The sequence below is a fragment of the Mytilus edulis genome, chromosome 1 (genome assembly GCF_963676685.1).
Source record: "Mytilus edulis chromosome 1, xbMytEdul2.2, whole genome shotgun sequence".
Lineage (NCBI taxonomy): Eukaryota > Metazoa > Mollusca > Bivalvia > Mytilida > Mytilidae > Mytilus > Mytilus edulis.
Genome location: NC_092344.1, coordinates 25,243,540 through 25,306,298, shown reverse-complemented (window position 1 = coordinate 25,306,298; position 62,759 = coordinate 25,243,540). Strand labels below are relative to the sequence as shown.

The 62,759-nt window shown below is 31.6% G+C and overlaps 1 protein-coding gene and 2 long non-coding RNA genes across 3 annotated transcripts; 1 reads left to right on the top strand and 2 right to left on the bottom strand.

The window, feature by feature from the left end:
* Nucleotides 1-2,734: 2,734 nt before the first annotated feature.
* On the bottom strand, nucleotides 2,735-7,945 carry LOC139519292 (uncharacterized). Its single transcript, XM_071311266.1, has 2 exons — nucleotides 7,872-7,945; nucleotides 2,735-3,836 (listed from the first exon to the last, which is right to left on the bottom strand). The coding sequence occupies exons 1-2, from the start codon at nucleotides 7,892-7,894 to the stop codon at nucleotides 2,831-2,833; spliced, it is 1,029 nt and encodes a 342-aa protein (XP_071167367.1). The 5' UTR covers nucleotides 7,895-7,945; the 3' UTR covers nucleotides 2,735-2,830.
* Nucleotides 7,946-30,827: 22,882 nt separating this feature from the next.
* On the top strand, nucleotides 30,828-34,100 carry LOC139528424 (uncharacterized). Its single transcript, XR_011665591.1, has 4 exons — nucleotides 30,828-30,942; nucleotides 31,706-31,842; nucleotides 32,759-32,838; nucleotides 33,718-34,100. It is a non-coding gene; the product is annotated as an uncharacterized lncRNA (long non-coding RNA).
* A 14,078-nt stretch (nucleotides 34,101-48,178) lies between these two features.
* Nucleotides 48,179-59,461, bottom strand: LOC139528416 (uncharacterized). Its single transcript, XR_011665588.1, has 2 exons — nucleotides 59,191-59,461; nucleotides 48,179-49,977 (listed from the first exon to the last, which is right to left on the bottom strand). It is a non-coding gene; the product is annotated as an uncharacterized lncRNA (long non-coding RNA).
* Nucleotides 59,462-62,759: the final 3,298 nt, after the last annotated feature.

Sequence of the window (62,759 nt, the reverse complement as noted above, 5' to 3'; positions counted from 1 at the left end):
AATAACACAACAGTGGTTTTAAATAAAATCGATTACATCCATTTTGAAGAATGATAACGAATCAAAACATGGACAAATAGGTAGTAACATAAACATTTCTTACTGACCAATCAACCATAAGTGTAACTCGACCACGAGACGCACTGAAAGATTACTGGATCTAATTCTTAAACCATTATTGAAGAGTCATCACTTTTACAATCAAGATACGAAAGACTTCATTTATAAAATAGAGTCGCACACGGTCAAGAAAGAATGCATTTATTTTTACCTATGATGTAACGTCAATGTACACAAATATGAAGATTGATAATTAAGAAGAAACATTTATCAATGCATTTTAATCAGTTGACAAACAAGAATATGCTTTAAAAATTTCAAACAAACAGAATAAACGGCATTTGTAAAGTTAAGAAACAATGAACTTGAATTAAATTGACAGATTAACAAACAAATTATTGGAGCGCCTTTTTATGGTATATTTTTTCCGACATGCAGATTTACATCTGTCTGTCCTATTAAAAATATCTTAGATAAGTTCAAATGGATAGAAAACATCAAATTGTACTGTCAATACCAAGACGACAATTATATGTTCTTCTCAGGCACATTAAAACAGATTGTTGTTCGGTGTGAGCCAAGGCTCCGTGTTGAAGGCCGCACTTTAACCTATAATGGTTTACTTTTTAAATTGTTATTTGGATGGATAATTGTCTAATTGGCACTCACACCACATCTTCCTTTATCTATGAAGATTTCTTTAACACAGCGAACAACATGGACTAAAATCACATTTGAGGTGTCTAGATTTAGTATAACATATTTAGAATTTACCGAAGTGTACTATGGTGAAAGATTCCATAATAATAACTTTCTTTTTGTTAAATCAAATATATAACAACACAAAACGTATCAATATTTACCAATCACTAGTGCCCATCATCAACACACATTAAAAAGTATTACAGTGTGTTAATATATATGTCATATTAGAAATAATAGTCACATCGCTGAATTAAATAAACATTTAACATTCAAATATTGATACGATTCGTGTTTTTTTTTATTTGATTGAACATCAAGTATGTTATTATTATTGAATCTTTCACCTTTGTATACTTCGGTAAATAAATAGGTCATACTAAATCTAGACACCTCAAATGTAATTTAAGCAGAGGGTCAATGTTGTTCGCTGTGTGAAGAACATAACATTGTCGTCTTTGTATTGGCAGTGCAATTTGATGTTTTCTATCCAATGTTTCTTAACTTTACAAATGACGTTTATTCTGTTTGTTTGAAATTTTTTAGTAGTATATTCTTGTTTGTCAACTGATGAAAATGCATTGAAGGACGCCTCCGGGTGCGGGAATTTCTCGCTACATTGAAGACCTGTTGGTGACCTTCTGCTGTTGTTTTTTTTATTTGGTCGGGTTGTTGTCTCTTTGACACATTCCCCATTTCCATTCTCAATTTTATTGATAACTGTTACATAATAGACAATGAGATTGCATTCTTAATGTACCTTGTGCAACTTTATTTTATTAATAAAGTCTTTCGTATCTTGATTGTAAAAGTGATGACTCTTCAATAATGGTTTTATAATTAGATCCAGTAATCTTTCAATGCGTCTCGTGGTAGAGTTACACTTATGGATGATTGGTCAGTAAGAAATGAGTATGTTGCTACCTATTTGACCAGTTCGAAATGCCTCAATAATTATTTATAGATTGATTTTATGAATTTTCGGAAGATGGCACATGTGTCTATGTTTTGAATCGTTATCATTCTTCAAAAAATTATAAGTTTGTGAATCTAATTTTTTTCCCTATATACATGTAGTTTTTCAACAATATGTTTTATAGATTTGACAACAACGTTAATATTTATTTTCAAGTAATGATAACTGTTAAGGTGACTTTATATAAATATGTTTTAGTTATATTAGAGCTTTTTGTTCTCATGTTGATGAAATGTCCCTAAACTGTTTTAATTAAATGCTTTCAAAGATGGTTGTTCAAGTTAAGATTAAAAGTTACCAATTAAATTTTAAGCTGTGTTTTTTTAAATTTAAGAAAATATTAAAATGTTTTCAAAGATGATTGTTAAAGACATTCTGACATATTTTTCAAATTTTCCCTCTATTAATAGATGGTAGAAAACAATGATAGTAGTGTTTTCATACCTACAAAATAACAGGAACTTAGCAATGCAACATTAATGTTATTACACTTCCAGTTTACTAGGGAATGCATGTCTACGGACAAGACATTTTTTCACTTTATTTGTGTAACCAACGTTGATGGCATATATCTCCAGTTAGGGTACTGCAATATTGATATATGAGGTAGTTTTTGATAATGTATATACTAGAAGAGAAAACAAAACACATAATACATTTGATTTATTTTTCTCTGTTATCCCTACACTGAGCAAGCTAAAAACAAAATTACAAAATGTTATAACAAACGCATTGTATTCCACTTTTTATCATAACTTTGTAACCATTGAAAATTTTTTGTTGCAACAACCAGTACAAGAAAGATGAACGAATTTTCTATAACAGTGAACCAATAATGTAGTTCAAATTAAGTTCACTTATTTACTTTCAATTGATAAAAACAGCGTAATATTCAATGAAACAAGATAGCGTGAAACTTTGCCCATTTTCAGCGTGAATTTTGTGTTTTTTTTTCAAAACGGTAACACCTATACATGATTTTTGATATTCATTGTGAAACCCTACATTCTTTTCTTCAGTTTAAAGATGTATTACTTATGTTAAGTTTATCTTCTATTCTTTACAAACCTATAACAATGGAATGTACATGGACTAAATATCTTTTAATTTCCAGGTCTCCCATGTAAACTTATATTGATAAGTCAACTGGTGGGTCCTACTCAACCTTTCTTGTATTTGGCAATATCTTCTGACAGGATCGGCAAGATTTTTCAGCATTGGATGAGTACCACATTGAATATGTTTAAAGTGATACACAAGGTCTGTTGATAAAATTGTCTCCAACAAATCATATTCACAACCCTCACAGTTTATGGTAATCAGATCGACCTTGAAGTTACCAACACCAAGTGCACTGAAAAAATCAATAGCATTTATAACCTTCAGAGAACAGGTTCCTTCTCCAGAACCAAAGAATGGCGAAGAAGCATCCCCTACCTTTCCTTCCATTTTGATCATAAATTTTTCATTTCTTTTACCAAGTCCAACATTATATGTGATAGCATTTGTGTAATTTTTAAATCGTTGTTGAAGTTTTCTATATAACAGTTTTAAAGGTTCTAACATGATATAATGCTTTGGCTTGTAAGTGTCTAAGTAATATTGAGCATCCTCGCCAACATTTCCCCCTACTTCAATCATAACATTGTCCCCAGGAATGAGATATTTATGATGAGTTTGTCGTATATACTGTTCATCTCCATCCCAAAAATCACTTTGGCCCTTCTTCCAATCACTTTTGAAATTTTTAATGCATGAATGTATGCGACTCTTTTCAGCTCGACTGAAGTTTAAATCATTTCTTGTTGATGGTCTGTAAAGTTTTTTGGCATGTACTTTTCCACCTGAATTTTTATCTACAAAGTAGTTGTTTTGATAAACTAGAGGTAAAGGTTTTACATCTTCTAGTCCTGTTTTATTTTGGGTATCTGGATCCTCAATGCAGATGTATTCTATCTTCTTCTTTATGTCAATGTATCTACAATAGTGCGGACCACCAAATTGTAATATTATGATCAGTACAACCAAGATCAATATAGCTATCAAAATATGTCGTTTCTGTATTTTGGACTGCATGATTTTTCTCAAGTATGACATTCTGAAAATAAAATATAACTAGACATAAGTATAAGACATCAAAACATCTGAAGCTATATTTAAGAGAGATGACTAATTTTAACACTCAAAACACTTGAATGTAGTGCCACACTGTAATTCACATTTCGTTTCCTCATAAACTACTCCTAGTTAACAATTATATCTAGAACTCTCCTTACAACTTCTTACTAAGTTTCTTGCAGTTTGCAGAATATAAAAATAATCAATAAAACACATGATGTTATGGTCTGAACATAATATTCATATAACATGTACAATTTATAGCTGAAATGATTTGATCAAGCTTAAAACTTGAATTGATGTGTATAATTTTTGAGATTTTTAACAATTTATTGTATAACTGGTTGGGAAATGCCTAGCTGGAATAAACAATTAGTGGCATTGAAAAGTTAGTTATGGTAAGCAAGAATACATAGAGAGTTGTCTCATTTACACTCATACCACATCTTCTTATATCTATATAGCATTGGGGTGGATAAATAAAAATCTATTATTTCATCTTGAAGGTCAAAGGTCAACAATGCCAGGAGTCATCTTTCATATTCCATTATTGTATGCAAATCAATGATGTACAAGTGGAAGATGACTGATTGATTGAAAATGTTTAACACCATTTTCACACTCTTGGCTATATCATGGTAGCCAGATGTTATTTGTGGAGAAATCCCAGTGAGAACCAGTGACCTTCAACTGGAAATCCTAGTCAATAAAAGTCAGAGTTAACCTCGCCTGCCACAAACTAGGATTGAACTCACTAGATTAACTACTTGTATCACTTGGTCACAGAGACCCCGCAAAACCAAAAGAAGAAAAACGACTAAAACACTGTTTTCTCCATTGAAGAAAGATAAAAATTTAAATGACACTTTTTTTGTTATATGTAACCCTATGTATATAACTTTCAAAATATTAGATTGACCCATAAGCAAGTCTATATGGCCTTTAGGACCTCCAATGACATGAGATATCTGAATGCTTACACATGGACAACTTCATACTAATTATCTCATTGTAAGTGGTTCCCTTTGATTCATGTTATTCAATACATATTTTACAAAATAATTTACAAAAATATATATTAACTTATCAGAACGCTTTCTATCATTGAACATCATATACATTCATGACAAAACATTTGAACATGCTATTCTATTTGAGGAAAAGTATGAGTTCTACATCCTAAAACTATTTAAAGACATTTTAAAAGCCATAGGAATTAGCACTGTAGTGATATGTTGACTGGTACATAAAATGTTTGATGTATCAAGAATATTTGAATAATGATTAAATCTGCATGAAAATCTCCATTAAAGATATTATTCGAAGAACTATGCATTTATATCAGTCACCAACAGTAAGCTACATCAGTTATTGTAATATTATTATCAATGCTTTTTTGCTGCAGACTGTTATTTTTTTTTTTTGGCATTTTAATGCAAAATTACAATAATTAATAATTAAATGAAGGTGGTGAGAAAAGAAATTTACACTTCTTAGCAATCTGAGACAACAAGGTTTTATAAATATTAATCCCCTCTGTTAAGATGACCAAATCATCACATACATTACCAAGTGTTTATTGAAAGGAATTCATTGTACATAAAATATTCAGTCTGTGTGACTTTAACATTAAGTAGTCATCTAGGTGTATATACACTAGATCTAATACTATTACATGGCAAGCTATCAGGTCTTTTTAGAACAAGTCAACATTCTCATACAGTAATATGCAATAACTTGTGATATTAACAAATGCAATATTTGTACAGGCATGATATAAAATTCAACACTTACCCAAAAAAGCTATGCTTTTATAAAGTATTTAGATGTGTATTTAGCCATTGTTTTATGGTTAGCATAAATGGTACATTTGTACATGTATTTCCTATATCCAGTATTATATTCCAACTTTAAAGAATAGCCCTGTATATATAATGTACTTACATCATACAAATACAAATGTTTTATAAAGTAAAATTAAAATGTTTTACATAAAACACTTGAAAAACATCAGCTGAATGTTTTCTATAAAATATTTTGACATGCACATTTTTAATAGCCTTATTGATATTTTATTCAATATTTTACGGATATAAGAATAACATTTTATCTAAACTTTATTCAAAACCCCACACACTTCGTTTTGTGGAATTTCAGGTTATAATATATAGTACTACATGTTATTAATATCATGACAAGCAAGATACATGTACTATACCATTGTAATCCTTGAATGATATCTGGAAGGAGTATGATTTTATTCCTTCTTATATCAAAATTTAAAAGATTCAACATTAAATTAAGCAATAATGTATTTATAAACAATTATCTTTCTTTAATGATTTCTTTTTTTCATTTCGTTTGTAGAAATTAAAAGACATGAACACTGGTAATTGTAGTAATTCCGTTTTCGTATCGTTTATATGCATTACGGAAAACCGATCTTTTCCGGAATCGACTTTTGTTTTATAACCGGAAAAGATATTAAATTTTAATTTTTTTTTTAATATCAACAAAAAGAGCAAAGAAAATCGTTTGTTACGCGATATATGCTCACTTGGTAAGAATGATTAATCTTTTAAGATAAAACTTGTGCATCCGTTTTGTGTGTTCTATCATAATCGGAACCAATACATCTGTTTCAAGAGGTGCGTTTCAAAGTTTTTTAAAAAGTAGGGCCTGCCCAAGGCAAGCAATCGTTTGATCCTTAGAGGTGATACTTGTAAATAGTCTATGCATGTATCTGATATGTAGCTCCATAGGGGGTCTATATGCCCTAAATCCTCCAATGTTCCAGCATTCATGTACTCAAATTATAAAAATAAGTATATGTGGCTTGTGTGTAATTCACAGGCACTTGTTTTTATCCATGGGAAGACCCACTATCCATGTATATTCACAGGCACTTGTTTCTATCTATGGGAAGATCCACTATCAAGTATATCGACGAGTCTATACATTGATAGTGGCCCACTGGGTCTTCAGATGGATAGAAACAAGTGCATTTGGTTTGATTGCCAACACACCTTATCGCTATTCGTCCGTCATTACTGGCCATGGACATCACAAAAGTTCCCGTCAAATGTTGACGTCATAATAGAAAATATTTGACACACATTATTGCTATTTGTCCCCCACTATTGGACATCACACAACTGTCACAAGATCCTGTAAAACTTTGATGTCATAATAAAAGAATATCTGACGCCAAAATGGAAAAGTGAGAGTTGTTCGACATCAAAACTTCAAGCAGGACAGATTCTCAGGTCGAGCGGGAATAGTGATAAGGTGTATTATTGTACATGTTGTCTGAAGTATGCTGACATAAAAGAGTCCAAGCAGGATAGATTTCAAAACACTGAAATAGCGATAAGGTGTGTTAGACAGCTATTCATCAGAATTCAAATGACTTGGATACAGGAAATTATAGGTCACTGTCCCGTGTACGGCTTTCAACACTGAGAAAACCCAGAACATTAAGTCCACTTTAAATTAGCCTTTAAAAAGCCTTGACCATGTTGACAAACAAATGTCAATGTTTTCTCAACACAATTGAAACATAACAACTAACCGTCTACATTAAATACACAGTATGAAAAACAAATATGACAGACTTAAACCTAATATAACTATTGCAATACGCATGACTCAATACCTTGTTCTCAGGCACACAAAAAAGTTACAATATAACACTCATTTAAGCACCATGTGAATATGGAATTTTTTTTCTAGTCAAATCAGTGTACATGTACATTTAAAAAACGTTTTAACGATATATATTCAGCCATATAATTCATGCTTTTCTCACATTTTTTCGTGATATTTTCATGACAATAGACACAACATTTAATAACATTTTAAGGATGTTTTTGTGTTTGCTGGGAGTCTATCGGTACATCATCTAGACAATGTAAATTTCATACAATGTATGAGAATTTTAGCTACTAAAAAGTATCATCATTCTATTGCTAATAGTTTATAAAGCTGGTTTTTTTTCCATATACAAGTTACTTACATGATAAAGGTATATGTGTACATCAGGACACTTGTCTTGTGCTTATACACAGTCAAAATACTATGTGTATAAGAGTTTTGTGACAATGCAATGCTTTATCGTCACGCTTGCATACCCATTTATTAATGTTTCACACTTGATAAAGTAATTGTACATAATCATATAATGATTTTTATTTCACACAAAACCAATTGATTTGCATGAAAATAGATTTTAACTGTGAATTGGTGAGTAAAACTAAATGTATGACACAAAACAAAATTGATTTAGTTCTGTACATTATGGTGTAAGATAACTTACTGCAACAGTAATATGTTTGATGGTATGGAAAGTTATTACAAATAACAGGTATATTTCATTTACTTTTAAAATCTGACAAGTGTAAATAGAAGTAATGAAAATCTATTTATAAATAGCTATAGATTGATAATATAAAAATACTTCAAACAGTATAGAAATCATCTCTTTTAATAAAAGCTCAGAGCACAACTCCTGACTTTTATCAATTCCTTTCGGTTTTGCAGGTACACCTTTGTATGTGCCTTTATTTTATGAGTGTATGAATAAATGGTATTTAAATGCAAGATACAGATAGATGTTAAAACTGGTATGTTATTAAATGCATTTGAATCGCCACGACCTGTTCCAAGATGCCCGACTGCCGAATCATTTGAGAATTATAAACACGGCACATATTGGTTCGATTAAAACCTTAATAAATGGAGAAGCAACACCAAGACCAGATTCAGCTCCTTGTAGGATTAAATCTGAAGGAGAACCAATTGCTCCAATTAGCAGAGGAAATCGTACACGAATTTGGCCGATCAGCTCCGTCGCCAGTCATAGCTAGAATTAAGCCAGAAGCGGAACAAACCGCAGAAGTTCATAAGGGCGGTAGAACTAATCGCTTGATCCATGGTTATGCTCAAGGCCCTTTATCATCACGACCTGTTCCAACCGTAAGTTGAACAAACAGCATCGATTCACACCGGCAAACGTATGAAACCGATCGTTCATTCAGGACTTTACATGAGCGGGAATATTCCAGAACCTGCAATCCCAAGAGATAAACCAGAAGGTAGTCAAAACACAGAGCTTGCAAAGGGAAAGAGAATATTAAGACTATTCCATGATCACGGACAAATTCCTCTGTCAACCAGACCAGTTCCTAGAGTTAAAAATGAAAGTGATCCGAATTACTTATTAGATCAAGGCCATAGAATGGAAACTCTAATGCATTCGGGCAAAATCATGCGAAGCCCTAAACCAGATCCACGAGTAACCACACCAGACGCAACTCCAAATTTGAATAAAGGTAGATCTGGAAAACTAAAATACATTTTACGAGAAACTGGAAAAAAAAACATGCGTACATATTCCAGGACAGCAATCGAAAGTATTTACTAAAACGAACACTATGTGACATGTCAGTTATAAACTACAGCATTTCGCTTGATTAAGCTTTGCTACATTATAATTCCATTACACACATTAACCAGTATGATTCAAATTGTGCAGATACATTGTAACATAACCTGCAATACCGTTGTTCGTGCAAGCAAATTTGCAGTGATACCATGTATGAATAAACAAATAAACAAATATACAGTACACACTAACTTTATTATTTACCTCCTTTAATTTTACCTTAACAACTGATTTATAACAAAATATATCAAATATCTGTTTAACTGTTACCTACATGGTCATTGGGTACGGTTCATTCATTGATCAGTGACAAATGTTGTATCGATATTGGTTCGATTCAAGTTTTAAATCAATCAATGGCAAATATTACATAGATTCAGTTCGGCAAATGATTATTGACAAATATAACAACAATACAGTTAATCAATAGATCAGATAAAATTGCAGCTATGTGATGGTTTTTTCCTCTTTAAATCTTAATTAATGAGTGGCTGGTTTCTAAATTGTTATTATTTTCAAAATAATTATAATTATACCACAATAAGTACGAAAAAAAACCTTTCATGTTTTGGGATGCAGAGAGATCTCAATCATATTGCTTGATTGTTGTTGTTTAAATGTGCAGTAGCAAATATTTCATGAATTTTTAAGACAAGATTAGACGAATTTTGTATACAATGGGTAAGTTTCGGGATGGTATGCGACCAGGAAGAAAATATTGGATACGGATACAGAAAATGATGAGTTGAAAAGGAATGATGTACATCACATGTAGTAATTTTTGTCTCTTGTGGAGAGTTGTCTCATTGACAATCATACCGCATTTTCTTTTTTATAAGTATCTTTAAGCTCACAATTTCTGAGAGTACAATACAGATTAAGGACTAGAATTTTGGAAGGCTAAAAACAGCATAACAATTAACGAACATAAAATTGAGAATGGAAATGGGGGATGTTTCAAGTGACAACAACCAGACCAAAGATCAGATAACAGCCGCAGGCCACCAATGGATTTTCACCACATCGAGAAAATCGCGCACCCAGAGGCGTGCTTGTTGACTGATAAGGTTAACCTTCAATGTTAGCTATAACAATATTTAAGACTATTTCATTCCAACTAAGTAATGGTTTACTTTTACAAATTGTGACGTGGTTGGAGAGTTGTCTCATTGGCACTCATACCACATATCCGGATATCTATGGCTCAAAAAGGAATAAAAGAATCAAGTAACTAAATCCGAAATAAATTGTGTTGTATTTATTTCCATATTTCTCATCTTTTCTATAACTTTATTTACTGTCACAACACTACTGTCATCTAAAGGCTGTACAATCATATTACAATAGAGTTAAATGGAACAATAAAGTTATAATTGACTAGTACATAGCATCACAATAGTTAATAAAGAAAGTAACCAAAACAGAGTGGGCGAAAATATGGGGTTATTGCACGAATATTGGGGAATATTGTCCCGAGTAGAATTTTATATTGCACGAGCTTGCGTGTGCAATATATGTTCTACGAGGGACAATATTCCCCAATATTCATGCAATAACCCTTTTCATTGTATAACAATGTAATATTTGAAAGTAAAATTTGGTTTAAACTAAGATTTAAACGTTGATGACGACATGAATTTTGAAGATTTATTGCACTGGTGCAGTATTAGAATTTATTGCACGCTAACTTTTGGTTACGTTCTGTGGGAAATATTATATTGCTATACAATAATATAACACCTTATACTTGCGCAAGTAAAGCTTCAATTAACTAAGTTTCGTCTTCAGTGACAAACATATTTTTGATATAAAAAAGAAGATGCGATATGATTGAAAATGAGACAATTCTTCAAAAGAGACCAAATGAATCAGACATTAATAAAAATAGGCCTTCAACAATGAAAAACAATTATTTCAAGATTTGCTATACACTAAAAGGGTATTTGCATGAATAGTGGTGAATATTACCACTCTTACAATATATATTGCACTCACAAGCTCGTGCAATAAAAAATCCACCGGGACAAAAATTCATGTGCAGTAACCGCTTTTAATTTTATATCAAACTTATAGGCATTAGCCGTCAAGACCAACAGTCCATTAAAATAATAAATGATATACATGAATAAAATGCCACAACGTTAGTGGTAACGTATATATAGTTGTCATGGCCAAAACACAAAGCGTCGTGTTGACTAAAAGAATAAATAGTACATATTTTCGACTGTGTTTCCTGAACAATTGTTTGTTTTAAAAAGTTGTTTTAATACAATATCGTCTGCCCCGTGCATTTTTTTTTTAATTCTTTTTAAATTAACTACGAATTAATGGTTATGTAAACATGATTAAATATGTAATTAAAAAGAGCATCAAACCATCCATTTTTCGCTTCTTTTAAGACTTTTTTGATAAACTTGTAATAAAAGAAAATCGTCCGTTTTAAACTTTTCATTAGTTGTAAATACAAAATAACAGGAAAAAACTACGAGTTGGAATAGGAAACTAAAGGTTATTTGTTATCAAAATTACCGGGTATATGTAGATACGTCAACAAATATTGACTCATAACCTTCTTTATATCACACATACAACAGCTAGTTATTCAGAAATTATTATTTTGCCATTATCAAATTACAAACAAACATTATCAAATATGTTAAATGGCTATTGAAACTAACAAAATATGTCAAAATAAGTGTAAGTGTAAAGTTGTACCAAAAGGGTCATATATACACAGGACACAAAATACTGTGTGTTAACAGAACAAAATGTAAAAAATATTCATAGTATTGATGATAGTTAAAAATTCTAATATAACCCTCATTGTATCTTAAAAAAGTTGAAAAGTGACTAGACTAATCAGATCGGTAAAATCAAAAAAACCACCAACAAAAACCACTAAAGTCATAAAGTATTAATCTGTAAATATTATAATAAACCATATCCTTAAAATGTTTACTTCATTGTATCTGACCACAGAACCCCCATTCAAATTATCCATCTATTAAATAATTTGCTACGTAAAAAAAAAACTCCATTACAAGCTCTGTAAAGATAACATTTATCGGCAATACATGTTTACCACATCATCTTGATAACAAATAAAATCTCATTGTGGCATTAAATTGAGAAAAAAAATAACTATTAATATGAATTTGAGTATATGTCAGTATAAAAATTTATCATTAGGCTGAGACAGATTATCTGCATTATAAATCTGCAATTTCACTTAATTTATTTTATCTTTAGTTGATCAACATAATAGGCGTTTTTTTTATTTGTACCAACAAGCATTCAGTTGCTAGATCATTTTCTATAGAACCCCTCGATTCAAAATAAGAAATCTACCAATAAAACTCCCTGATATTATAAATTTTGAGTTAATAACTGTATGGTTGCTAGGTCCTTTTCCTATTTTAAAGAATCCTAGTGTATGTTTATTTGGAATGTTTTCAAGACTCATATTGTATTTCCTAGGTTTTTGTTTTTACTGCTACAGAAAATTGTTGACCCATTTTTTAAAATTTAGACATATCAGGAGAGATAACTGAGAAAGTCTAACTTTCATAAAGGAATGTTAATTTGACATTTGTCTATGTTCTAAAAGCCCATTGTAAGAGCTATCTTCTCAAATCTTATTCTATAATTATATTGCTATTTTCTATTCATCTAAAAGTCACTTTTCGCTTATAATTTGTACAAAATCGGACAATTTTTGCACCACCTTTAACTTGAAAAATACCTCTGTAGAATAAAAAAGTTATCATATTTTTGAAATAGCCTTACCTACATGTTAACATTTTCTCAATGGAGTAGTTTATAAAATATAAGAATAAGTAATTTTAAACACCTCTATAATCATAATAATAATAATTATCAAAGGCACCTGGATTACAATTTAGTACGCCAGACGCGCGTTTCGTCTACATAAGACTCATCAGTGACGCTCATATCAAAATATTTATAAAGCCAAACAAGTACAAAGTTAAAGAGCATTGAGGATCCAAAATTCCAAAAAGTTGTGCCAAATACGGCTAAGGTAATCTATGCCTGGGATAAGAAAATCCTTAGTTTTTCGAAAAATTCAAAGTTTTGTAAATAGCAAATTTATAAAAAAAATGACCAAATTATTGATATTCATGTCAACACCGAAATGTTGACTACTGGGCTGGTGATAAAACTTCCCGGGCTGGTGATAAAACTTCCCGGGCTGGTGATAAAACTTCCCTAAATATAATTTTCAATAAATCAAATGTAAGCTAGATTTAATGTCTTAAAAAAATAATACATGTACAACATTTGTTAAAAGTATAAAATTATTCCACATGCTTAACTAATAAATAACAATATATAGACATTGAAAATGTAACAAGTTTTACAATTCTTTCTGTTCAATGAAAAAAATGCACATTTACACATTAATGTCAAATATTTTCAATGAAATCTTTTTTTTAGCATTGCTGTAAAATTAGGTAATTTTTTCTTAATACAATGTTTTGAACTAGACTGTATACTACTGTGGATTCATTATTATTTGTGAGATACCAATTTCCTTGGTTATCGTTGAAACAGGTGAACCACAAATTAATGTTCAATGAATCACAAATTTGCCATGGGGTATAACACAGACTTTGACAAAACCAAGAAATCAGTTATCCACGAAAATACAAGATTTCTTTAATCCACGAAAATTGATACCCACAAAAATAAAAGAATTCAAAATATAGGTTTTCGATAAATATTCCTGTACACGACTTGAATTGAGTTTTTAATCTATATCTACAAAAATGTATATGCAACTTCCATCAAGTGAATGGCAAAATGAACATTTATAACTGAAAATTAAACGTATCACTGTTTTAAACTGCAACATGTGCAAATAGGTTATTTCTTTAATTTCTGACAAATATTCATAATGAGTATTGAAATATGACTTATACATATCTAAGAGTATTACATATTGAAGAAATCTCGTAACCAAAGTGATCTTAAAAATAAGAATGCTAGTCAATTCGTTCCAAGTCCGATTCGTTCCAAACCAGTTCGTTCCAGATGCACAAGGATAATAGTTACGCTGAACGGTGCTCACTGGTCACCCTATAAATAGTACTCTTCTGTGTAGTAATATTGTAGTTCTAAAAATAGAAAACTAAAAATAGACAATTCTTCTTTCTATTTAGCAATACACCATATATCTAGAGCCTATCACCGTCTGTATTATCTGTAAGTAAAATTAACATACCGAGCAATTGAATACAATGAATGACACAAACTTAAGTTTAATTAAGTCATTCAAAGCAAAATATTTGTTTCATCCATTTTGCAAGATTTGTCATTTTGTGATGACACGTTTTTTTAAATGTTGAAATCACAGACTAGAAGGAAATCTGCTTTTTTCAGAAATCCCCAGAAAATGTAGATGAGAGTGGTATGTATGCATTTAATTTATTGTATCAAACCTTTATTATGATGGAAACATACACTATGTTCATATGATGCTGCAACTATTATTCTTTTTGAACTTAAAACTTTCAATCGTTTCTGGTAAAATGGCAACTTAGGCTTGATTGAACAAATCATTTTTTGTTTCTTGATTATCTTACACAAAAATTTAATTTGATTACATGTGGTCATCTTGACCAGAAATGGGATTTGTTAACCTCTGTTGGGCTTTATATGCTGCCCTTTATATGCTACAATGGGATAACTTCTGGTCACCTTATTCATATATTTGATTTGGTGACCTCTGGTCACCTTATGTAAATATTGGATTTGGTGACTTCTGGTCACCTTATGTTTATATTAGATTTGGTGACCTCTGGTCACCTTATGTTAATATTGGATTTGGTTACCTCTGGTCACCTTATGTAGATTTCAGATTTGTTTATCTCTGGTAATTAACATTTACATACAACTAGTTGATGTTTTTCATATCATTTGTAGAAAGTTTGAGACAATCAAAGACAGAGAAAAAAGTTTGGGCAATCAAAGACAGAGAAAAAAGTTTGAGACAATCAAAGACAGAGAAAAAAGAAGAAGAACAGGTTTGATATACATTATGGGTTCAACAAGAATATAGAATATTATTGCATATCAATACAATATTTCCATAGAAAGTAACCAAAAGTTAGCGTGTAATAATTCTAATATTGCACTACTGCAATAAATCTTCAAAATTCATGACGTCATCAACGACAAAATTTTAGTTTAAACCAATTTTTACTTTCCAATATTATATTGCTATACAATAAAAGGGTTATTGCATGAATATTGGGGAATATTGTCCCTCGTAGACCATATATTTCACTCGCAAGCTCGTGCAATATAAAATTCTACTCGGGACAATATTCCCCAATATTCATGCAATAACCCTAGATTATTACATTAAGTTTAATATATCAATAAAACTTTACACAATGAACATTATCTTTCACGATCATCTACAAACAAATCTAAGAAAAATCCTTGATCTTTCAAATATTGCCAAAAGCACGGACAGTTGATAATTTAGTCAATTTCTACTTATCCTCATCAGATACTTTTGGATAAATAAAATTGAATTTACTAATACAATTATCATATGTTTATTTTCTTTTTTCAGAAGTCCTCAGACAATGTAGATGAGAGTGGTATGTTTCCATTTAATTTATTGTATTAAACCTTTAATATGATGGAAACATACACTATGTTTATATAATGCTGCAACTATTATTCTTTTAGAACTTAGTACTTGCAATTGTTTCTGGTAAAATTGTCACTTAGGCTTGATTGAACAAATCATGTTTTGTTTATTAATTACCTTACACAAATATTTAATTTGATTACATGTGGTCATCTTAACCAAAAATGGGATGTGATAACCTCTGGTGGCCTTAACATGCTAGAATGGGGTAACTTCTGGTCACCTTATTCATATATTGGATTTGGTGACCTCTGGTCACCTTATGTTAATATTGGATTTGGTGACCTCTGGTCAGTGGTCACCTTATGTTAATATTGGATTTGGTTATCTCTGGTCACCTTATGTTTATATTGGATTTGGTTATCTCTGGTCACCTAATGTTAATATTGGATTTGGTTACCTCTGGTCACCTTATGTTAATATTAGATTTGGTGACCTCTGGTCACCTTATGTTAATATTGGATTTGGTTACCTTTGGTCACCTTATGCAGATTTCAGATTTGGTTATCTCTGGTAATTAACATTTACATACTACTAGTTGATGTTTTTCATATCATTTGTAGAAAGTTTGAGACAATGAAAGAAAGAGAAAAAAGAAGAACAGGTTTGATATACATTATGGGTTCAACAATAATATAGAATATTATTACATTAAGTTTAATATACCGATAAAACTTTACACAATGAACATTATCTTTCATGATCATCTACAAACAAATCTCAGAAAAATCCTTGATCTTGCAAACATTGCTAAGAGCATTGACAGTTGATAATTAAGTAAATACAATTGAATTTACTAATACAATTATCATATATTTATCTTCTTTTTTCAGAAGTCCTCAGAAAATGTAGATGAGAGTGGTATATATGCATTTAATTTATTGTGTCAAACCTTTTATATGATGGAAACATACACTATGTTTATATAATGCTGCAACTATTATTCTTTTTGAACTTAAATATTGCAATCGTTTCAAATTCTGGTTTCCGCAAGATTTCAAAATTTGCACGAAATCTTTAGGAATTGCCTGTTTAATTTTTGAAAATTCGGAAATAGAATTTCTTCGATCAATCAACTTCTTATAAATTTCATTGCAGCTGATGAAATCTGTAGTTTCTAAATTCCAAATGTCCTGGATAGTTGTGAAACCGCTTTTTAAAAAAGAAGAGTAGAACAATGGTTTATTTTTGAAACGAATAGAAGAGTTTCCAAATAACCTCGTATTTAAAATAGCACTTTTATGTGGAGGTATTTCAACATTTTGAATAAATCCTGACCACGTATTTATAATTTTCTGATAAACTTGTGGTAGTTGGTTCATATCTAAACTGTTCAAACTTGAACATTTACATACAAAAAAAGTGTCATTATATTTTTCGTCAAATTTCCGAAGCCAATACTTACCGATCGCATTCCAGCTTTCCAATGGCTCATGAATTAAACGATATACTAGTTTTGTTTGTTTGCTTTTTATAAACGTATCTATACTTACCATTCCCATCCCCCTTTTACTTCGTCCAAACAACAGACATTTCTATCTACCTGGTTTACTTTACCGTCCCATATAAAGTTCCAAATTATATTATTTAGCTCTTTAGTATATTTATCCGGAATTCCACGTATTTCGATCTCGTAAGAACAAAGAGAAAGTATCATATTTTCTTCCTACTTTTCCATACATGTACACAGTTTTTAACCTTTTCTATTATTTTTCTCCAAATATCATTGTCATCTATTTAATAACCATGGCACACCCCTAAAGTTTTAACATTGCCTGTGATCCATTTGATTTTATAAAATTTAAATTGTTTTCTTTTAGAAGCCCCTAATAGTAAGCCTTTTGTTTTGTCATAGTTTATTTTAGAACCCGAAGCTTTTTCGTATAAGGACAAAACTTTAAAAGTATTTTCTACAGATTTTTCATTTTTATTAAATACCTGAGTGTCATCTGCAAACATACATAATTTGGTTTGAATAAAGTTCCCTCCCCCTCCTGGTAATTTTAATCCTTCTATTTTAATGTCACCCATGGGTTCAGCTTGTATGATATACAACAGAGGCGCTATTGGACACCCTTGCCTAGCGCAGGGAGTAATAGAAAAGTATCTTGATACAAATCCATTAGTTTTGATACACGTAGAAGCATTATATAATAACATCTTTATCCATGCTCTAAATTTCCCGCCAAATTCAAATTTCTCCAATACAAAATCTATCCATTCCCATTCAACCCTATCAAAATACATAAATAACAAATCTTAATTTAGAATTACTTACAAAGACGACAATGGCGAAACTATGAGGTCAAAATGAAAACAACGAAAATGTATTTTATGTTCAAAGGAACGATATTACAAATTCGTTTAACAACTGTTGTTTTGTATCAAAACCCTTTGTTTTGTCCCTGTGCAATTGAGATGTAAACATATAATCGTTGTACTCAGTCTGTTTGATCATGAAGGACGGTATCAATATCGGCATACAGTATAACAAGAGTGTAACGGAGCACAAACGCACTGAAGAAATAACTGTAATTACAAGACTTTAGTTTTATATATTTTATATGATTTTTTTAAATGATAGTTCACCTTAGAACAGAAATATATACTAATTTTGCATGGCATAATTAAACATCAAATTAACAAAAAAATTATGAATTTGTTTTTTTTATTAAATGGCTTGTTTTTTTAATTTTTTTATAAAACTTATGTACACTAACTTTTATTCTGGAAAAAAATCTTTAATTTGTCGAAATTTAGAAGACATTTACTTACTTTTAATATTTCCTTCCAGCCAACAATTCGCCGACATATTTCCGGATGCTGTTACTAAAGCGTGACCTCTCTCGTAAAAATCCGGAGATCGCTATACGTAGAGAGAGTCAACAAACGTAAAGATCACTTCGTCATCCAACTTAACCTTTATTTATTATTGTACATGTGATATACGTGCTACCATGAATATTCATGCTTCGGTGTGAGTCAAGGCTCCATGTTGAAGGCCGTACCTTGACATATAATGGTTTACTTTTATAAATTGTTACTTGGATAGAGAGTTATCTCATTGGCACTCATACCACATATTCCTGTATCTATTCTTTGTTGATTATTTACAACGGTGACAATCGGTAAACTTCGGTTTCAAAACACGACCATTACTTAACTGTCATATGTTCACAACAACATTGACCATGTGAAATATTTTTGTAACGGTAATACGATATTGATACATAAAAAATGATAAAATCGTGCACATAAAACTACGTTTGTATGCATGCATTGGTTCAAGTATTGGAGTAACAATATTTTCACCAATCACACGTTTTATGCGATTTTAGCTATCAATTCATCTTCATAGGTGTGATAAAAAGTCATATACATTTCATTACAATATAAATAAAACCATCGTTAAATTAAGGTAAACACAACTGAAAATGGATAAAGATGTAGTAGTAGCCTTTTCATCTAAATTTTGGTTTTTAATGTAAAATGAGAATAGAAGGTGAAAAAGCCTTTGTGAGACCTCGAAATTAAAAGTATTATCCTTTTCCTTTATTAAAACATTGTTAATCAATTAAAAATCATCAAACAAATAGTCTTGCTTTGACACTGGTTGTTATCAAAGGGAAACGATTCAATCTCAATCTCAATGTGTTTAAATCCCAGGAGAGATAAATCTTGTTACTCGAAGGGGTAGCTCATCAACTATAGTCTATTTTTAAATCATTTAGATATTTATTTTGCTTGACCAAACTGTTTTATAATTATTCCTCTCTTTGTGCTTGCAAAGTAAACTTTAATAAAAACCCTGAGTATGTATTTGCTATGCAATTTGTGTGGTTTTGTGAAAAGATAGTTTGTATTGTGTGCGTTGATACAATATAGTTGATAGTAAAATATCCGCATGGGAGTTCAAAAACGAGATGTGTGTAAAAAAAAATGGCCATTTATATTAAAGCAAAAAAACCTGACTCTTTATTTTTGCATGTAGGAGACAAATCAGGTAGCATAATATAATTTGTCGAATAATGGGTTGTTAAGAATTCTAGACAGTTCGGCATCCAGACAAATCGGCACCCGGACAAATCGGCAATGGGTGCGAGTCATTTTGACACTTTTAAGGGGTTGGACAGAATAATGGGAACTATGGATTGAGAGGACTAGCAATAATAATTTGATGGATGAAAGCTTGAGGCAGGGTGGTCTTAATCGTGAGAAAAGTTTGTTAAAAGAGGGATAATTCACTAATTGTTGATGAAAAAATAAGAGTGCAGAGGAACAGAATATGAAGTGAAGTAGTAGTTTGGGGATGGAACTAGGAATCAATTCCCCGTATCCACCACATAACTGAAAGTCATTACAGAAATAAAGGAGTGGGGTCTGACATGTATGTTAAAGGATGAATAATATATGCAGGGGATGCAGACCACAGATTGGTCTAATTTGACAACTGATAAATACGATGGATGCCGAATGTGATAGCGCTATCTGAATAAAATAAATGAAAACAACATATAATTTTTTCAATAAGTATATTTTTTTTTTATGTAGATCTAAAGTAGAGAAATGTAACATTGAATGACTCCAATAATTAAGCACGCATCCGGCAGAGCACAGCTCCCCAAGGTCGGACTGAATGTTAGTCCACAAACATCTCAATCATTCAATGTTGTCACCAACCATATCCAGTTTTAGCATATGCAGCCCTAGAAGAGTGCCATTGACTGCTTTTTTTTTTTTTATCTTTATTACACCATTGACTGCTTTCAATCAAACAACAAATGGAAGTTTTTAACAAACAATATTTTCAAACAACTTATATAAAATGATTAAGTCTTTCAACAAAGGTTATAATTGATAAGCAACGATGCAAATATTGAATTTTAGAACATATATAATTCTCTTTAACAATGAATTCAAAACAGCAATATCTATATAATTTAACAAATATGTACTGAATAGTGTCATTTTTAAACAAGGGCAATAACAATTACATGACAATCCTGTCTTCCAAATGTATTTAAAAACATTTTGTTTCTATAAACAATCATAACTAATTTGAAAGAAAGAAAAAAACACACATACAAACAGAAGATAGCATGTGTTTATGTTGCAACAACTTTATTGTTGATAAACAAACGCCAACCTGTACCAGAAACAAACAATGGTTTGGAACGAACTATACACTACGAACGACAACTCGACCTAGAATGATACTTACATTTGTTGATTATGTAAACAAACATCGATTTACAAAAAAAAAACGGTAATATGTAGCAATTAATAACAATCAGAATGCTTTTGTAAAGATCATCAGGAAATTAATCTGGTTTGCCGCCCGGAGATGCCGATAAGTGATATTTTACAAAATTATGTTTTCAGGGGACGTGATGAATTGTCATTGCCAAAATAACAAAATCTTCAGGTATCTAACATTTCTAACATATATTGATACCACGATAATACATTGATGATACTGCCTTGTTAAATATACCTTATCGTCAAACAATGCAGCAATAGTTCTGTCGTCAACGACCAAAGAAAAAAATCGTGATGATCAAGCATGGAATTCCGGAAATTTACCGTCTCCAAAAATATTAAATTCATAAATTGAGTTATCGTCCTTTTCGCGCCAGACGACTATTGAAAAGGCTAGTAGTAGCAATGTGTAGAAAAATGACAAATGATAGAATTACGCGGGTACGTTAAGGCACTTTTTTTCATTTTTTCCCGTAGTTTTTACCAAGCGCAGATAACTCTATTTGCCTTATTATTATTCATGACGTCATCAAATATATCTCGGCGTCGCAAGGTTACATTTGTTAGTTGCAGTCATTGAGATGCCCAAAGGTTTATAAAAGTGTTGAAATATGATGCGTTTATATCATATTGACTGACATTTAACCTCATATTCACAAATTTGGTAAAGTTTATTAAATTTAGCCGTTTTTTTTATCGCTGATTAGGCCCCGCCTTTTTTGGTTAATCGACCAATCAAAACATTTCGGGGTCTTTTCGATGCTTGCAGCATGAATGAGTCGAGCACCTGTCTGATTTTTCTACAGGAAGGAATATTCATGCTTAAACGTACAATTGCTGCAGTTTTGTAGTATTTTTGGCAGACTAGTGGCTGTGGATGTCTAGTATGATCATTTTTATGTGTAAGTTGTAGTTCAAGCGTATTTACCAAGAATAAAGTCTCATAATGTGAAATTAACGGACAACCACGTGTGACATCGCCAGATAATAATCAGACGACACACCTGTCCCTTTAATATATATGATTACTTCCAACTGTTTTAAGTGAATAAGTAGTATTATTAAACGGTTATTATCATTGATGTGGTTTGAGAGACTCCTTCTGCATTTATCAATGTTTATAGTCATGGACTTCGATGGCGATTTCATGTGTGATATCAATGACAATGTGCCGCCCGGCACTTGTTTCTGTCAATGGGTGGTTCAACTCCACACTAGTATGGAAGAAATCACTGATTTTTCGTATTCGATTTTAACCCCCCCCCCCCCCCCACGTCGTCAGAGACAAGTGACAGAAAACGTTAAGATATATTTCTTCCAATTAAGGACCCACAAGGTGCATACATTGTACATGTACATTGAGAGATTACAAGTTTAAGGTAAAAAAAAACATTGATATGTGATGGCAATGACTTGCTCATATAATATATGGCTGAATGAAAATGAAAGCAAACTTCTCTCAAGTTCCTAGCTACATGTAGTCCAGATAACTGTGAAGACTATTTAAGAGGTTTTTCTGGGACGCCTTCCTCCAACGTTCTAGCCAATAAATAACTATACCATTATAATATACATGTAACTCGAGTGGAAGTTTCCATTGGTTTTTGTTTTCTCGTCGACCCAAGTTCTGGGATATTTGACAAACTACTAAAAGCACATAAACATAAACAAGATGTTTATTTAGAAAAATATATATCGTTGAACATTAGTTTACATAAATAAATATGTGGTGGTGGCTAGCCTACTTGTGTGAATTAAGGTTCCATATTCGCAAGCCAAAATATGAGCGTCTGCTCATTTTAAATCCTTAAGTGTAGATCGACTGCCCCAAACCAGATGAGTGACGTCATACTAAAAGTTCCTAGGGGCCGAAGTTGGGCACATGCAAGAACAGAAAGTATAATTGTAAAAATAAACCGATTTATTAAGACGTTTCGGCCATGGGCCTTTTTCACAATTCTTTATTTTCCTCTCAACTACATGGCTGACATTACATTTGTATTTCCTTTTCAATCATTGAAAAGATAATATAGAACAGAAAGTCACAACAAGAATAATTTATGCATGGCCGGTCTCGGGAGAAAGAGTTGCAGAACTATAAGTAATACTAGTATTAACCTATTTCTCAATATAAATAGAATATAGACAAGTAAACAAAGTGACCACCAATACATACATACATACACGGTCATTGTCCATTGAATGTGCCGCTGAAATAGGCAGTCTGTACCAAAAACATTTTCTGACTTGTTGTAAGAAGACCAGTATTCCAACATTTTTGTCTAAGCAAAGTTGTTTTTATAAAATTTTACTATAGTATAGGCATACATGTAGAACTGGTGGCTTATGGTCCAGAGGGAATAGATACCTTTTTTCTGGCTTAAGAAAAATCAATATAGGTGTAAAAAATCTAGAATATATATGAGGGGGGTAGTAGGGGTCCTGAACCTTCAAAAAATGAAATCCCCAAAATCCTGGGCTTAAAAACATGAAATCCTGAGGTCCTGAAATTTGAAAAAAAAATTCCCTGATATCGAAAGGGTCACTCGTGAAATCCCAAGCTTAAAAACTCACGATCCCGGATTCCTGATAAAGGTCCTATCCCCCCTCATACAGGTATATGATAAGGTCATGTCATGAATGATCCAATTTCTTGTAAATGTACATACATGTATGAAAAGCCCTGTCATTTTTTCTCGGCCAGAAGTCTTGCTGTAAATAAATATTAAGTGCAGAATCTTGGCCCTAAATATTCCATGCGAAACCAAACCAGTGTAGGAAAAGTTTACATTTAAATGATTTTTACCTGAGCAATATCATAGTCTGGTAGTACAAAAAAAAATTTGTTATTTGACCCTATATGAAAAGGACTTTAAAGGTAAACATTTCTAAGATTTTAAATTTATCATAGGTCTGTTTAACAGAATCCCATTTGCATCCCCTATAAATTAAATGACGGTCTCAAGGGAAATGATTTTTATTATTGTCTTGTAAAAATATAAGTTGTGAAGGCCTTGCTGTGACAGATTTCGCCTCATTGACAGTCATACACCGTCCTTATTTTTCCATATTTATATAATCTTTTAATTGCTACATGTTTTTTCTATGAAACTCTACATACATTATCTGTTCTGTAAATATAAATTACAAACCAGTCTGGCAGTCATGCCAGTTGGACATATATTTGATATAAATATAAATAATTTTTTAATAACTGATATTTTCAAAAGTTTGAACGTGTCATAGTTGTAATATATAGCTCTGAGATTGTTTGTTTTTTCCGGGTTTGATATCATTATTTTACCGGGTTTGATTTTATTATATCATGCACCCTGTTGATGCGCTGTCACATAACATCAGAATTTCATGCAGTACAAAATTTGTCTATTTATATATAATAGATCATTACCTTTCAGAACCAGGGGTAAACCTTGGTTTGATTTTGTAAGTGGAAATCTTAATCTATGAAAAAATTCCATTTGCCTAACTTGTCTTTTAAAAAAAAAACTTTGACATGAACATATCTGAGGGGAGATAGGAGGGGTCCTGATCCCGAAATACCGGGCTTAAAATAATGAAATCCTGAGGTCCCGAAAATTTGAATAAAGAATTACCCGATCCTGTAGTCCCGATACAGGTCCTATCCCCCTCATATCAGATAAGTATCTTTTGTATAAGTGTGGACATGGCTATTTAAAATATTACTTGATTTTTGATTGACACAAAAACAATTAAATTAAATCTACATAATGTACTAGAAATGCAGAACATAATATTGTCAAAAAAAATACAATCCTTATTAATGCAAAGTCATTCTTACATTTACATGTAACTAGTATATTACTTGTTATCATGGTTATGGTGGTTCACTCTGCATTCAGAAGGTCACTTCCAAATTGATTGAAGTTACCTTCCTTCCAGGCTTGTGACTGGCAAGATTTTACATATCTTGGCTGCATTCCCCACCCACCACCACATTGCAAATTTTAGTCCAAAAGAAACTTTTTTTTATACCTATCATTTAACAAAATTGCTGTGTAATAATTAGTTAGGTTTCCATTTTAAACCCATATTAGCTGCCCAACTTATTTTTTTTTATTTAATAGGAACATTTAGAAACTATAATCAGTTTAAAATTGCTTGTTAGTTTTAATAAATTAAATGTCTGTCATTATTCATTTTTTGATATTTGAAGAAGTTTGTTTACACAAAGACATTCATATTTTCTTACAAAGAAATTAACTTATTCATACATTTATTATGTTTATCATTTATTTGGTTTATAAATTTTAAATTATTTAAATAACTTTTATCCAAGGAGAGAGAAAAACAAGTTTTATTTATTATTGGAACTTCCTAAACATTTTTTAACCGTGCTGAACTTGGACTTGTGAAATATTGCAATTCAGAATATGGCATGAAATATTAATGAAACATCATGAACATGGAGAAATTAATTACACAGCAAGAAAACCCTTAAATGCCATTTAGATCTTCTCTGAAACCACTTTGTTTATTACTGCTTCTCTGAAACCACTGTTTTTATTGCACCTTCTTTGAAACAAAACAAATTAAAAATTCCAATAAAATCTGGATTTTTTGTATTACCTTGCCAGTCATTATGATTTTATTGTGGGCCCTTTTATGCTATTTTGGTACTTTGAATTATATAATAACTTTTCCCATCTTTATTTACATTGAATATAAGATAACTAGTTAACTTTATTCTTTAAATGAAGAAATTTGTAATGCACTCAAAAACTAACTGTACAAATTTAATTACCTTTTAACTTTTTAATGATTATAAACATTAAAATTAGTTAGGAAAAGCTAGAAATTTAACAGAATATTTATGAAGTCCTAGATGAAAAATTAAAATATTTAAGACGCCACATCAATCCAATGTCTTTTGACATGCCACAATTCTCTGTACATGCTGTATCTATAAAATGCTATATCCAGTTTTGTTGGTCATATCCAGTATATGTATAGTATATGGTGCTCATATCTAGTATATAGTGATCGTATCCAGTAAATTGTTGTCATATCCAGTAAATTGTTGTCAAATCCAGTAAATTGTTGTCATATCCAGTTAATTGTTGTCAAATCCAGTTAATTGTTGTCATATCCAGTATGATGTGATCGTTTCCAGTAAATTGCTGTGATATCTGATGTATCAACCCTATAAATCCTTTCATATCATCCATCTTTTCAACAGATAAATTTTAAAAAGGGGGTGGGGATTCAGTTCCTCAAAATAAAATCAAGATCTATTAATTATATATATAAGTAATGATTTATTGCTGCTGTTGAAGACCCGTCTGGGTTTTTGATCTAATAAAAGGACAGCAGTTAAATAACTGATTGTTGTTAGATTTACACTCTGTGTTGAAGGCCGTACTTTGACCTATATACATGTAATGGTTTAATTTAACTAATTGTGACTTCTGTGAGGGTCTAATTGGCACTCATGCCACATCTTCTTATATCTACATATTAGCGGGTATATTCTAAAATATGTAAATGTTTTTCATACATTATCATAAGTATAGTGGACTAAACAGTTAGAAGTTCCACTCATTGTAAAAGACAGTACTGTGATCTTTTGTTCACATTATTTTTCTTTTCATCATGTTCTTGCATAACTTTAGGGAATTGTTTTCTCATTTATAAGCAATTATACCTCAATAAGGAGAAGGATTTGTAATTTAACTGATGTTCCCTGTCCTTTTAAAATTTTCTTTTATCATGTTTATAGATATTCTTTCGGAAATAATCACAATAGTATTTACTGCTTTTTCAATTTAAAAAATTATATATCAAAGGATGTTATGAAGGATTTACAATCGGGCCGTTTCCCGTTCAATTTCTTGTACTTGTCATACATAAGAAGTGCGGTACATGGTATCTGCTGTGCAGTGCTATAAATTGTCTCCTGTTTAGTGCTGTAAATTTATCTTTATGAAGATCAGATGTAATGATGATTTCTTCTTGCATAGTTATCATAACTTATCAACAATTCATGACCTCTATTCAACATTGGCTAATTTCACTCCGAGTATCATTATCTAGAGTTTGGAAATGCAATCATTTCTAAAACAAGAGTAGACTACTCAAGAGTCCAAAACTTAGCAATTTCTAAGTGGAGTGTACATGTAGTTAAAGTTTGGCGATGCAATCATCACCTAAGTTTAAGATTGATACTGATAATACCTGTGGAGATTCCCACCCTGACCATCAGCATCTTTCTTGTACATGTACATCTCCAGACTTTAAATCACATGTTATTTCTAAGTGGAGTGTAGTTCAAGTTTGGCGATGCAATCATCACCTAAGTTTAAGATTGATACTGATAATACCTGTGGAAGGTCCCACCCTGACCATCAGCATCTTTCTTGTACATATACATCTCCAGACTTTAAATCACGTGTTGAATTTTGTACAATTGAACTGCAAATTATGACAATTATGTTCCATATAAAATTATCTTTGCCTTTGGTTGTTGTTTAATTATCTTTGGCATTGTTTCTTGGTGAATTATCCGCCTTTGGTTCTTGGTGTTGAAAGTTATCCGGTATTTTCCAAATCAAATGTCAGTATAATCATTTGTTGTAATTCAATCAATAGAAAATTTTCTCAAGTTATTTTAAATCAATCAATCAAAGTGTTATGTAATGATTTTTCAGCTTCCTTAATGTTGTCTGCAGAGGAATATACTACTTCTAATCAGGTGACAAAATAATAATCAAAGTTTTAAGTCAGTAAAATTTGAAAAGGATTAAAATCAATCAATCAATAGAAGAAGCATTATTTTATTAACCAGTATCCTGTGTTCTTTTGTTGAATTTGAACTTCAGCCAAAAATGTGTTATATCCATCAATCAATCATGTTATCATTGATGTCATTTCTCGATCAATCTTAGGTTATCAATCGTATAATCCTTAGTTATCAATCATATCAATCATGTTATTAATCATATCATTTATCAATTAATGATGTAATCATTGCTGCCATTTACACTGTACAAAATGTATATTTATCAGTCAAAATGGTCTTTTATCAATCAATCTAAAGTTATCGATCATTGAAACTTATTTTCGATCAGTTGTGTTATCATTGATATTTATCAATCAATCATGTTATCAATAATGTTGTCTATTCATGAATTTAATCTTTAAATATCAATCAATCATTTTGCAGTTGTGGTCTTATTTAAGTTAAATTTAATAAAAATTAACAATCAATTCTGCTTCATTAAATTTTCTCTGATCAGAAGTAATACATTCCCCAGTGGTCTAGTAATTTTTGCGCAATCTTCAAGTCAGCGTTTTCCTTTTCCATGTTTTCATGCATCTCAGAGTTGTTTAATTTATTTTTCAGTTCATGGTACTTGGCGCTGATGTCTATCTGGAGTTTGGAAAACAATTGGTGATACTTCATCGAGAAGGGTGCATGACTTGGATGGTTTTGCACGAGTCCTTTATATTTGATGCACTCTAACACTTCTGGTGTTTTTCCGAGCAACTGCACAGCAAGATCCAACGGTATCTTTTTTCCACTAGATGGTTCTGAAAGATTAGTAAAATTAAATATTTTAAAGAAAAATGTTAAAAACGTATATAATCTGAAAATGTACGTAAAAATCACTTATGAAAAATTAAAGATTTATTATTATATAGCTTTAATAGAGACACCACCAAACAAAAAGAAAAAAAATATATAATCTGAGGTACAATATTAAAGGTCAGCACTGAATGTCTATCAACATGATCAATAATCTAAATAATAATACCCTTCTTTAAACCGCTTTTAAGAAGTGGGGATATACTGTTGTACCTCTTTCTGTCCGACAGTCCGTCCGTCCCATGAAAAATTTTGTCACATTTTTCTCAGGAACTACTATACAAGAATTTCTGATATTTGGTTTCAGGGTTTATATACATTCTGTAAGTGACATATATAAAACCCTGTCTGAAACCAAATGACTGGTTTGTGAATGCGTTTTCATTTTCATCACTCATTTTCACTCAGCAACTTCCTGTTTATCAAAATACTTGGGAGCGGGGTATCACATGTGAGCAGTAGTTTGCAGTTTCACATGTATTTAAGAGTATTAAATCCTTACCAGTATTTCCCTGGCTGGTCACAAAAAGTTTCCGTTTTGCAGTCAATTTTGTAGCATGAACTGGCTTCATCTCTGTCTTTTCTTTTTGATGGTCACTTGTTTTTAAAATGGCTTTCACATCTGGAAGAAAATTTTAAATTAAAGAAAACAAAATTATTACCTGTATTAAAAATCGCACTTCTGTTTAACGAAACTATTCTCAGGAGCCATAATTTTAAACCATAAAACACTGAATATTCTTATAATAGTTATAAGTGACTGTCTATTTATGCTAGCAAAAAGTACATAGAAAATAAATGTTATACCTTTTACAGGTTCTAAAATGTTACAGGCTAATTTTCCCCTTCTGTTTTCAGCTTCCTTTTTGATATTGATAAAATATAATCTCCTAATTTCTTTATTTACATGTATACTTTCTATAGTTTTCTTCGGTTCTTTGTTGGAAAGTTTGGCATCTGAAACAATCCATTACAATGTGTTGGTTAAAATTTACTTCATAATACATGTAATAAAATAATATGGAAAAAAATCATTTATTCATTAGAAATAAATTATATTATATTCAATGAGCTGCTGAAGCAAACACATTAAAAATTTGCAGAGTTATCTCCATTAGCAATTAACCATTATCCATTCAATTTTCCTTAGAATACAAAGATGCAATTCTTATCACAGATTCAACAGAATAACTTGCCTTGTACACCAACTGGAGTGAATTCTATAACTGGTTCTGCTTCAAACACTTGTATAATGGAGTCCTGATGCACACATCTTTCAGAATGTACTGTTCAATGATATTTGTTAAATTGCATGAATTGGTGAAATGAAGATAATTATAGAATTGTTATTTGGTTTTTTTTTCTTAATAAAAGATAATCTTACTTGTACCATTTCAGAAAGTAATCAAGACAGAATCATCAATGTGAAAGAAAAAGTACTAATTGTTCAATTTGAAAAGTATTTGGTATACTACAACTCTATTATTTTTTTGCAGTGAAATAAAACTTACCATGGTCTCCACAAGAAGAGATAATCTGAATTCCCTGTTCTGAGCTCTTTGTCCATACTGGATCAGCTACTATAATGGAGATAAGTATCTTTAAAGGTTTATTAATAACAATAAAAATAGATCAATCTGTACAGCTGAAACTTTGAGAGGATTAAAACAATAAAAATCAAAAAGATATCATAATCTAGAGTAAATTTTGCATATCAGACATACATTAGACTCCTCTGCAACAGTCAAATAATTATATTGTTATCAGATCAATTTAGAAAGTACAAAAGTATTGTATTAGTCAGATTTGCAATCTCTTCACATTCTTCCAATGATTGTATATACAAAAATATTAATTTTTTTAAAAACGTTTAAGTATACATTGTAACTTTGTTTTTAATAGAAAAAACATACTTAAGTTACATCAGGTTGCAGATGGGTAAATTTGTTCCTTATACAAATCTAGGTAGCTCAGATGGAAGAGCAACTCAACAAAGTTGAGGAGGTTCCAGGTTCAAATCCTGGCCTAGTATTTATCCTTGTCCATTGTTGCAGTATATTTGCTATCAGTATACATTTGTAAGTATAGGATTAAAACAATGTTTGTTAACCTTCCTGGTATATACATGTACAAAACTTACCAAAAGCATGATGAACTTCAGCTGTCAGTGTGACTGTATTCTTGCCACTTTCTTGTATAGGTGGGCAGTTGTTCTGCTCTGAAATGTTAATTCACCTATTTTAAATTTATGTTTCTGTGTTTTCAATGGAAAACTTTTGTTATTAATCTATAAAGTACAATATTTGTGTGCACAGTTGTCAACATATGAATGGTTCAACCAATTCTTTTAAATTCAAATATGCTGTTTAGCTTTTCAAGTTCTGCAGTTGTGCATGATTCATGTATTTAAAAGATTAAAATGTGATGCAATTAAAATAAATTCCAATAAATGTAAAAAGAAAAAAAAAGAAAGATTTTTTACCAAATTTATTTGTTTCAAAAAACTCTGTTATGTCAAAAATTTGATCACATTCGAAATTTAGACAGAATGATGCAAAAAATAGTGTGTCAAAATTGATCCCAACAGTTCAGGGTTCAATCTCTGGGGTAGTAGCAGGCTTTGCTCAGCTAATCATTTTATTCTAAAAAATTAAAAAAGGAAGTATTGAGTCTTATTTTGTACAATTGATTTAATAACTATTTTATTCCAGATTTCAGTAGGTTGATTAAGTGAAACTACTGAAATAGTTGAAAAAAATTAAATTCCACCATTTTTCTGCTGATTTTATGTTTCCATGGCAATAAATGTATACATGAATTGTTATCTAATATCTATTTCAGTAGATACCTGGCAATATATCACTGAGAATTGATGTTTGTTCCTCCTGATTGCTGCAGCTTTTCTGGTCATAAGGAATTAATGCAGGTTCTTCAACTTCCTGTTCATTATCTGGAGGGAAAAAAACAACTTAAAACTGGTAAAAACAAACTTTTATGTTAAGGTTCTTAGTCGGCAACCCAGTTTTGACACAAATCAAAAACCTATTTAATAATTAGAAAATGAAACGTTTTACCAATGAATTCCATTCATGTTTGTTAGTCATGAACAATAACATGCATATTATCACATTTTTCTATTCAGTTGGTTATCCCCAGGACTAGTCTACTCCTAAAGGAGGGTATTTTACCAGACATAATAAATGAATAATGACTTTGTGGTTCAGCTAGCAAGCAAGCTAACCAAACATATTACCTTTACCTGCACATTCAATACATTTGGCTGTAATTTAGAAATTTGATAAACATATTGATTTAGCTGTGAGTTTTGTAAATTACAAGGTAAGGAACAAATTTCACCAACCCAGTACTTATTTCACAAGGTAAAGTGTGCAACTTACTAAATTGAGATGGAACAAATTATATAGAAATTGTCTGCGAAAAAAGTTCTCCCAGGACATATTTCCTGTGTTATAAGTTCCCCTGGAACTTTTTTCACAGGAACAAATTTTGGCTCACATTTATCTCACTTTCATGTTTCCTTACACAGTGATTTCATAGAAAACTTTGACAGAGTGAAATATAGACTACTGTTCTCATACAGATTTTAAGTGTGTTGTTTCAATTCACTCCAGTCTCTTACATGTCTTATCCATGGTTATAGTTTATTCTTATGTTTATAAATTACCTTGAATGATTGGTTCCTCTGTTGTGGAGAGGTCACCCAATATGATATCTGAAAAAATGGAGGCAGATCGAATATTTTTTCACTTAAAAAATAACACAAGCAATCATGAAAAGAATGAACAACAGAACATGTTTATTACTTAGTTCAGTGTTGAAGAACTTTACCAAATATGCTTTTTATAATTACTAATGCTTACCCTTATGTTTCAGCGGACATATGTAGCGAATATTATTGATGTGACATCAAGAATGCAGAATTTTGATAAAAAGGAATAATCAAACAATTAATGGTATGAATTAAACAGTTTACATGGGGTTGTTTTTTACTCAGTCAATTTTTCAACCTTTACATCTGTAAAAATTAAAAGTATTTTATGTAGGGTTTTTATATTGATAAAGTTGTAGTCACATTTTTGTAAAGTTTAAAGCATTTTGATCATTACTCTTGTATAACTTGCTTACCATTAGGTTTCTTGGGTGGTATTATTGCTTTTTCTTTGCTAATTTTTGCAACGGATTTTACTGCTGCTGAAAAAAAATGAGAATTCATGTTTTTAAAAATCTTCTTTCAAAAGAAAGATGTTCTGTTTTTGCAAAATATTACTAGTAACCACCCAATTAATTAGCATGACTCAAAGGTTTCTAACTTTGAAAGTGATAATTTTTTTTTTGGAAATGTTAAAACTTTTAAGTTTTCCGGGCTCTGCTCTTTTTGCCTTACAGTCCTGTATTTGGCTAAATTATTTGGTAATGGTAAATGATTGAGTTTAAGCAATACCAGCTTGAAGCTTTTTGGTACATTTGTTCCTTAGGATGTGATCTTTCTAAATAATATGTCAAATAACAATATTCATATCTCATGGTTTTCTGGACATCAGTCTACTGTGGACACACTTTCTTGTTATTTTTAACTTTTGACAATTATGTAGCAAGTTTTACAATTTATGTAAACAATTTTTTTATATACTTTATATACATAATTGATGTTTAAGCACTCTATATTTTATAGAAGAATTATACACACCTGATCTGATCTGTGTGTCAAGGAAAACAAGCTTTCCATTCTCCCTAGTTTTTAGTCTTAGTATTGGTACAATGAGTTTCTGTAATTTGACTGATGCAATACAGCTTTCCCAGATTCTATTTACATTAGTTATTTCTTTTTTCAGTGACGTTGAACGGTAATTTGACAATGGAGGACCCTCCAGTCTGAAGTTTGGTTCATCAATGCTGTCATGGAATACAACATTTTCTCCATCGTAATGCCACCAGATCTGATCACCAGGGATAATGAAATCTGCTATTGTTGCCAAATGAAATTGGACAACTGATGATTTTCCTAATAGCAGTTTCTTTGTAAAGATTGTATTTTTCCTGTGTGGTAGACGCTTAGCTTGACGACTGATGGTTGAGTCTTGCTTTGCAAATGAGTCGCATCTATCATCACTTTTCTGTTGAGCATTGTATCGTATAATTGTGTTGTCTATTATCCAACCGGGTTTCCTATTAGTTGTAGTTTCCGCGATTCTCCTTAAGCTTCCAAATGATCGTTCTTCCTGTTGATTTTGTATTTATAATCCGGTACACTTCTGGTAAATGAACAACTAAACTGTGGAAATGGCAACCGTACAGTTTTCTGGTGGTTATTTTCACTGGTGTTCCTATTACAGATTTTGTTAATACTCCAAATAAAAAAGTAAGGTTATACAACCGTAGTATCTGCCGTGGTGATCTTTTCTCCTCTGAGCTGTATGCAATGTTGATTATTTCAACTAATACTTGAAAAAGGTTAACTGTATCTTCAGAAATTTTATTGTGCTGTTGTTCAGTTGATACATATTGTGCTAGTTGTATAGCAAAATGCCTTGCATCAGAACCCTTAATTTGATTTTTATCCCCAATGGTCTTTGAACAAAAATTTTCTAATTTAGCTTTTGTTTCTTTATTTTCTACATGGTGGGGAAGTTCAGTAATTATGTTTTGTACGATGTTACATATATCATGTAATGGTTCACAGGGCATTACTTCATAGCCTTCAATATTCATTTCCGTTGATGTTTTATCGGGTTGTGTCATTAGTAACGCAGGGGGTCTACATATTCCATGGAGTACTGAGGTTAACTCTTCCTGTAATCTTGACTTTAAATTCATATGAAAAGTATCAACCCCCCTTTCTTCAAGCTCATCAATTAATTCTTCCTTTTTTAAGTTTTAAAATGAATTTATTATTCCGTCCTTAATTTTCCTCCAGCAGGAACCCTCAACAACAAGTTTTCTTCTATCCTCAAGATCTAGGGGCATCATTTGATAGCAGCATTCCAAATTCATGTGGCTTTTACTTTCTACACCGCAAATACAGCTATAGTTTCCCCCTCTCTGTTGTCCCGCCTCAAATTGCCTGGCTGGTCCATCACCACTGAAAAGTCTTAGTTTGAAAACTAGATCGACGTCTCCATACCTTATTTTGTTTGTCAATTGTTTTAGGTCTTCAATCCTTGCTTCAGTGTAACTTATCTGGTCAATATCTTTGTTTGCTGAAACATGAAAAATTGTAATTTTTTTTAAATTATTAGAAGTATTTCACTTAATTTGTACTGATGACTATCATGACTATGTAACTAAGGTGTGTAAATTAACTTTAATGCATTGTATGTAAACTGTTTTTGATGCCTTAAAATTCATAAATCATGTAAATTTTGAAACATGTCTTGGGTCACATATGAATAGATTGAAATATTTATTAAAGGTGTTGCATTCATGTAAATGTTGTTGTTTATAAGAAATTTGCATTTCATTTATATTATTGTTTGTAGAGGTCAGTAAATTAGGAAAAGAAACACCTAAAAACATGAAGTTTTTCTGCACAATGTTTTTGTTTTTTATATGAATAATTTATTGTATTAAGGATGAACTTGGGTGAGGTTTTTGAATCTGTTTCAGATGTTCAAGACTCCTTGGTGTTTTTCCCTACAATACTATCTAAACTATCTTGCCCAATAAGACACATTATTTTTTTCATATTTATATATATATATATATATATATATATGTAAGACTTGATAGCTCATAAAAGGTTATTTTCCAAAATTTAAGCAGACAATTGTTTTTCTTTCTTTGGATTTTAGACCCAAATAATGTAAAAATCTGAGTCTGTCTTATACCGCCATATTTTAAGAGGATTCAATATTTTAGCTCATTTTAATCCTGATCCTGATCTGATGCTCTTCTGGGTAAAAGTATCAATTTTGAATTCTTAATTTATTTAATTTCACCCAAGTACATCCTTGATGAGATTTTATTTTAAGAATTGAAAGCGTTTTGTTTTTTTATATTCATTAGGAATGATTTTTTTTGTATTTAAAAAATGTAATGGTCGTTGTGATTTCAGGGTTTCCATTCAATAGTTGTATAGACCCATATCTTATATTCATTTGGCAATTATAAGAAAATATGTATATATTTGTATGAACAAAAGTATATCAACAATACTAAAAAAAATGTAAGATCATATGGATTTTTTTCTCAAACTTCCAATTTGGTACATTGTATTTTGATTTGCACGCAAGGATTATAGTTATTGCAAAGTGACAATTTTTTTTGGGTGAAATAGAGAAATCTTGTGGACTAATAGCTCCTACCTGTTTTCATTTTATTGACCTGATAAGGGGAGATAATTTTATTCAAACATTTTTTTAATACTTTTTTTATGAATATCTTTTGCTACATTTTGAATATGAATTGAGTCACAGGTTTCATTGATACCCACTCCTTAATATTATGAAATTCTCAAATATTAATTCCTTCACTAATTTGTTTGGCCTTTTAGTTCTGGTTAACATTTTGCCCCATTTATGGGCATTATGTTTTCTGGTTTGTGCAACTGTTCGACCATGTTAATGTTCTTGGTTGAGGTATTTCTTATGCCAAATTGGAGTGTTATCGAATGGGTAAAATGTGACATTGCTTTTTTGCAAGAAAAGTATTTTGACGAAAAAGTTAGAAAAAAATATCGATACAGAAAGATTTTAATATATTCTACAGTCATGGCACGACAGCAAGAAGGGGGGGTCGCTATTTTGATTAGGAGTAGTTTAAACGTTACGAGACACTGACGGGAGAGAAATTCTGCTCAATATACAAAGTTACGACACAATATTCACGTTGGTATGTATATATGCACCAAATTATAAAGTATCTAGAAATACGTGTTTTAAAAAGGTAAGTGATAATATAAAATAATTTGATATCGTTATACCGATAGTTGGGGGAGATTTCAATGATACTTCAAATGTTATAGATAGCAACACGACCAAATAGCCAGATTTCAAAACCAGTAAATAGTTTGAAATTAATGTTCAAACAAACTAATCGATATCTGGAGATTTTTAAATCCATACGTTTAACAATTTACATGGCGGAGGAGATATAAAACTCAGGCAAGTAGAATAGACATGATATTAATTGGCTTAGATTTGAAGTCGTTAGTAGAAAATTGTAAAATTAAACCAGCTGTAATTATTTCTACTGATCAACAAAGCGTTTTTGTAAGTGTTAGGACTGATGTGTCAGAAAGAGGAAAGGAATATTGAAAGATTAACAAGGAAAAATACAAAGAGATAATAAGTAATCTTATTCATAAATGTACTAATGAAAATAATAATATGGATTGTCAATTAGTGTGGGACGTTTTAAAAGTAGAAATAAGGGAGGTAGGCATGGCATATTGTAAGAATAAACCAAAGGCAAAGAGAGAATTAAGTCGGGAAATAGAAAAAAACGGGAAGAGAGAAATAAGTTAAGAGATGCATTACCACAGGAGGATGCACCATTATTTAGATGAAGAAATAAAAGATTTAGAACTAAAAATAGGTAAGATATACGAACAGAAAGCTAGAGGTGCACAGATTAGGTCAAGGGAGAAATAAGTTGAATATGGAGAAAAAAGTAATGCATATCTTTTAGGTTTAGAAAAACAAAGACAGGTAAAAAAAGTCGATAAATAAACTAGGTGACGAGAATGGAACAGACCAGGCCGATTTATTAACAAAAATTAAGCAATACTATGAAAAACTGTACAGTTCTAAATGTCAAAAAAAAAAAGATTTAGTCGAAAAATATATTTGTGAAACTGAATTAGAAAATAATTCAAATAATGTTGACAAATCAGTGTGTGACGGAGAAGTAACAATGGAAGAATGTAATTCAGCTATTAATGCAATGCAATTAAATAAAGCACCAGGGCTAGATGGTCTAACAGTTGAATTTTATCAGATGTTTTGGGTCAAAATAAGATATTTTCTAGTCAAGGTTTTAAACACTGGTAATGAAAATAAGTCTATCGCACTCACTACGTACTAGTATTTTGACATTATTGTTCAAAATGGTATCATTCATTATTATATAAATATAGGCCAATTTCCTTACTAGATGTAGCTTTAAAGTTATTGTCATTTGTTTTAGCGCAACGCTTAAAAAAGATGCTACCAAAAATTATTAATGAAGATCAAACAGGATATATTAAAAACAGATTTATTGGTTTTAATTAAAGACAAATTCAAGATATTATTGACTATGCGGATGCATATTCGATTGAAGGGGCAATAGTTTTTGTTGATTTTACTAAATCTTTTGATTCCTTAGAATGTGATTTTATGTTAATCACTTTGAAACATTTTGGATTTAACGAATCTTTTATAAACTGGGTAAAAACATTACATAGTGGGTTACAAACTTGTGTTGTTGATATCGCATAACTCAAGAGGAATAAGGCAGGGGTATCCCTTATCAGCTCTTCTTTTCGTCTTATCCGTGGAGATGGCTTGAAGACTTCGAAAAAAAAGAGATATCAAAGGGATCGTAGTTAAACTAGATAATAAAAATCATAGCATTAAAATTTCACAATTAGCTGACGATACTACTTTATTTCTCAGTAATAAGAAAGAAATCAAAGCTGCTATGAAATAAAAAATGTTGGATCATTTTCTGGGTTATATGAATAAAAAAAAAACAGAGGGTATATGGATAGGAAAACTGAAAAAAACAGTAAAGATAAGGTAGCTGGGATACATTGGACAAACAATCCAGTCAAAGCATTGGGAATATATTTTGGTCATAACAGAGAAGAATGTGAAAAATTAAACTGGGAGAATAAAATTGAGAAAATGAATAAACTATTTCATTTATTGGGGAAGCGAAATATAACTTTAATTGGGAAAATTCTTATTATACAAACATTAGTTTTACCACTTTTTACATTTTTGGCAAGTGCCTGTACAGTTCTGGAGGAATTCAGAAAAGAAATAGAAAGTAAATGTTATAAATACATCTGGGATGGTAAACCAGATAAGGTTAAAAGAAATACCATGATAAAAGCAAACGAAGAAACTCATTAGTAATGATATTTCAAACTAGAAGTTGATTCCATTAAAATATCTCAGCATGGTTGGTATTAATTGGTTAACTTTTAAGATGAATGTTGAAAAGTAGAAAATTCTAGAATATATCAAACATATCCCTCAATTTTATAGAGAAGTATTTAAATGTTGGGTAATATCAGGCGGTGGACAGACAAAAAAAACCTACCAACTTCACAGAAGGAAGGAAACAGGTAATTTGGGGGAACAAACTGATTACTTTTGAAAATAAAACTAAAGTGGGATTAAGAGTACCTTGATATTTGTCAATGATATTATAGACGACACTGGTAATATATCTCAACATTTTATTCTGAAAAAAATAGAATGCAAGAATAGTTGGATTGCAGAAATAAATATTAAAAAAAAGCCATTCCAAAAGACTGGCTTCAGATGTTACAGTCTGAAAGTTCTATAAAAAGTATTGTAAATATTCCTAGACAGAAACTAATCTTGAAAGGTAATTACATTGAGGCTTCAAGCTTTTCAACAAATATATTATATAAGTCAATTTGTAAAGATAAAACTGAACCATCAATTGTTGTTAGCAAAAGGATGCGTATTTTACAAATTAACGAGAACCTTAGTAATAACCAACTATATGTTTTCATGTTTCATTATTTAGAAGAAAATAAGTTCAAAATATATAGATGGAAACTTTTACAATTCATATTACCAACAAAACAATTATTGTTTAAATGGAAACAGAAGAATGACAGTTTATGTAATGTATGTAACGAAGAAGAAGATTATATTTTGGTCTGAATTATATCCTAACAATCTTAGGTTTTTCCATATACAAATCATATTATGTATCTAATCAGAAATTGACAAAGGTAAATGTTTATCTCATTTCTGTTCGAGAATACATAAAAAGATACAACGAAAACAAAACAAACAAACTTAATCCATTACTAAAGTCACTAGAAAGAAGTTTATACGATTGATAGAATAAAACATAATGTATTAAAAAGTTGTATAATTATATTTCAAGAAATTTATACATATTATTATAATATTTACATATATATTAGCAGCTGATTGCTAACCTGGGTAATCAGTGGAATATTTTACAGGATGCATAAAAAAAAGCTTGGTTTCTTGGTGTAACAATGAAACAAGAATAAATATATAATGTTGTTAAAAATTAAAACAGATAAAACCATTTTCAGTACGTCAATTAAGACAAACAGAAAAAATGAAGTAAAACTATTATCCGTGTTAGTTTAATACATTATATCAACGTACACAAGATCACTAACCGTCATATTTATGAATTTTAATTTTTTTTAAAACAAGGTCCGAAACGAACATTGGTATCTAAGTTCACATTGAATTTCAAATTTAGTGATGCGTATCAGTTAAAATTGTATGTTTAGGAAATACAGAAAAGTTGTGTTTTAACATATAGTACTATTGTAGTTGTAAGTCACTCCGGTACCTATTATTATGTCTGTGTATTGGTATTTACTAAAAGCTCTTTTTCATTAAATAAAAAAAACGTAAATAGAGGAACTAGTTTACGTTTGCCTTTTTATATGATAAACATTAAATAGATTTACGTCATTTAATTGTAAACACAAATCAAAAAGATACACACTTGTTTAGTGCACTAACTAAACCTTTATAACGATCATAATTTATTACACACAATTTATAAAAGTGCAACTACGTTTGTATTCCTTATAACTCAATTCTTGAAAATTCAATCATAAGACCTGACATCAATAGACTAAACATGTATTCAAGGTTGTTCGGGTGTCTTCCTCCAACTTGGATTTTGAAGAAGCAGATAACTTTGATCTAGATATTTGATGAAATGTGCAAATTTTTAGAGTTAATTAATGAATGAGACTTTTGATATGAATATAGAAAATTGTGTGTTTTATCATAATTACAGTTGTAATTTCTCAAAAACACCTTGTTTGTGTGTTTGTTTATATGTTTGTTCAACTTTGCCAAATAAGGGGAGATATCTCAGATAAAGTAGTTTTTATAATAGAAAGTATTATGAATTTATCTTTTTTGATATGTAACAAAAAAACAAGATCGGTGACCCCATTTTTTCTTTTTCTTATCTCAAAGCATGTTATAAGAGCAATCTTCTCACATTTTATCTTAAAGTTCTAATAGTACGTTTTCTTTTTATCACACACAATTTGATTTTCCGTGCATAATCTATACAAAGCTGATAATTTTGCACAACCTCTAAAAAGCATGATTAAAACTTCATTTTGAAAATTAAAAAAAATTCTATCATTTTTAATGAAGACGCCCTAGCCACCTTCAAAGGAAACTTTAAGTTAACATTTGAAATTCACGTTTATTATAATTATGTATTTTCAGTGTGAAATAAATGGTTTGCAACTTGATATTCGTCACAATATTCAACGCCCTATTTATAAAGACCAAGTAGCCATTTACCCTGTGACATACCTCATATGTGCACTATATTCACTTGAGAGCTTTCGTTCCTTACTTTATCAGCTTTCTGATGATATATTGGATAACACTGTAGTTAGGGGATTCAGGGGTTCAACACTCGATCGTAACGTACTTTGGTAAGTGCTAGGGGAAGTATTTGTTCTTATGTTCGGCCTTTTTTGATATTCGAGGGCTCTATGACCCCTTAAACTGGATATGAGTACTATATTTACTATATATCTTTTGTTCCACGTTTTATAAGATTTCTTACGAAATATAGTGTATACCTATAGTCGCCGTCAGGTATAATTGGCACCATGTTTTTGGTGGAAATTTATTAAACTATCAACCGCTTTCATTCGAGATGAAATTTTTGAATTAGCGAAACCAAATATCTTTTAAAAAACCAACTACTGTCCTACCTTTTACTGTGTTTGCACTATTTAATCCTGACCTTCACATAATCTAAGATTATTATCAATGGTAGAACCCGACATCACATCAATGACAAGGATATTATCGGAGAGTAACGAATGTTATGTAAAAAAAGGATCCTCTAAGAAACCAGGATGGCAGTTTTACAATGGAAAATAATCTCGAAAAATGTGAAGGTCAGGCTAATACAGTGCAATCACAGCAAAAGGAGGGACAGTACTGTTTTGTTGTAAGAATTTTGTTTCCGCTAGTTGAAAAACGTCATATCGAATGCATGCAATTAATAGTTAAAAAAAATTTCACCAACAACCTGAACCGGACCTGTGCACTATACTTACTATTATGCTTTGGTTCCTCTGATTATAAGCTTTCCCATGATATATAGTATATACCTGTAATTAGGGGATTCAGGAGTTCAAAATCGATCGTAAAGTGTTTCGGGAAGTATTTTTTTCTTATGCATTTTCGATATTCGCGCGCTCCATGAGCCCTTAAACCGGATCTGTGCACTATATTCAATATACAGCTTTTGTTTCTCGTTTAATTAGCTTTCTCATGAAATAAAGTTTATACCTGTAATAATGGGATTCAGGGGTTCAAAACTCGATTTTAACGTGATTGAGGAGGTATGTGTTCTTAAGTTCGCTCATTTTCGATATTCGGGCGGCCATTGACCCAATAAACTTGATATCTGCACTATATACAATATAAAGTTTTTGTTCCTCGTTTTATAACATTTCTTCTGACATATAGTATATACCTGTGTTTAGGGGATTCAGGAGTTTAAAACTTGATCGCAAAATGCTTCGGGAAGTATTTTTTCTTACGCTCTATAACCCTTAAACAGGATATCTGCACTATACAGCTTTCGTTCCTTATATAACCTTTGATCCTCGCTTTACTAACTTTCATATGCTACATAGGATATACCTGTAATCAGGGGATTCAGGGGTTCAAAACTCGATCGTAAGATGCTTAGGGAAGTATTTCTTTCTAAAGTTATGCCGTTTTCGATATGCGGGCGCTCTATGACCTATTAAAGCGGATATATGCACTTTATTCACTATTAAGTGTTCGTTCCTCGTTTCATAAGATTTCTTCTGATTTATAGTATATACCTGTAGTTAGGGGATTCAGGGGTTCAAGACTCGGTCGTAAAATGCTTCGGGAAGTATTTGTTCTTAAGTTCGACCGTTTTCGATATTCGGGCGCTCCATGACCCCTTAAACCGGATCTGTGCACAATATATTGTCACTAAATGGCTTTTGATCCTCGTTTTATTAGTTTTCTTTTGATATAAGGGATATACCTGTAAATAGGGGATTTCAGGGGTTCAAACTTGATCATGACGTTCTTGGAGAAATATTTTGTGTTAAGTTCGTCGGTTTTGGAGTATCGGGCGCTCCGTGACCCATTTAACATGACATGTGTACTATTTTCAATATATGGCTTTTGTTTCTCGTTTAAAAGTTTTCTTATGATACATAGGGAATACCTGTAAGTAGCTGATTCAGGGGTTTTCGGTATTCAGGCGCTCAATAACACAGATCTCATATCTGTTAGTGCTTTTACTAGATTTGTATTGAGAAAAAAAACTAATATTTTATACGAAATCTTTGTTTTTTTATTAATGTGTAAAAAATGTGGGTATATTAAATTGGAGAATGATATTCAGAAAAGATGTATTGACACATTGAAACATAATAATTATTTTACACAAAGTGTACTCTCTGACACAAAGTGTACCGTTTAACCAGCGGATTTCATTTGGTTTGGACATCCCGATAGAGTTATGGTGGCGGAAACGAATGCTCACCTTAATGCTTGATGAATAAAAGTTTGATCCACCCTTTGACATATATCTAACCAATCAAGTGCGACAATTGTACTATAAGCTTGTAGACATGCTTAAAATTGACCGAAACGGATTTAAGATGCAAATTGATAATGATCAAGTGCAATTTTACGTTTAAAATGAATAATTCTCGATAAAATGGGCAGGACTTACATATATCCTATCTCTGAATACTTTAATACTATATAATGTGAGACCTAAACGTGTTAAGCTGATAGAATATTAATCGAATTCTCAAAACTATTATACAAAACAGTCCAACTTATCGATCCTTTAAACAAACTTATTCTAAAAGGTTACCAATTCAAAATTTTCATTAGATCTTTTGGTATTGTTTTATTGGTACAGATATTGATGTGCATGTCAGTAAATTAAAATCAAACTAAATAATATTGTTATATAAATATACACTTTCATGGATCTTTAATCTGTCGATTTCGGTATCTTGGCATTGAACAAGGTCAGGTTTTTTTTGACATACTGTTTGTGACGTCTTTACACTTAATCAATCTTGGATGTGTAGTGATTGATTATCAGTTAAGTCTTATAAGTATAATTCTTGTACAGCTGTCATTGGCTTATAACTAACTGCCAGTAAATGCGAGTACTCTCAGATGTGTACTTAGTCTTTTTTGTTGTTGGGATGATCAAATACCGGGTCATGTTCACTCCTGTTATATGTATTTCTATTTGTATCCATCCGGTGAGTTAAGCCTTTTACAACTGATTGTTATAGTTCGATCTTATTTTGTACTGTTACACCACTGTCCAAGGTTAGCGGAGGGTTGGGATCCTGCTAACATGTTTAACCCCACCACATTACATTATGTCTGTATGTGCCTGTCCCAGGTCAATAGCCTGTAATTCAGTGGTTGTCATTTTTTGCTTTGTAACATATTTGTTTTTTGATTATTTGTTTGTACATTAATTAAGCCGTTAGAATTCTATAAAATTGAAAATGGAAATAGGGAATGTGTCAAAAAGACAACAACCCGACCATAGAACAGACAACAGTAGAAGGTCACCAATAGGTCTTCAATGCAGCGAGAAATTCCCGCACCCGAAGGCTTCCTTTAGCTGGACCCTACACAAATCTATAAACTAGTTCAGTGATAATGAACGCCATATTAAAAGACTAACAAAGGCCAGAGGCTCCTAACTTGGGACAAGCGCAAAAAGGTGGCAAGGTTAAACATGTTTATGATATTTCAACCCTCCCCCTATACCTCTAGCAAATGTAGAAAAGTAAGCGCAAACAATACGCACATTAAAGTACAGTTCAAGAGAATTATGAGTCTGATGTCAGAAGATGTAACAATAAAAAAACCAACTAAATGACAATAATACATAAATAACACCAGACTACTACATTGTAGCAGTTAACTGACATGCCAGCTCCAGACTTCAATTAAACTGATTGAAAGATTATGTCCTCATCATATGAATATCAGGCACAATCCCTCCCGTTAGGGGTTTAGTGTCGTACCATCATAACATATATGAGAAGAGCATAACCCGTGTCATGCCAACAACAATTGTATTCCGATGCAAAGACCCTATAAATGAATCAATATTAAAGACAAAATATGCAATCTTTAATGACCAGTATCGTAACTATATCCCTTCTTAATGATTTAAAGGTTTGTTAGCTTCTGAGGTGAATACTGACATGTTTTTGCTTTATAAAGAATATTACCATAAAAGAATGGACGTAGAAAAAGTTTGCATGTTGAGCTATATTTCCGAATGGTGTCCTTGTACCGATGATAAAATTTAGTAAATGTTTTGACTAGTTTGTGATAAACCCTGGTGTAATATTTTTTCAGTAATACATACATGTTTCTCGTTAAAATCTAAAACGTTGTTACATACACGAGCGAATCGTACACGTTGAGTTATATAAAGACCGTAAGGAGGTGACAAGGGAACGTCACCATCTAAAAATGGATAATTAACGACAGGAAATGAAAAATCATATCTTTTATCATAAATCTTAGTATTAAGCTTGCCGTAGTATGCATTGTTTTTACATTTTGCTATTTCGGTGCCTTTTACAACTGATTATGCGGTATGGGCTTTGCTCACTGTTAAAGGACGTACGGTGACCTATAGCTGATCAATTCTGTGTAATTTTTCTTTTGCAGAGTTGTCTCATTGGCAATCATACCACATCTTCTTTTTTATATATACAAGTTCATATTAAAGTTATTCAATTTGCATAAACTAGTGAATAGTGCTAAAAAATACTGTTCACTATTCATGAATTTTGAAAAGTGAAAAGTGATTAGTGAACGTATCCCAGTCTGGTGAATAATCTGTTCCATTAACTGCAAAGAAGTAAAAAAAAACTGAATAAAGAAAAAAGATTCATAGAATGGTCAGAACAAAAAAATGTGATACTATCTTAATGCAAGAAACTCACTTTGTAGATAATATGCAAACCCACTAACAAAACGAATTCGAGGGACAAATTTTATAAAGTAAGTGTACAAGTAATTGAACAAGTAATTCACGCTGTGTTGCAATTTGGCTAAAATTATCACCAAAGTTGAATTAATTGACAGTTATAAAGATGAAGAAGGTTGATTTCTACTTTTAAATATGGAATTAAGTAACAGCAAATTAACTTTAGTTGAACATATGGAATATGCAATTTGCTGATAAATGGGTATCAAAAAGTGATGAACAAAAATTGCAAGACCAATATAATAAGTCATGTTTGTCAGATATAGATGCTTTACCAAAAAGATTATGTTATAGAATTTTTAAGACAGAAATTAAGTTTAAGAAATATTATAATATTTTGTCAAATAACAATTTGTATATATTGTGCAAATTTCGATGTAACAGTCACCGATTGCCGGTTGAGACGGGAAGAAGGCAGGGTCTTGCAAGAGACAAGTTGGTATGCCATCTTTGTTACTCAACTGACATTGGTTACGAATACCACTACATTATGACTTGCAAAGATCTTAAAACAAACAGAACAAAATTGTTATCTGAATGTATTTGGAAAATTCAAAACACATACAAATTCTATGTTTTATTCAATTCTACACATACTGTACAATGAGAACAACTGTGTTAATTTATCAAAATTCATTTCAGGAATGCAGTCAATGAATGGTCTTTTGTCCGTTCATAATTCTTAATGGACAACAGTATAAAACTAATATTAAGCAGACTGTTCACAACTATATATGGGTGCCTAAAACATTGAGTAAAACAAACCATTTTTGATTGACCTTGGAACACATACTTACGATGAATTTAAATGACGTGAGCTTACAACAACACGCATTAATACTACCAAAATGACAATGTTGTATTCTCCTTTAAATTTATTCATCATTTAGGAATCCGTGTTTTTGAAAAGATATGAGTTGCTGTTTTACTTGACTTTTATTCTGTGGTTAGCATGTCGACATGTACTATCGTATTATTTATTTGTGTATTTCTCTTTCTTGAATGTTCTTGCATTTATTTGTACTGTATTCTTGTCTTGTATTGTTGTCATGTAGTGTTATAGTTCATTGCCATAAAAGCGCGAGGTTTGGTTAGCCACACAACCAGGTTCAATTAACCATTTTTCTTAAAATTGGCTTGTGCCAAGTGAGGACAATGACAATTGTTATTTTATAATAAGTTTCTGTGTGTGATGTTTTGTCGTTTGTGTTTTGTTGCACTTCATTGTTTCTGTTGCTTTGTTGTTTTCCTCTTATAGTTGATATGTTTTCCTCCGTTTAAGTTTGTTACCAGGATTTGTTTTCTTTCAATTGATTTATGACTTTCGAACAGCGATATACTACTGTTGACTTTATTTAACTCTATTAACTTGCAACAACGTATTTCAATATGCATTTTCATCTAATGAGATTTTGAATAGTGAATACGAGATTATAATGAACTAAATAAACTCATCATATATTCCAGTATTGAAATTTGGTATTTGCGTCAGACGCGCGTTGCGTCTACAACAGACTCATCAGTGACGTTCGAAAAAAAAATGTTAAAAAAGCCAAATAAAATTCGAAGTTGACGAGCATTCAGGACCGAACATTCCTAACAGTTTTGCCAAATACAGCTAAGGTAATCTATTCCTGAGGTAGAAAAGCCTAAGTATTGAAAAAAATTAACCTTTTGTAAACATTATATATTTAAAAGTATGAGCATATCAAGGATAATTGATATCACAGAAGTGCTGATTACTTGGCTGTTGATACACCAGCAGTGGTATCGACCCAGTGGTTGTAAATAAACTCATCATAGATGCCAGGATCGAAATTTTGTAAATGCGCCAAACGTCCGTTTAACCAACAACAAACTCATCAGTGACGCTCGATTTAAACCATGTTGAAAAAGCCAAATTAAGTTCAAAGATAAAGAGCATTGAGGACACAAATTCCTAAAAGTTATGCCAAATTTCCTAAACACTTTGTTAAATGGAGCCTGGACAGAATGGGGTTTGCGTAGAAAACATTTTTAGATACATAACTAAATAAGCACATGACATCGCAATTTTAATTAACGATTTAAAAAAAAAACATTGCTTTGAATAACAACATACGAAGTGCATAACATAATATTATTGCAGTTCTGGCAAAGAGTCATAAAAGTTCTTCATATGATCATGATGATGACCACATTATCAGTTTAGCTGAGGTCTAGAGCTGGCAAGTCTGTAACTGTTTGTAGTCCTTTGTTGATATATGTATAATTGTGGTTTTACTTAGTTTCTTTTTGTTAACTATTCTGACTTCGGACTCCGACTTCTTTTTACTGTGCGTAATGCTGAATGTTTGTTTATTATAGATAGGCTAGAGATAAAGGGGATGAATGAGATCTCGCAAAACATGTGTATCCCCGCCTCTTGCTTTCGATAGTGCAGTATGTTTTTTTTTATTTTAGTTCATTCATATGTTTTGGAGTTTGGTGCGGTGTCCATTTTCACATAACTAGTATACATGATGTGTCGCGGTCACAATAGCACGCCTCTTCGACCGAGGTTGTCTGGTTGTGTTGAAGACAAATCCGTGACATTTGGCTGCTTTCTGCTCTTTTGTCGGATTGTTGGCTTTACTCCATTTCCATTCTCATTTCCATCAGTGTATCATACACTTGAAAGAAGTGGTAATGAATCAGTTCACCAAAATTACCCTATGCTTGACATATAGTCATTTAGAATACTTACATGCCTGTTAAAAAATGAGAATTCCTTTAATAAAGCAAATTGTGAAATAATTTTTTTAGTCAAAATTCTTTTCAGTTGAATTACAAATTACATTTGCTCCCATCTGGTTTTGTTTTATGGGCTCGACACCATGCATTCAAGCTGATGAACACAACATCCAACGCCAATCCGTCAGTAGCATAATTTGAGTTAGAAAGTTGTGAATGTTCAATAAATCCACCGATTTCTTGGAAAAAGTGTCGTAGCTTTTCCAAATTATCAATCGATTTATCTTTAATTATTTTGTGTCCATCCCAAACTCTGTATTCTATAGTCCATAAATCAACAACTAAAGTCTTCAGTTGAAGATCTTTTTTCATAGTTTCTAAGACTTCCATTTCTGCACCCTCCACGTCTAATGAAAAATAGTCTACTTGAAATTGTTTAATCTTTTTTAAAATATCGCTTATATGGAAACACGGCACGGAAATAACATGCGATTTATCAACTGTGTTAACCTTCTCTTTTGGAAGGAACTGATAACTAGATCCTTCGGCACCTTTTTTTAGAAACAACTTACTTTTTATTGATGATAAGCACGCACAAAGACGCCATACATTCCGTCCTAATTTGTCGATCGCATCACAGTTATCTGGGTCTGCCTCAATAAGCAATCCTGTCCAGTTGTGTCGTCTTTCTAGCCACAATGTATTTGACCATGTTTTCCCATCAAATCCACCAATTTCAATAAAATATCCGTTTTTTAATTGAAGAAGCTCGTACACAGTAACATCTTGATTTGCCTGGGAATATCGAATATCTCTATCTGAATTGATATTAGTAGGACACGGTTTTTTCAAAAACATGTCAATAGTTTTTGTCTTTTTAACGGCTTGTTTTCCATTTTTTTCCTCAACCGCTACTGTTTCATATGTTCTACATTTGCCAGAAAAATCATCACTATTGGACATGGTATGATATGTTTTAAAAACCTTTTCCATTATCGTAAAAACAATCGAAAGTCCAAATACGATAATTATACTCAATATCATTAAACGTGTTTTGTTTTTACGGTATATTCCCATCATCATATACATTCCCAAATTTGTATGAATTGAACGACTTTCAGTGTCTGCAACAAACGAAGACGATGTATTAATGACATTGATAGGGTTAACAAATTCTAATACACGAATGGTATGACTAGATTGAGTAAAGTAAATAGACATCAAATAATCATACACACAGCCGATGCTTTAAAGGCAAGTACAGCAAAATTTAACAAAATGAGGACTTATTTATCATTGTGTATTGCTTTATGCCGCATCAGCAAATAAAAGGCAATATCGCGACGAGAGTTGTTTGGACACAAAGTCTAATTACTTAAACATCAGTTTAAACGGGATTTATGTTTTGATAAATGAAACAAAAGCTGCACAAAAAGACGTATGGGTCTGTAATCGACACTTTTTAAGCCCGACGCTTCAAGCAATTGATCGTTGTTCGAAGCCTTATAAATCGAATAACAAGACAGTTCAAATTAACATTCTAAAAAAGTACATATTGGAAACATATTCTGATTTGCATTGATCGAAGACTGCGAAAACATAATGTCGGTATTAAGTTAAAAGACAAACGTATAGTACGTGTATAGGTCAATCGACTGGTGGTGGTTACAGTTCAATTAAATATAAAGTGCCGATTTCCAACCCCATACGTCTGTTTAGGCAGCTTTTGTAGAGGAGCACTGTGTGTGAAGTCTGTTTAATGTGAACTTGTACAATCCTTTGGTATCGATTGAGATATGTACGACCAAACTGATTGTATACTAAATAAGTTGTGTCATTTATCAGAAAGTTAATTCATTTAAACTGCAATTTTAATAAATCTAAGACTTTTTGTTTGAAAAAGCCCTTCATGTCAGCATGGTCAGGATGTCTTTTATTGTCAACATTAAATGAGTAAATCAAAACCATATGCAGGTCTCATTTATAACAGCCCAATGAATGTTCTGCACAAGAAGTTATTTATGTATATGTATATAATATAGCGGATGTGGTCGAGTGGTCTAGAGCACTTCGCAGGAGGCTAACCGATTGGTGCTGTAGTGTATCAAAGCTGTGAGCTCGAATATCGCTGAGGGACGGACGAAAAATTGTCTTATTCTAACACTATTTGCTGTAATTTTCAGATTTTTCAGAATTTTTAGACTTATATATATATATATATAAATATAAAGTGCCGATTTCCAACCCCATACGTCTGTTTAGGCAGCTTTTGTAGAGGAGCACTGTGTGTGAAGTCTGTTTAATGTGAACTTGTACAATCCTTTGGTATCGATTGAGATATGTACGACCAAACTGATTGTATACTAAATAAGTTGTGTCATTTATTAGAAAGTCAATTCATTTAAACTGCAATTTTAATAAATCTAAGACTTTTTGTTTGAAAAAGCCCTTCATGTCAGCATGGTCAGGATGTCATATATATATATATATATATATACAACTCGTCTAAACATCAACCCAACAATGTTAGATCTGTAAATTTGCTTTCGCAAATTTTTGGTTCTTCCCTCGCCGGGATTCGAACCCATGCTACTGTGATATCGTGACACCAAATCGCCTGCACTGCAGCCGTCCCGCTAGACCACACGACCACCTGGGCTCTCAAAAAAAGAGCTTTCTCTGGCCATGTGTTACCTTTCCACGTCAGTTTTAATCTAGCGGCGTACTACAGTACATGATATATAAGGCATGAAGATGTAACATTGTTGGGTTGATGTTTAGACGAGTTGTATATACATTATGTACACAGCCATGTATCACCATCATTGATGGCGATCCGATGGATACATCTGTTGTAGGGTTGTCACTGACTCAGACGTACTTATATATATATATATATATATATATATATATATATATCTATAATACTAAAATAAATGAGGTCCAATTTATCAGCCGTCATCGGGTAAAAACGACAAATCAATGAATTCAACTTTATCTATAGCTAATATAGGACAATGGTGTAGTTAATAATGCCGATAATTAACAAGTTCCGAGTCGAATCCGATACCGATACCAATATTATATTCTAATGTTACCTATTATTTTATCTGTACGTTCCGCATCTGACAGGGGCACCAACAAACGGTGTATTTAGGATTTTGGTATATACACGGGTCATAATCACAGGGTTGACACTACTAAATTCAATAATTGTTAAATTGTTCCCTATAGACTTTCTAAGATAACAATACGAATACTAAAAATCTGGACTTAAAATAAGGCGTATAGGTACAGTTTTCAATTTGTTAGCGGGCATGACGTAAAACAGCGAATCAAAGAATTAAACTTTATTTATAACTAATATAGGACAATGCTGTTGATTAAAAAATACTCCATTCCAGGACCTTTTGTTTTCCAAATAGTTAATATTACCAATAATTGATAAGTTCAAGGTCGACGGGTTCACACAGAAAGAGTTTGAAAGCAGAGAAAACTGTGCACTAGTATCTTATAATCGACTTTATCAGATGACAATCCCAATACTAAAATAAGGCTTACGCATAGTTATATACTTTAATTCAGTCACGGACCGGCGATATCACGGGTGTGTTCTAGTATATATAAAGCGTCTGAATAGTAGTCAACGATTTTCCCCACGAGAGCGCTAGATTGTTACGAGTAACGATACATGTACACAATAAATAAATTATATAAACGCCTAAAAAAAGTGTATACCTCAACACCAAATACAGAAAAAAAAGGTCACTATACATGTAATTATTTATAAATATTTCAGATAACAGATATCCTTCCTCAGTCAGCTTCTAATGTTAAATGAATCATCTTTAAGTCTTCTTATATTAAACTATTACAAACTTGAAATTTATACATTAACTAGAGGCTCTAAAGAGCCTTGTCGCTCACCTTGGTCTATGTGAATATTAAACAAAGGAAGCAGATGGATTCATGACAAAAGTGTGTTTTGGTGATGGTTATGTATTTGTACATCTTACTTTACTGAACATTCTTGCTGCTTACAATTATCTCTATCTATAATGAACTTGGTCCAGTAGTTTCAGTGGAAAATGTTAGTAAAAACTTGCAAATTTTAAGAAAATTTTTAAAAATTGACTATAAAGGACAATAACTCCTTAGGGGGTTAATTGACCATTTCAGTCATGTTAACTTATTTGTAAATCTTACTTTGGTGAACATTATTGCTGTTAACAGTTTATCTCTATCTATAATAATATTCAAGATAATAACCATAAACTGCAAATTTCCTTAAAATTACCAATTCAGGGGCGGCAACCCAACAACAGGTTGTCCGATTTATCTGAAAATTTCAGGGCAGATAGATGTTGACCTGATAAACAATTTTACTCCCTGTCAAATTTGCTCTAAATGCTTTGGTTTTTGAGTTATAAGCCAAAAACTGCATTTTACCCCCGATGTTCTATTTTTAGCCATGGCGGACATCTTGGTTGCTTGACCAGGTCACCGGACACATTTTTTAAACTAGATACCCCAATAAAGATTGTGGCCATGTTTGGTTTAATTTGGCCCAGTAGTTTCAGAGAAGAAGATTTTTGCAAAAGCTAACGCCGGACGACGACTGACGACGACGACGGACGCCGGACGCAAAGTGATGGGAAAAGTTCACTTGGTCCTTTGGGCCAGGTGAGCTAAAAATTCAAACCTAAAATCAGTTAAGACGCTTGTACCATTCTAAAAAAACACAGGATATATAGCTTATTACAACAGAGAGTTCAAATATATGCTTTAAATAGAAATAATAATGTGCGATATGAACTAGAACAATTCTAAAACTTTAACGGTTACGACATACACAACTAGGATGATACACGTTAGTTAAAACCTGGATGTATGCGCTACCAATAAATTACCAAAATACTATGTTTTCCAATTCTACCAATGTGACGACCAATTCACTGAAGAAATGAAAATAAATAAAGACACTACTTTTCAGACGTGAGTCTGCATTTATGTATGCCGTCATACGACAAAATTATTTTTATGTCTACCTGTGCGAATTTCAAACGCGCAATTTTACACCAGTAATGAAAACCTTCTATCATTTATGGGTAGACTTTACATAGATAAATTCAGCCGTATTTGACGTGAAACTGTACTTATGTGTCCCGTCATACTTTGAACCACACCGTTATTTTATTTAGTTTTTGCTGTGAGTCTGTTTTTTGTTGTGTCTACTTTACGTGAGTCTGCATTTATGTATGCCGTCATACGACAAAATTATGTTTATGTCTACCTGTGCGAATTTCAAACGCGCAATTTTACACCAGTAATGAAAACCTTCTTTCATTTATGGGTAGACTTTACATAGATAAATTCAGCCGTATAAGAAAAGCAAAATGAGAATGTTAAATTTGATGTATGCCTTGTTGTGCTACTTTGTTACATTTGTTGTTTATGTTTGTATTGTTCATGCATCGTTGACAATGTAATGGAATTTGATGCGACTGTCATACAAGTGAAAGGTTTAGCTAGCTATAAAACCAGGTTCAATCCACCATTTTCTACATTAGAAAATGCCTGTACCAAGTCAGGAATATGACAGTTGTTATCCATTAGTTTGATGTGTTTGGACTTTTGATTTTGCCTTTTGAGTTCAGTATTTTTGTGTTTTTACTTTTTTTTTTGTAAGGGTTATATTCCTTTTATGTATCGTTACAGACTTATTATCGCGACAATACGTTACGATAAGTTACATTCATTATCATCCATGATTATCACAAAGATATGAAACCGATTGGAGAACAAAAGAAGAAAATTAAAGGACTTTAAAAGCATTTTGAAATGTAATTGTATTTATATTTCTACTAGTGTGGACGCAGATTCCTATTTTTATATATATTACAAGTCTAAATTGAAAACAACGTTCAAACCTATGAATGCGTTGGATAAAAATCACAATTTTATACGTGTGCATGAAAAACGAAATCGTTGTAGAAGGGTCACAATACAGCACAAACAACATTTTCCAAAAGACCAAAAAAGTGCCACAATATTTTTTAACAAAACGCATATAACTAACAGGTCTAACAACTACTGTTCATAAGCCCTACTGACTGCCTTAACGATTGCCAACTAAATTGATCACCCAGACAGAAAACAGTAAGCATTATGTGAGTATTGCATGGCAATACATAGTCCCCTACCGGTTAAAAATGCATTGTAATGGAACAAAATTCTAACTTGATCTATAAGTTGTCATGGTGTAAACTACATAAAATAATATAGATTTGTAACTTATCTACACAATGTAATGTAATGAAATATATACCTTAATAAAAATTGATTATTATCTAATTAAAGGATTTCACTTAATAATTGTTTTTAATATATTATATATATAGCATTCAGAAAATTAGTTTAAATACAAAATAACAAACAAAACTGGCACCTATTTTTTCCAACAATTTACTAAAGAATTTCTTTAAAATTAAAAAAATTAGTTCTCTCTTTGTATAAAAATATGGTTTAACATAGTACTCTAACATTAGATACGGATTTTTATGGACCTTAACTCTGGACTAAATCATCAGACCGGAATAAAATTCGAACTTGATCTTTAACTGTTCATAATAAAAGAAAATACACAAAATATCAAATCAATATCTTCAAGCATGAAGAAAAAATGTCTGGAACACTTAATTGCCGCACTGACGAATGGAAAGACAGACAGATAGATGGACAGAGTGCAAACCTTAAGTTCCCTTCGACTTCGTCTTAAGGGGACTATTAAACGTGCGGCAAAGATGGTCAACCACAAACATGAGGTGCTAACTTTTTATTTACATCATATCCGGATTTCCACAATTTATGTCTCTGCTTAAGGATTGAAACGGTATTTGGAAGGCCTTTAACTTCACCTCAATTTTGAATTTTATAGAGTCAAAAGAGGGACGAAAGATACCAGAGATTCAAACTCATAGATATAATATAAAATAGGATAAACGGAGTATATAAACCGGAGGGAAAATATAATACATGCCCAAAAGAAAAAAATTAACACGTCTAAATTGAAAACAACGTTCAAACCTAGTATGATAGCCTTGGATAAAACTCGCAAGTTTTTTAAGAGTGCATGTAAAGCAAATGTCGTTGTAAAGGGGTATAAATACAACACAAACAACTAGTATACTTTAATTAACAGGTCGAGTAACTGATGTTCTTAAACCCTGCTGACTGCCATTGACGACTTCCAAATAAATTGAACACAAGATGTAACAAAATGGATCTTTGATCGATTTAATTGTTAAAATTAAATCTTTGCCTCTATTTTTTTCCAAAGAAATCGACATAGTTTAAGTACAAACGGCGAAGAGGACCAATAATGAATATATACGCAAAACGAAATATCTTCGTAACCGCTTGCTCATTATGGAAGTGGGGTAACACGATACTTTATTTTTAAAAGTACAAGTACAAATAAAACAAATAATTATTTGCGTACATGTTATTTGTACAAAATTTGGCTGATTGCATCATAAATGGAGATATGGGATATGCAATTGATAAGGTAGCAACATCTGAATATTTAACGACATCAAAACCAAAGACATCAAGAAAATCTTGACTAATGCTAATTGGACGAGTATCTTCTACTAATAATTCATAGTTTTGGTAAACGTTGGTCCCCTGAATTGGAAAGTTTTGTTAAGTATGTCTAGTCTAATTATCAAAGTAACATTTCAATCTCTTAGTACATATTTGTTTAAGACTTTAAACTTTTGCTGTTCTGGAGAAAACGTTTTCTCATATAAGGTTGCTGAGTACAGACTCCGGATTACATCTCCTACATGTGGAATTTCAAACCGGAACTTTTATATTTCGCAGTTTTTTTACTTGAATATAAAGCATGCATATATGATCTCAAGATTTGTTTTGTAAATATTTTTTCACAAATGACAGAATGTTGGACTTTTTGAAATTTTGCACACAGTTTGCAAGGTTTGTCCGAGTTGCTCAGCAAACAACTCGCGCATATACAGCACGCAGAGTCCACTTTACTAGTGTATGTACCAAGTCAAGACTATGACAGCTGTTTGTAATTCTTTTGATTTTTTTTTTGCTTATGATTTCGTCAATTGATAAGGGACTTTTTCGTTTTGATTTTTTCTTGGACTTTTGTTACTTCGTTCTTTAGAATGTGTATTTAAATTATGTTCCCTCACAATTTTCACAATTAACAGAATGTTTAGCATTTTTTACTGGTGCATCAACTGTGTCTTCATAAACAACAGTGTTAAAAATTGTATTGTATCGTCCCTAACATGCATGAACTATTTGCCCGAACATGCATGAACAACCATCAAACAGAGCAATTAAAAAACTGTAAACTGAATAACAATTGTTAAGTACTCTATTTCTGCATGGATGCAGCGATGACACCACCATTGTCTAACATGATGGAGTTAAAAATCAGTAATTCGAATGAATCTCACGCGAAATAGTTCATGTTATTTTCACGTGAACTTTACAAAAATGTGGAGGTATTTTTCATGATTTTAATTAAATATTTAGAATAAAGATATTTTTTGAATAATTTTATTTTTAAAATTTACGTTAATTGAACGCGTACAAAATTCGGGTGATTTATGCATCCACTATTGTGATAAGATTCACCTGGAACCAACCAGTTTTGACGTATGTGAGTGAAATTTCCATGTGCAGGACGAAATAAAATTATATCAGTAGAGTTGTATATTGCATTACTAGGAAATTTACGAAACCCGCCAGGGGAAATAAAAATAAAATAAGCACCATTCAGATCCCAACACATATCTTGTTTTCGATATCTCTGTGTAGAAACAACGTTATATTTTGTATACTATATAGTCAGATGTTTTCGGTAAAATTCTAAACGTATCGATCAACTTTGTGTCAATTTATCTCAAAAACAAGGATGGTGATATATGAGTTTTATACGAGTATGGATTCAGTATGCCATTCTGGATATTAATGTTAGTTTTTTTGTTTTTCTCAGTATATAAGAACAAAGCAATCCATTGGAAAATAAAAAAAAGCCGAAAAAAGGCATGTTCGCTATATACTTATGTAAATTTGTCACGTTTTTTTTAACGAAAATTACAAAGAAAACGAAAATGGTGACCCCCATTTTTTATTACATATTCCGATGTAACTCGATTCAACACGTGTGCCAAAAAGTTTGGAAATCGGGAGAGTTGCCATTCGGTATCGCGTTACCTCACTGTAATCTTTAGATTTTATCTTATATTAATATTGAACAAAAAGGTTACCGATGTATACAAAGTAAAATAAAAATATACGAATCCGAACACAATTCTAAACGGAAAGTCTCTATTCAAATGGCAAAATCAAAAGCTCAAACACATCTAACAAATGGTTATCAGTTGTATTCCCAACTTGGAACTGATATTTATGTACGTAGAAAATGGGTGGTTAAACCTGATTTTATAGCTAGCTAAGCCTCTCACTTTTATGACAGTCGCAAGCGGTACAACTTTATCATGATTATCATCCTTAAATATAAATTTGATAAAAGAAACGGGGAATTTGTCTAAGAGATAACAACCCGACCAAAAAATAGAAAATAGCGGAAGTAGTATGCTTCAAAAAGTGTGACGGTACTAAGGGTTTGAATTATCAGCGGGAATATCATTGTCACAGTTTTATGATATTTTCATTTGTGTTTTCATATGTTTGTAACTATTGAATTAATACATAAGTGTTTATGACCACTGATTATTGGGTAAAATAAATAATAACAATTGTTTATTTACGTGTCTATAATCAGAAATTAGGTAAAATTTAAGTATTGTCACTCTACTTTCAATGCTTTACTATGTATGTTTCCCCAAAAATTTATGCCATCCGATATCAACTGACACCTCGGACGCACTTGTTAAACTGTGTAATGCAATTGCGTAAGTACGTTTTCAAACAGTTTCCAACATGAAGACTGAACTTGATAATCTAAGATAAAACTGTGCTAATCAAATCATTTATTGTGTATGACAAGCAACAAATAATTGTTAAAAAAATACGGCCAACTAATACTACAGTTACTTTATCATTGAATAATTTTTTCGGATATGTATTTGCGTATGCATTACATCATATGAAAATTAAGAAACAAAATGATTGTATGTGTTTGTTGAATTACTCATTTTTTTACGTTGCACGTAAGTTCAGAAAGTATTAAGAAAAAAAAGTTAAAAAAAAGAATACACCTTGAAAACCTATACAAATTTAAATATTTGAAATATAGAAAAAATAAGGATTAATAAGAACATCCGACTACTTACAATGATTACTGGTTAGGTCAACGTTACCAATACATGCCGTCTACTTCGTCGTCTTGATAATAGTGTTCTAATGATCAACTTGAATTGCTACGTTTGTATCAAAATTAATCGATATTTATATAACTGAGCACATGAATTTATGCACATGTTCTAGAAGTGTAACCTTCGTTTGAAATGATGTCCAATTATTTCAGTCTTGCTTATCTTAACGTTATGCTATTTGCAAATCGTGTCGAATGGTCGATCCTATAACACTTATAAGTATGTGTTTTTTTAAACAGTGATTTGTTTCAATAGTTTTAAGATAGATGATTCACGACTGAGTAATTATATATGATACATCGTTCGATTTAAAGTCTTCTAAACTGACTAATTTGGAGTTCAGTAAGGCGTTCATTATCACTGAACTAGTACATACATTTATTTAGGGGCCAGCTGAAGGACGCCTCCGGGTGCGGGAATTTCTCACTGCATTAAAGACCTATTGGTGACCTGCTGCTGTTGTCTGTTATATGGTCGGGTTATTTTCTTTTTGACACATTCCCCATTTCCGTTCTTAATTTTAATGTAAATGTATATCGCTCTGTGATGGTTAATTGCAATAAAAAGAAAAGTAAACAATGAGAAATATGCATGATATGTTTTGGTATGTTCTTCTTTCTGTCGATCGTCATTGCAGATTTTAGTAAAATTATTGACTGTGTACTATGTCTCTGACGTTCTTAATCAAGTAATAGTGTATGCATGCGAAAACATTACAAAGTTATGAGAATTGTATGAGAGATTATCATCTGCATAGTGCAGAATGATATTGAAGGATGTTACAAGCTTCTTTTCGATTGTTTCAGTATGTGATTCAAGTATCAGATAATTTTTGGTTTGAATCAGTGTTCCCTTGTTTTGTTATTTTTATGAAACAAACAGTAAAATCACAAAAACACTAAACTCCGAGGAAAATTCAAAAAAGAAAAATCCCTTATCAAATCGGAAAATCAAAAGCTCAAACCCATCAAACGAATGGATAATAACTGTCATTTTTCTAGCTTAATACAGCATTTTATTATGTAGAAAATTTTGGATTAAACTTGGTTTAAAGAAAGCTTTACCTCTCACTTGTATGACAGTCGCATCAAATTCCACCATACTGACAATGATGTGTGGACCAAAAAAAAAGACATAGTTAAAAATGTCAAAAGAAGGGGTACATCAGTCAACAAATATGCACTAAATGGCATACAGACCAAGAATATTAGTAAAAAATAAATTCAAGAATACACAAATTTACTATAGTACAATAACACAATGACGGGATGTATTAGTACAGAGCCACGTTATATGTGTATCAAAGAAACAAAAAAAAGGCATATATACAAAGCACATCAGCACAAATGGAAGTCAAGAATATAAAAATTATTTACTATAGCACAATGACGGGGGATGTATAAGTAAAGAGCCACGTCATTTCTAAAAAGGAAACACCAAAAGACATATAGACTAAGCACAATAGCAAAATGAAGACAAGAAAACGAAACTTATCATAAAACAATAACACAATGACAGGATGTACAAGCACCGAGCCACGTCAAATGAATATCAATAAAAACAGACTAAAAGAACTTACTTTAACTAAATCTAACATAAACAGCAGCAGTTGCGCGTTTCTAGATTTAGACATTTCAATTTCTAAAGGGAAACTCCATTCTAAAATTTACATCAAAAGAGACGATTTTTCATTTCCTATTGTTAATTTTCCTTTTTTTAGATGGCGATGTGCCTTTGGTTCCATCATACGGTGTTTATATATCCCAACTCGTTCGGTATGCCTGTGTGTGTTCAAATGTCATAGCTTATAACGAACGAAATCAATATATCACTGGTAAATTGTTTTGTCAGGGAGTTAGTTTGATACCACAATTACTTAAAACTTTTACTAAATTCTTTCATAGATACAAAGATTTGATAAATTTGGCTTATTAAAAATGGTATTTCACATCCTACATTTTACGAGTTCACGAGTTGGTTGACCGTTATGGAATAACCGTTTCACAAATGATATTGGATATGTTCCTTACGTCGTAACTACAATCCCCTTCCCTTTCATAAATGTGACGTACCGAATTAGACTATTTACTGGATTGGTTATCCCATAAGCAATACGACGGGTGCCACATGTGGAGCAGAATCTGCTTACCCTTACGGAGCACCTGATATCACCCCTAGTTTTTGGTGGGGTTCGTGTTGTTTATTCTTTAGTTTTCTATGTTGTGTCGTGTGTACTATTGTTTGTCTGTGTGTCCTTTTTGGCCATGGCGTTGTCAGTTTGTTTTCGATTTATGAGTTTGACTGTCCATCTGGTATCTTTCGTCCCTCTTTTACGGTAATATTGTACTTAAAGCGCGGAAGTCGCTATGTGATCCGTGTAAACTCATCGAACCTTTAAACAAACTGATAAGTTAGGGTTATCGTACCAACATTGTAATTATATCTCTGAATATAGTTTACATTGGCACAAATATCGATATTGTAATTAGCAAATTAAAACATAACTGAATTGTATTTTCTTTTGAGTCGTGATGTATAGAGACACACACACGTTAATTTTTATCTCTAAAGAAGTCGCTCCTCACTTTTCTTCTACCTGTCGATACATTTATTGTTGGCATTGCACAAGTCATGTGGTCTCTAAATGTTCATGACATTAAAATACTAAATCCCGGGATGTGTTTCAGTTGATTTTTGTTTCTGATGCATGAGTTTTTATTATAAATTGTTTTGGCTTTTATCTAGCTGTCAGTAACTGCGAGTACTCTCAAATCGTACTTTCCTGTTGATACTATTTGTAATCCTTTTTTTGTATTTTATATTTATATGGATCTTGTCTATATACTAGTTTTGATTATTTTGAATATCTACTAATTTTAACCTCTTTGTACTATGAACATCAAAATTATTCTCCTTAAATCTGTTCAGGAAGTTTTATATAGCTCTTATTGTATAGTTTTATTGTTGATATTCAACTCGTATGTATCAAGTGTTAAATTATGTTTATTTATATTACTGAACGTTCTTGGTATTCCTTATTGGAAGATTTTATATACAAAGAAGCAGTAAACCTTAAACGACAAAGTTATGTTTCATTAACCTGAATATATTATGAAACTGGTTTTTTTTTCAAAAGTGATGATTTTCTTAGGGTTGTTAAATATTTAGCGGTGGTGTCTTTTTATGGCTTTGTTCCTGCTTGTTTTTTTGTGTTTGGTCTTGAAAATGTGTCCCTAATAATTGTATTAACTATATATTTGCATCCAGGAGTATCGCAGATCACATTTATTCGTTCATAGTGTGTTAATTACGATTTTAAATAGAGTTAAGCATTCCAGTTGATATTTTATCGTTTGTTTTTTCTATGTTGTAATGTTATACTATTGTTTCAGAAACAGGAAAAAGGTTTGGTACCCTTAAAAAGTTTAATCCCGCTGTAATGTTTGCACCTGTCCTAAGTCAGGAATCTGATGTACAGTAGTTGTCGTTTGTTTATATAGATTAGACCGTTGGGTTTCCCGTTTGAA

What these genes read in the sequence shown, in the direction of transcription:
- LOC139519292 (XM_071311266.1), bottom strand. Translation starts at nt 7,894, where the DNA reads ATGTACACATATACCTTTATCAT. An exon ending in TACACATATACCTTTATCAT is followed by an intron (nt 3,837 to 7,871) that starts GTAAGTAACTTG and finishes TTTTATTTTCAG; the next exon opens with AATGTCATACTTGAGAAAAA.